This window comes from Pelobates fuscus, chromosome 6 (assembly GCF_036172605.1).
Source record: "Pelobates fuscus isolate aPelFus1 chromosome 6, aPelFus1.pri, whole genome shotgun sequence".
Taxonomy (NCBI): domain Eukaryota; kingdom Metazoa; phylum Chordata; class Amphibia; order Anura; family Pelobatidae; genus Pelobates; species Pelobates fuscus.
The window spans coordinates 187,987,336-188,059,424 of NC_086322.1; the positions used below are offsets into that span (position 1 = coordinate 187,987,336).

The following is a 72,089-nucleotide window of genomic DNA, read 5'->3' on the forward strand; positions in this document are numbered from 1 at the left end:
ATCAATAATTGAACACTAGAGGGCATAAGTCCTCAGTGTCTTTATTTGTTTTGGCCTTTTCCTGTTTAGTCTGTAAAAGAGTTGGACGTTCTATAGTTCTTACTTTTTGGAGGGCTGTGTCTAGTGATTTCTCATTATAGTTTTTTTCCATAAATTGTTGTTTGACCTTTTGGAATTGTAAATCACATATCTCGGGATCTGTACATTTTTTTTTGACTTTTAAGAATTGTCCAAATGGGACACTTGATAGCCATGATGGATAGTGGCAACTCGAGGTCCAAATATAGCTATTCACGTCTACGCTTTTGAAAAAGGTCTTAGACTTTAGAGTGTTATGCTGGTCAATATATAGGACCAAATCTAAGAAATCTATGTCTGTAGAACTGTACTTATATGTAAACTATAAATTGTATTCGTTCTTGTTGATATAAGCTAGAAATTCAATGAGCTCCACCTCCTTTCCTTTCCACACAAAGAAACAGTCATCAATGTACCATCTATAGAAGACTTTCTCCTACCCTTTGACCTCGGCTTGTTTCTCGTTATTCTGTCTTCTGGTTCCCCTTACTCGGCTTGTCTCCTGACTATTCTTTGTGTGCTTAGCCCGGCCACTCTAAGGTCCGGTACAGCACCTTTTCTATGTGTGTGTGTTAGCGTGTTTGGTTCCCAGAATCGTGACACTGTCTTTTGTGAGGAACCACATCATCAGTCTTGACTTTGCACTACGAGCGGTTATGAAAGATTTTTTTCCTACATGATCGACAATGATGAGTATCAGATTTTATTTAGTGTAAGAGTTTTTAAGTTGGGGGGGGGGGGGGTTACCCTTTCTTTTGTACCCTGGGCAATACATTTTGATACAGAGTTACACTATTTATCTTTTTTTGTCTCTCTTTTTCCAAGGTATCTCTACATATCTCTGAGTCCCTACATAGTGCAACAATATCTGGACTTTTTTTATTGCAGGACTTTGTAGCCGATTTGTATACTCTGGACATATTTTTCATGACTTTCACATTACTACAAACATCATTTGCATATAAATGCACCCTTGTTATTTTTAAGGGGATTATCTATTAAGCGCTGAAACTTATATCAACATTGTTGTAAAAAGTGCTTTATTGATAAAGTGCACAAAAAATATAAAAATCACAAGACCTTACTGTTGAAGGAAATCTTGTAGAGATTGTCTCTGATAGCAACCTTCTATCCATTTTGTTTTTTCTAATATTTGTAGGACGTGAATGGTATCCTTAAGGTATGTGGGATTTTTTTATGACAATTGGCTGGAGGATAGTATCTATATACTCGGAAATTCTAGTGGAAATTGAATCTATACCGGATATAATTGGTCTTCCTGGGGGATTGGTTATATCTTTATGAATTTTTGGTAATAGATAAAAAACCGGTATTTTGGGGTTATCTATCCACAAATAGTCGGCCTCTTTGTCAGTAAGGATTCCTAAGTTTTTTCCTTTCTCCACATACTGCTTAAAAATTTTTATAGTTTCATTCGTGGGATTATGTGTTAATTTCTGATAGGTTTTCGGATTCCTCAACCTATCAGAAATTAACACATAATCCCACGAATGAAACTATAAAAAATTTTAAGCAGTATGTGGAGAAAGGAAAAAACTTAGGAATCCTTACTGACAAAGAGGCCGACTATTTGTGGATAGATAACCCCAAAATACCGTTTTTTTATCTATTACCAAAAATTCATAAAGATATAACCAATCCCCCAGGAAGACCAATTATATCCGGTATAGATTCAATTTCCACTAGAATTTCCGAGTATATAGATACTATCCTCCAGCCAATTGTCATAAAAAATCCCACATACCTTAAGGATACCATTCACGTCCTACAAATATTAGAAAAAACAAAATGGATAGAAGGTTGCTATCAGAGACAATCTCTACAAGATTTCCTTCAACAGTAAGGTCTTGTGATTTTTATATTTTTTGTGCACTTTATCAATAAAGCACTTTTTACTACTATAACTTACCTGTGAGAGGACATCACCTTATTCATCACCTCCAGGCAGTATAAAGAAGGGAGTGGGAACCTAAATCCCACAACGCTGGAAGATTGAGCCTTACACTATAGGCTCCTGCTTTGTGAGTTTATTTCCACATACTTCCCTGATATTCATAGGAGATTTAGACAATATTGCACCATTATGTGTCTTTTTTTTGTTTCATCTCTAGGTTACTTTAAATCCATTTTAAACAAGAAGATACTCCACCTTATATTGTATGTATATTCTGTTTGTTGTGAGGGCGAAGGGTACTCACTAAAGGTGTATGAGAAATTCTTGGTTTATTTCAGCATATGTGTGTTCCACTGGTAATACTGTACTTCTTTTGATTTTTATATCAACATTTGTACATTGAAATTGTGAAATTTCTTATTGTTTTAGCTGCTATTATTTTTCATAGTACCTCAAGTACCATCTCTACTATTTTATTTAGACCGTATATTGACTATTACTCAGGTCTTGTATTTGCTCTCCATATGCGCTCTCTTTTTTGATCTTTTGTTCCTTAACAATACCTGTGACTTGAAAGAACCACGGGCATTGTTTTTGAAGCTGTTAATAATCTTTAAGTACACTTCAGGCACAGCAATGTTTGAAAAGCTGAACATTCATAAAGTCCGCTCATAGGTGGAAGTTAAAGCTGTAAACTCTGATCTCTGAATGTCCTAGATTACCATTTTAAATAAACGGTATAATTTTTATTTTCTAGAAGATTTAGAAACATTTGTTTGTCTGCTGTTGGGTGTGGGCTGTAAGCATTTCCATAAACTGATAGGGGAGGGACAATGGGTGGGTTGTTTTTTTGCTGTTTATAAATATGTAACTGTGATTGAAGAGGCTATTCCACTGTTGAAACGTACAGGAAAGGCCATGGCTTCTGCTGGAAAAGTAAGCAAGTGATTTATATAAAAAAAAATGTATTTACTGATGCATAGAAATGTGCAAGATGTATTATAAAGGAAACACACTTATTTTAAAATTAAGGGTAATTTCAGGGATAAATACGAGCTAAATGCACCAGGCCTCACAAAGTGTTAATGTGATTGTGCACATACTATACATGTCTGCAGGATATAACATGGGCAACATTTAGATAGCATTGGTGAGCCCTAAAAACTACATTTGCAGTCACAGTCATTGCTGCTGTTCCCTTTAAATTATGTGGTAAAGCAGTAAGACAACTTTATTTTATTATTTTTAAATGCATTATGCAGAGCTGCATTAAGGTTAATTTCTCCAGTTTGATCTTGCAAGAATATTGGTTAATCGGTATCTAGTTTCACCGCTACTCTGTTGGAAAAATATCTATCTCCTACCCCACTGCCCCGACAACATACATTTTTTTTTAATGTGTGTAGGAATAGACAGGTGTTGTACTTATTCTTGTCAGTAACATAATGTTGGACAGATTTATACACCTGTGCAGAAATAAAAGCTGTTATTGTTCATTGTGTGGTTAAAGAGAAAGAATGTAAAAATGCTGATAGACACCTGATTAGCACAATTTCAACTATATATATATATATATATATATATATATATATATATATATATATAGTTGAAATTGTGCTAATCAGGTGTCTTTTATACCTGACACACACATATGTGTGTATCAGGTATATGTGTGTGTCAGGTATAAAATAATAAAGTTTAGTTTGACAAATAAACATAGATAGATCTAGAAAAATTAAATATAGTGATAATTTGCCTATGTAAATTTCGTTCCTTTATAACATGTTTATGAACTATCTTGATGTTCAAAATGTAAATACATGTATGAAAACAAATTTTCTCCTAAAATGTAATGAAAATTAAAACTGTTCAGTAAACAGCCACGTGTGTTTGCTCAATGGTGTTTCAGAATTATGGCGACACAGATCACCCAGAAGTAATGCTAGTAATTATGTTTTATACATACCGTACATCTGCTGTACTCCTCACCTCAGTAAACGCTTTAACAGCTTTTTACTGGGTCGCGGTGAAGAGAAATAGTCGCAAAGTGAAAAGACCAGTCCTCAAACCTGTATCTGGTTTTGTGACTTTGCTCATTTTTAATTTGACGCTAACAGAAGAATAAGATTTCCTCTTTCAAAAGAACATATGTTACTTAATATTTGTATGCTATATCATAACTTATTGGTGGTCCAACTGAAACCAGAGTAATTTAAAGGTAGCAAGATTGTTGGGATTCACGTGCACTCAGGTTATGCTTTTTTGCCATCATACCCACTGCTTAATCTCAGGGTGGAGAAGTTAAAGATAGTTTAAGGTTAATCAGGGACTTAGAATGGCATGGTTTGACACGAAACTTCAAATTAGCATACCTCCCAAGTGTCCCTATTTAGGAGGGATGCTCCCTATCTTGGGCACAAATCCCTCTGTTCCTCTTTTCTATCATAATTCTATTTCTAGAAGCTCCATAGTGTTGGTGTGACTGAGTGTATACCAGAGATTCACAGCAATAATATTCAGAGTAATGTGATTTTAGATGTCAATAAATGTGTTTAGAAATCAAGTTGTATAAATATGTATTTTTATGAAAAGTTTATTTCTCCCACAGTGTGTTACAAATGTGCGTGCATGCGTGCATGCTCTTTGAAACTGTAGAGGAAATTCCTCAAATATCTGATTCAGTTAACAGAGATTCCTACACGCACATGTTTTCTGCACGCTTTGATACATTATGGGAGAGATTTAGTAAAGTACGTAAGCTATTCTAAAAAGTGGTGTAAAGCTATAAAGGTGGAGTTGTCAACATTGTAATGTTTTTGTTGGTTCTAATGGTTTCCATAGTAACAGCCCCACTTTTAAAATGTTTCACTACATTTCAAAACATGACTCTCTGATAAATCTCCTGCTGGAAGTCTTATAATAGTATACGGACAGAGTCTGACAGAAACATACCTCCCAAATGTCTCTATTCAGGAGGGACAGTCCCTATGTTCAGTGTTAATCACTCTGTTCCTCTTTTCTATCCTAATCACTTATTTTCTTGGTGCTCCATATTATTGGTGTTTCTGAGTGTATACCTGAGCTCCACAGCAATAATATTCAGAGTAATGTGTTTTTAAACGCCCATAAATGTGTTTAGAAATTCAGTTGTGTAAATAAGATAAATTGTTCTATTACATTCTAAATTACTTTTTACTATCATAAATTGATATTAGTAAGTCAACTACAATTTTTCAGCCATCCCCCACTGATCACCCCTACTCATATTCCTAAAATTAAAGTGCCCCCTTTTTCCATGTGAAATGTTGGGATGGATAAGTTAGCTAAAAAGAAACTAGTGAAGGTAGCATTGTCAAGTCAAGCAAATCCACTAAAACAGGTTTATAATAGCATAATGCTAATATGTTACTATGTTTATATGTAGCCACAGAGTATACGTCCAAAATGTGTTCCGCTAAAATTAGGAAATAATACAATCTGCAGGTTAGGTTTTCCATGGCTTTTTGGAGGCAGAATTTGTTCACGATCCACTACATTTTTCAAGCAATTATTTTTCAGTTTGTGCTGCTATGCCCATAAATGATTAATTGCAGTTGAGCAGCCTGCCAAGAGCCTAAGCAAACTAAATATGTATTAAAAGTAGTCACTTTACAACTTGGTTCTGCCAATTGTAATGAAAAGTTGTTGTTGTTTTTTTTTCTCCCCACAGTGTGTTTACAAATGTGTGTGCACACTATTTGAAACTGTAGAGAAAGTAACACAAATGATTCACATTACAGAAATTCTTACATGCACATGTTTGTTGCATGTTTGGATGAATCATGAAGGAGATTTATCAAAATATCCTATCCTGGAAAGTGGTGTAAAGCTATGACGATGGAGTTGTCAATAATGGAATGGTTTTTGTTTGTTGCAATAGTTTCCATACTAAGAGACCCACTTTTAAATTTTTTAACTTCATTTCAGAACATGACACTTTGACAAATCTCCTGCTGTAAGTTTAATAATAGTATAATGGAGTCTTAGCTCCTAGAAACATACCTCCAAAGTGTCCCTATTCAGCAGGGACAGTCCCTATTTTCTATCCTAATGTCCCTCTACTAGCTCCATATTGTTGGTGTGTCTGAATGTATAATAGTGTTCTACAATAATAATACTCACATTAATGTGTATTATAACTACAACAAATGTGTAAATAAGATACATTGTACTTGTTTTAAATGATATTGTAGTTGCAGAAATTGCTATTAGTAAGTCACCTAAACTTTTTCAGAACAGTCTGTTCCTGACCACACCCCTAAAATTAAAGTGCCCCTCACTGTTCAATTGAAATGTTGGCAGGAAAAATTTAGAAATGCATGAAATCCAGATCCACGTTAACTGTGTGTATGCTAGTAGGGAGAGTAAAACAACTGTTGTTCATAGATACCCACACAGTGGTGATTTTTCACATGTCTAGCAATATAAATTCCATAGACCTGAAATATAGGCCCCAGTTTGGCAAATACGAGATGAGTAACACATAAAAGATGTGTTGCATCACTCAAACTTGTCTCTGCAAGCAACATCAGCACTAGAATTGTGTGCCACGAACATCATAAATGGGGTTTCTATGGCTAATCAGCTTTGCACAAGTTTCAAATTAACATGCACATGTCAAAATGGTGGTCTGCCAGATTGGATCACCACGTGATCTGTGGACCGGTAAGATACCATGGGGACTCCTTACACATGCAATGGTACTGTTGGCCAAAGTAATGTAAAGCAGTGGACTATGCAACTTTGGAAACCCTTTCTCTGGAGTGATGAATCTTTCAGTCTGATAGATTAATCTAGGTTTGGTGAATGCCAGGAGAACCCTAACTATTGGAATGCATAAAACCTACTATAAAGTTAGGTGGAGGAGGGTTAATGGTCTGGAGCTGTTTTTCAGGATCTAGGCTATGGCCTTTGTTTCTAGTGAAGGGTCATCTCAATGCTGCAGGATGCAGAGACATAATAGACAATTGGGTGCTTCTAACTTCATGGAAACAGCTTGAAGCCCGTTTTTTTGTTCCATCATGACTGTGATAACTCATTTACCCATGAAGGTAAGAAACTCTTGCCCCCACTAGTACTTAAATTAACTTAAGTTGTTATTGGGGTTCTTCCTTTCATAAGTAGCAAAACATTTTAGACTCTTTGTTTTCAAAACATTTTGGGCTCTTACAGTTGGAGGCTCTGGTCTACGTCGTTACTCAATACACAGAGGACACAATATTCAATATACAAAGGGCACAATATTCTGCAGGGATTGCCAGGGTCTGGACATGTGATGAGAAATACTATATGCTTGTTTTAATATATTTAATTTTGTACTTTATAGGTTATTAAATGCAGAGCAGCAGTGGCCTGGGGGCCTCACCAGCCACTTACCATCGAGGAGATTGAAGTTGCTCCACCAAAAGCACATGAAGTTCGTGTTAAGGTGAAGACTGAAGTATTGTTATAATTGCGTTCATTGTTGTAATAGTAATGGAGACAAAGTTAAAGGCAGTAATTATTGGAAGGCCAGACACTGAGTTAGGTGGTGTAGGTTAAAAAAACAAAACCTTTATTCATACTTTTAAATGCCTGGTCTTTCTATGCAGTGGCGTACCTACCACGGTCACTGCCTGTGTGTAGAATGGCCAAGCGGGCGGACAGGAATTGCTCACTGTCCGCCCGCGCAGTTCAGGCCGGGAACTGCGCTGGTGATCAGGTACAGGAATTGGACACATGGAGGGGCAAGAGGGAGGAAAGGGACACATGGACGGGCAAGAGGGAGGAAAGGGACACATGGAGGGGAAAGAGGGAGAGAGGGAAGAATTTGATACATGGATGGGAGGGGGTAGACAGGGTGGAATGGGATACATGGAGGGGAGGCGAGGGGGAGCGAGAGAGAAATGGGACACATGGAAGGGCTTGGAGGGGATGGGACAAATTGATGGGGTGTGGGGGAGGGTATGAGACACATGGAGGGGCTGGGGGGAAGGGTATGGGACATATGGAGGGACAGGGGGGAAGGGTATGGCACATATGTCCCATCTAGGCCCTTACGCTCTGCTATCTTCTGTCTGTACTCCCACCTCTGATGCTCGCCTTCAAGACTTCTTGAGGGCTGCACCATTCCTGTGGAACTCACTTCCCTCCTCCATTAGTTGCTTACCCAGCCTTAAAAAAATCATTAAAAACCCACTTCTTCATAAAAGCGTATCAATTAAACTGTCAATAGCTCCTGATTGATTCCTCTCTTGCAACTGTCATTAGTCTAATGCTATCCTTACCTTTTGTGTCCCTTTACCCCGCTCCCTCATTGTAAGCTCATTGAGCAGGGCCGTCAACCCCTCTGTTTCTGTGTGTCCAACTTGTCTGGTTACAACTACAAGTTTGTTCGTCCACCCACTGTAAAGCGCTACGTAATTATTGGCGCTATATAAATAATAATAATATGGATGGGCTAGGGAGGGAGGTGGGTATGGGATACATGGAAAGGCTGAGGGGGGAGGGAAGGAGACACATAGAGGGGCTTTAGGGGGGGAGGGAATGAGACACATGAAAGGGCTGGGGGAGAGGGAATGAGACACATGGAGGGGAGAGCCCAGGACAATTTTCGCACACAGGACCCTATGGTTTGTAGTTACACCTCTGTTTCTATGAATTGATGTTTGAAGGTGTTGCACTAAACTGTCCCGTTCCTAGATAAAACTGAGAGCCATTAAAAAAAAAAAATGTATTTCACAAGTAGACAACTTTCTTTTTTAAAGTGTGCCTGCAAAGGGGGTTAAAACAGAGTTAAAGGAAAAGACAACAGAAAAGCAATGTTGTAGGAGCATAAATAGACTCTACAACTTTTTTTGTGATTAAGAATGATTTTTCATAACTTCTTAAATCAAAACTCCAAGCACCATAACCACTACAGCCTACTGTAGAGGATATGGTACCAGAAGTGACCTGTGTCCTCCCAAGGAGAATCTGGTTAAGCTCCACCATTCTAATCAGTTTGACCTCTTTCTTAATGGGGGCAACAGGGCACTCCTGGCATCACCAACACTACAATAGACTGTAGTGGTTATGGTGGCAGGGCAGAGCATTCATTTAAATCTTTCTAATACTTACTTTGTAATTGTATTTATGCAGATTATTGCTACCGGGATCTGCCGTTCAGATGATCATTTTCTAAGTGGAGCAATAACTGAAGCGACTTATCCAGTGATTTTAGGTCATGAAGCTGCCGGGATAGTGGAAAGTGTAGGTGAAGGAGTAACCAATTTAAAACCAGGTAAGAAAATTCTCTAGACAAAATGCTATAGTCTTACTAATTGTGTGCCTCCACTGAGGGAGGTGTTTACTATGATTATGTAAAAATAAAAATAATTTAAATAAATAATTACTACTTTTTTGTTTAGCATTAATGACTAGATGGCAATTAGCTAGTTAATTTCCTTAGGAAATATATTCACACCTTATAACTAATTTACCACTTTAGTTGATCATGCTTTGAAGCACAGTATAGTATCCTTTTTTAACTTGTTGTTTTGTGCAAATTATATTTACCGTTTGCCTTTTTTTCACTATTTATCACGACTGATTAATTCTAAAGTTAGTACATGCTATGAAATCAAAATAACAAATGGCATATTAGTCCATACCTACCAAGAGTCCTTGATCCAGTAGTACTGTCCCAATGTCGGACTCCCATGCCCTGTCTCACGTTGGCTCCCTGGTATTCTGCAGCACTCTGTGTATGGTCTACTCTGAGTGGGATTGACCAGTGAGGCTGGCTGTCAGCCTAGTGTGCATTCACACTTGACTGACTGTCACACCTATTGTTTGGGTAGCTCTTCCCGCTTACGTAGATGACCATCCCTTTCGACATTGCCAGTGATGCAAATAGTTTCACTGGCACGTCCTCGTAGGCCTGACCATCCCTTCTCATGGTTTCATACCTCACAATGTTGTGAGCTATGTATTACATATGCAAATATACTTGTTCCCAAGATAAAATGTTGTGTTGTAGAACTGTTCACACCAGCAGCACAAAAATAATTTGAGTTGGTTTTTTATGTTGGTTTTTAATGTTCAATGCTAAATTCTTCCCATTTAACCCCTTAAGGACGGAGGACAGTTCAGGACCATCATCGGCATTTTTGCGTTGCCGACCGGTGACGGTCCTATGTACTTACCCGATCGCCGTCGTTCCCCCGGCGGCGATCGGCGGTGCTCCCGTTGTGGGGAGACTGCCTGCAGCCCAGACAGTCTCCTCATGGCGGTTTAGGACCCCTGTGGCCATGTGATCGCCCAACAGGGCGACCACATGGTCACAATAGGTGTCCATGTGTCTGCCTGCAGGGGGACTGTCTGTGCTGACAGGCAGTCTCCCTGCTAGTGTAAAATCATTAAAAAAATTAAAGTGAAAGTTAATAAAAAAAAATTATTATTATATATGTGTATATATATGATATATAGACATATATTATACCTATATAATATATGTCTAATATATCATATATATAATGTCATGCTAAGTGTATTTTTATATTAATATGTACATATATTAATATAAAAATCCACTTATAATTAAATTACACACGTATATATATAATATATATAATAACTATATATATTGTATATATATATTATTATTATGAAATACAAATAATAAGTAATTTAAATTAAATAAAAAAATGTAAAAATAATAATGAATTTAAAAAAAAAAATTATATATCTATATGAAATTTTATTCTAACTGTATTTTGATATTAATATATATCTATATTTATATCAAAATACACTTAGAATGAAATTGTATATATATATATATATCTATGTATATATAAATAAATAAAAAGAATACGAAATATATTTATGTCCATATACAAAATTACATAAATAATTATATAAATATATATGTAGACTTCAAATATATAAATATGCATATATATTTAAATTCTACGTGTGTATTTATGTAATATTTTTACATAATTAAGTAATTTTGAGGGACCTGCCTGCAAACCCAGGTCGAAAGTCGAGAGAATTTAATTTGCTAGCACTGTATTTTACCCTGTAACGTTCTACGACACCCTAAAACCTGTTCATGGGGGGTACTGTTTTACTCGGAGACTTCGCTGAACACAAATATTAGTGATTCAAAACAGTAAAACATATCACAGCGATGATATTGTCAGTGAAAGTGACTTTTTTTGCATTTTTCACACACAAACAGCACTTTTACTGATGATATAATTGTTGTGATACATTTTCCAGTTTTGAAATACTAATATTTGTGTTCAGCAAAGTCTCCTGAGTATAAAAGTACCCCCCATGTACAGGTTTTATAGCGTTTTTTGAAAGTTACAGGGTCAAATATATGGGTCAAATATTTTTACATTGAAAATTGCCAGGTTGGTTACGTTGCCTTTGAGAGCGTATGGTAGCCCAGGAATGAGAATTACCCCAATGATGGCATACCATTTGCAAAAGAAGACAACCCAAGGTATTGCAAATGGGGTATGTCCAGTCTTTTTTAGTAACCACTTAGTCACAAACACTGGCCAAAATTAGCGTTCAATTTAGTTTTTTACTTTTTTCACACACAAACAAATATGAACGCTAACTTTGGCCAGTGTTTGCGACTAAGTGGCTACTAAAAAAGTCTGGACATACCCCATATTGAATACCCTGGGTTATCTACTTTTACAAAATATGTACATGTGGGGTGTTATTTAGCGATTTATGACAGATAATAGTGTTACAATGTCACTATTGATACATTTTAAAAATGTATGTTTTGAAACCGCAATATCCTACTTGTACTTATAGCCCTATAACATGCAAAAAAATAGCAAAAAGCATGTAAACACTGGGTATTTTTAAACTCAGGACAAAATTTTGAATCTATTTAGCAGTTTTTTCCTTCGCTTTTGTAGATGAGTAAAAGATTTTTCACATAAAAGTCAAAAAACTTTTCAAGTATTTTTTTCAATTTTTCATCATATTTTTTCATTTTTTAAAAATTAAATTACATGAGATTATATAAATAATGGTATGTAAAGAAAGCCCCTTTTGTCCTGAAAAAAACAATATATAATTTGTATGGGAACAGTAAATGAGAGAGCGGAAAATTACAGCTAAACACAAACACCACAAAAGTGTAAAAAGATGCCTGGTCGCAAATGTACAACATCGCAAAAACAGTCCGGTCCTTAAGGGGTTAATGAGCATAGTGATTATTTATCTCTGGTGAAAATAGCATTTCCTCAATTTGAGCTCAAAGAAAAGTCCAAAGTACTATTCTAATGACTAAAAAGATAGTAGAAAATGTGTTTTCTTTACAGTAATGGTTACTAAATAGTACATATAGATCATCCAATCAGCCAATTAAACTCCTCGTATTACACACATTATAGTAATTAATGGAAAATGTTTGAAACAATGGTGCATACTTGGACAAAAGACTTTCTATTAAAGCTTAATACAGCATCACATCTAGTAATGTTACACTTGGAACCTCTAACTACAATCTGAATAAAACAAAGTGTTCTGGCAGAGAACCAAGTCCGACATTCACTCTCTTTCTATGGTTCATCAGGAGTATAGCTGCTATTGTAACTTGGTTCAGAAGCTCAAACAGTGTTGAGACTGATCCACTGAAATATAAATCAAAAAATAATTTGTGGGTTTTGTTCCTCAAATCAGGTGTCTAGTCCTGATTCCAAACTCTATACTGGTATTGACATCCCTGACAGAAACATACAACCTTCCTGATTCAAGAGGTTATACCTACTGAGAAATTAAAATTTCTTAGAAGAATTTATTAAGACATCATTTTCTAATTAAAAAAAACAAAAACAAACAAAAAAAACATACAAGGCTCTTTGTTGATCATTCAAATGCAAGAGGCCTTGTATCAATTCTCTACTCTATGCAGCAGTCCAAAATTAAAGGTAAATGTTAGATTTTTGTTTCTTTATAATAACTGCCGGTACACTCCTAAAATGAAATGTTTTTAACATGATAGTTGAAAGATGCTTGGACCTGGTGTAGTTGAATCATATCAGTCACACAACCTCCCTACTATGTATGAGGGGATGTGAGCAAAATAGCACATATTTCAATGTTTGGTGCATGTACACAAATAATTCACACATTTTGGAAGAAATCATTATTTATGTCCATTCTCCAGTAGGAACACCTTTTCAAGATCAATTTTTAGCCATGGCCATATTGAATGGTATAGGCAATATATGTCAACTGCTTAGAATATCCTTGAATCTGTACATTGGTGCATTGATGTTTTGCACAAACCTGGAGACGCACTCCTCAATCCACCCAACTGCTCCTTAATAAAATTTGGCACATACACAACATGGAAACATCGATTGTACAAATTCAAGATACAGTCACCCAAAACATGAAGGCTTGAGAACCATGGTTAGACAAATTTAAAAAACTTTTAAGGAAACCTGAAGATATATATATATATATATATATATATATATATATATATATATCATATATGCTTTTTAATTGGAAACAAATAACAAGTTGAAGTAAAAATATTTAAAGCTAAAAAAAAAATCAATATCCTAAATGGAGAAAAGAAAGTCTATGTAAATAACTAAATATATACAAATAAAAAAAAAACATGAAAGGAGAATGTAATGTAACACAACCACAGATCTTTAAAAAGGTGTATGTACTAATATATCTATCACTTACTTTATAAAGTATAAAAGTGCATTCATTAACAATAACCTAACAACTCAAAATACTTGCTTTGTCCATCAGGATATTATATTTTAGTTTGACGGTTGAGATATAGATCTTGCACAGGCTTAGTGCCAGTAAAGTGGAGAATATTTTATGTATCAAGGACAGCATGGTGCTCAATCTTACTTGGACTCAATCCCATGCCTTTCAAAACGTTCACCTTTAGTGGCCTTGATAACTGTCCAATGAACATGACTGCTTTCTGCAAATATGGATCATCAGATAAACTATAGCTGGGTAAATGATTTATTTCAATTTTGTCCCAGCATAGAAAGGCAAACTTAAACTTTATGCTTCAGTTTTTGTAGCCTGTATGATTCCTCATATGACGCTTTATTGTTGGCAGCAAGTGTTATCATCGTTAGATGACATTGGAAGATTATAATCTACAGTGAGAGATGATATTTTACAAGTATGCTGGCTTTGTGTTAAATTTGTGTTAAGGACATAGAAACATACCTTACCTTTTGTGTCACATTACCCTACTCCCTCTAGCATGTAAGCTCAGTGAGCAGGGCCCTCAGTCCCTCTGTTCCTGTGCGTCAAACTTGTCTTGTTACATATACGTGTCTGTTAGTCCACCCATTGTACAGCATTACGGAACTTGTTGGCGCTTTAAAAATAATAATAATAATAATGTGACTGCAGAAAAGAACCATTCGGCCCATCTAGTCTGCCATCTAGTCTGCCCAATTTTCTAAATACTTTCATTATTCCCTGGCATATGTTGTGACATATTTATAGAGTGGTAGAAAAATCTTCTATTTTATTTTAGCTAGCCAGATTAGTGAGAAGTAGGAGTGGTTATACATCAAAACGTAACCTGAGTGTAGGTCAGACAAAAGTCCTTAGAAATCTAGTAAAGAATACCAGTATTGTCTTCAAAAAGTCCAATATAGGAGGAACAGTGGTGGTCCTTAATTCAGTGGGCTATCATAAAGAGGCTATGCACCATTTAAGTGATCGACAAACCTATATTGAGTTAAAGAGAAATCCACTAAAGTTGTTTAGTGTTAGACTTTATTTTAGATGCACCTGTAGAATTCAATCAAATGTTCACTGGTAAACTAACACTGACATAAGCATTGGAGAAACATGGAAGAAACATTTGCTCCATCTTATACCATTTTTATATATGTGCAACATTGTCCTAGGGAGTGGAACCCCTTCAGGGGATGTATTGCATTTTTCAAACACTTATTTTTGACTTGCTATTCCTATGTACAGGTTCTAACACAGATTTGGATACATTTTCTGGATATGTAGGTGACAATTATGTGAGCTTAACATTCACATATAATAATGAATTTAATAGTAGTGATTACATTTATTTGATGTCTCATCCAACATTTGCCTTAGAGGTGATACTACTGTGACGGAACGCTTGCACTCCGACTGAGTACCTCCGCCAATCGATGCTCCTAGTGCTCGCCGAGGACTCCAAGCACTCCAACCGACACCATCAGCACTGCAGACCCCACTTCCAGCGATACAGCTGCGCCGGGGTCTAGCCGTCTCCACCCACCCTGGATCCACGACCAGGATCCAGCTCCCAGTGGGTGAACCTCTCCTAAATCCAGAGAGCGTAGCAAGAACAAATCAAGCTATTGCAAGAGCTTACTCTGGGGAGTAAGTGATTATAACATTCCCCAGAGTGTAGGTATCCCTTCCCCCAAACATGAGCCAAAGATTTTAATGACCACACACTGGCTTTTATGCAAGTCCCCATGCAAGGGGAAATCCCACAGGGTGGGACACAGTACAACCAATCCTTTACAGGCAAACCGTAAAAAACACTCAGCACAAGCATACAATCCCTCCCCTCTGCCTGTGATATAATTACTGAACACAATGGGTTAATGTAATTTATCACAGGCAGGAAAAATACACTTTATGCAACATATTAATAACTTCCTAAATATACATGCCACAAGCATAACAATCAGCACACTTTAATTATAAACATAGTGAAAATTCAGCAAATTCCATCCAGGGGTAAAAAGCTAGCTGGAGGTCCCTTTATGACCGACCGCAAGCACATTTTCATGCCCAAAACAGTTCCATAGATTTGGGCTGTGTAGTCGGCCTATTTCAGGCTGAAAAAATGACTAAGTCCCATTCGAACGAGCGGTCGAATCTTCGAACGGGACTTAGTCTCTGCGGCTGCAAAATGACTGTGGGAGAAAGTAAGGCTCAGCGGTGTTCGCGGAACTGTGTAGCCGATTTCAGTTCCATGGATTAGGCTACACATACCGCTGACCGCATTGAATGAACCAAGATGGCCGCCGCCACATGTTCGTTTGCACGAACTGCGGCCACCCAGCGCTCGGCAATTAACCTGCAGTAACCTCACAGCCTGGGAGGTAAATTGCCTGCACACTTCTACTTCTGGGTGGTCCGCCTGTGTGGTACTTGGTTCAGTAAGCCCCATTTACTGAACCAAGTGGAAAATAGCCAGGAACAAAATATTTAACTAAGTCTGGGGACACTGGGGACACCGTCTTAAAGGGGCATTGTCACACAATATGTCCCCAGATGGTTCTTAAAGGGCCAGCATGGTCCAATACAAGGCCATAAGCCACAATGCAGTTCTTAAAGGGCCAGCAGCAGCACAATATAAATCAATTAGCCCAAATAATGTTTTTAAAGGGCCAAATCTCCCAGGGACCATAATCACATGGAAAGAGGCTGGCAAGCAGTCCTCTCCAGGCACAAGTGGCGAGGTTAATTTTGCCACAACTACTATTTATCAAAAAACATCAGATGTAAAAACACAATTTGATACCTTTTTGGTAACCCTCGTTTCCCTTGACGAAAGGTACATATGTGGGTCAATTATTGTGAATGATGTGTATCTGTTAATCTCACTATCAATTTTGGGCACTTTAACAGTATATGAAGAAAATATCAAGAGATAGGGGCTACACAGATTGGATAATAAATAGAACCTTTAAAACACAAGAGGATAACAGTTGGAGATCTTAATTATGTGAAACATGTATTAGAACTTAAGTTAATTAGTTTTAGAAGTCAAGTGGTTTGGAGTCTCATACCAACAAACATACTAAACCCATTATGAGTACCCCATATAGTATTTACTTCTGCAAAAACTGGAAATTTCCTCAAAGGAATTTGCTTGGCCGGACTGGCCTAAGCCAATTCATTTAATCATAATAAAACACATTTTCTAATTTAGCAGTACTTGCAGTCTGGTGATTATTTCTTCTTTACTTTCCCCACCATCATACTAAGGAATATATTGTTAGTAAATGTTGGAATACATAGATCAGGAAAATAGAAAATGTATCAATACTTACCATAATTTGTTTTTCCTGGTCGTAGTCCACGGCAGCAAGTTTTATACACTCTTTTATATGTAAAAAGTTCTCAGTTGAGTGGGAGAAGATGACCTTCTAGTAACTGCTGCCACGAATTACAACCAGGAAAAGAAAATTATGGTATTGTTAAAGTTTCCATTTTTTTTATTTTTTATTTACTGTTTATTTTTCTCTCTCTGTTTTGTTCTCACAGGAGACAAAGTCATTCCGCTCTTTGTTCCACAATGTGGAGAATGCAGATGTTGTAAAGATCCAAAGACCAACCTATGTTATAAAAATGAGTTAGTGACTTTATTGAAACTTTTACAAATATAAAGATTTAATTAAGACTGGATGTGTTGCTCATTTTGAACCCATTGGCAATTAAAATGCAATGATTACATTAACTATAATCCAAATTTAGCAAAACAAATTATTGATTAAGACTGATAATTGTCTAATTGAAGCCCTACTAAACTAATCTTAGTTGGTAATTAAGGGATCAAATGACTTAAATTAGCCTAAAGATAAATCAAAATGTTTCAGGTCAGTAATGAAGTTCTAAACAAATCATAATTCACCACAATTGTCCCCGTAGAAATAATAGTATTTTACATAAAAAACAGCAAAAAACATATGTGAGGAAGGCTGAACTTGATGGACGCAAGTCTCTTTTCAGCTATGTAACTATGTAACATGAGGATTGTCGCTGGGGGCTCACTTAGGGGTTAAACTGTTCAAGAATGGTTAAATCCCTTAATGTAAGAGTGTTCCCAGGGGCCTTTTTGCACCATAACAACTTAATTGCCTTTAAGGTGAGTTAACCGAACTGAATCTTAGGTGACTGATGTCTCCAGTTCAGCTATTTTTAACTTACTTTTGAAATTCACTTTAGTAAATAATCCTTTATGTGATTTTAATGTTCTTATTTTATTTATAGTATTTTTATTATATCATCAATATTATTATCTTTATAACTAAAAATCCAAATTCAAGACATCTCTAATAACAGGGCAATTAACACAATTGATTAGAACTAAATGCATAAATCTAATAAATATACATGAACTTGTGCCATGCTACTTAGCTTTGTTTCTCCTAACCATTTCACAAAAATCCAAATTACTACCAAGAGCATCACCAGCACTTATTTATTAACCTTGGAATGTAGGTCAGGGAGAACCTGGGAGCTATAAAGTGTAGTTTAGTGGTGTAAGATATGTGTAACCTGGTTGGATACATCTATCTCCCCTTGTCCCTTATATTCTCCTCTATTAAAGTTATGTATTGCACTTAATGTGCTAATAACAATCATGTAAAATTATAATGTGTACTTAGGTGTACTTTAGAGGTACTAGCTTTGAGTAACTATTATATGACATAAACATAGTGAAAAATGGAATGCCAATCGTAATTTTCTTAAAACATTATTTTTTTTCAACAGTATTGGAAAATACAAAGGAACGATGTTGGACAACACCAGCAGATTTACTTGCAAGGGAAAGATCATTTATAACTTCATATCCACCAGCACATTCACTGAATACACTGTGTTGGATGAAATAGCTGTGGCTAAGATTGATGATAGGGCTCCTTTGGATAAAGTTTGCTTAATAGGCTGTGGATTTACAACCGGTTATGGTTCTGCTGTGAGAGTGGCTAAGGTAGGTAATACATTGGCAAATTTTTTAAATGAAAGAAAAAATGTAAAAATGAAATAGAAAGTTATAAAGAAGTTATAAAGAAAATGAAAATTGACCTATTTCACAACTATTTTTTTTATTTTATTTTATTATTTTAAACTTGACTGTGTGTGTATGTGTGTGTGTGTATATGTGTGTATATATATATATATATATATATATATATATATATATATATATATATATATATATATAAAAAAAATGAATTTTTGATAAAAAAATTATTGTCATTCTAGTGAACACATTTGTTTTAGTAATCATATTTGTGTCAATTTTACAGTAAGGAATTGTCACTTTTTTTTCAAATTCTCTGTTTTTAATAGGCAATAGTGATACATTATATAAGTTATAAATGTTTATACAAAACAGAAGTTTCAGCAGATTCAGAGTAATCAGAAAACATTAAATATCAGCATACCTAATTTTTGTAATGAGAACAAGATAAGGACTTACAAGCGGTGGCATTCTATAGGACTGGGATATACCCTTACAGTGTGGCATGGATTCAGAGTCGGGGAAACCCGTGCTGCTCTACCGTGGGTGTTCACACTGTGGGTAAAGGCATCATCTCTTGTTAGGGAATGTTAGGTGGTATAATTATAGTAACTTAAAGTATGTGGGCAGGGCAGGCCCCCCAACTAAATGCCAAAATAGCTGAATTGGGAAAAAAATATCATGCTAGAGGGAGTGGGGTATAGTTATTAATTATTTTTTATTTTTTTACATTTCATTACTGTATATTGTTAATTCTGAAGAATGTAGATGTGGGAATATTCCAGTCTTAAAGTATTCCTAATGTGAAATAATGACTGAAATACAATCTGGGTAATTTCAAAATGTCTGCTTTCTTTTAACATGTATTTCTTGATTGATTACAAGATTTGCATGTATCCATTTCTCTTTCCATAGGTTGAACCTGGTTCTACCTGTGCTGTGTTTGGCTTGGGAGGTGTTGGTCTTTCAGTGGTCATTGGATGTAAAGTAGCTGGAGCAGCCAAAATTATAGCAGTGGACATAAACAGTGACAAGTTTGCAAAAGCAAAAGAACTTGGAGCCACCCACTTTGTCAACCCAAAGGACCACAAGAAACCAATTGATGAGGTTCTAGCAGAGATGTCTAATGGTGGAGTGGACTTTGTCTTTGAGGTCATTGGAAATACTGCAGTAATGGTAAGTTACAATAAACAACTCGGTAAACTATTATGATTGGTATTGTATAAACATGTTGAAAATATTTTAAAAAAATTGTACATTAGTTTATATCAGAATAAGTTGCAAACTCCAGTTTAAAATAAGGAAATAACATTAAAATTATAAATAACTATGCAGGGTAAATACCAAAAGTTTCTAATATGTCTGCAGTTTAATTACTTTTTTAATTTTAAATTTTTTTATTATAGAAATATGACCTATTTAGAAGTCCAATTTGTGGAATCTAGAAAGACTTGCCATAAGGTTAATGCACAAGAGGCAAAATTATAAAGAGGCTAAAAAAATATTATATATGTTCAAATCTAATCAATTTGAATATGAAAGTTAGTACTTGGTTGAACAGAGAGCTATTTGAAAATTTGCTTATTGTGAAGACCAATATTTTCTAGGAAACTCCATCTTTTCCTTAACAATAGGAGTCTTGAGACATTTCCCCATCTTGTGTTCACAACTGTACACCTATTAGTGTACCTCTGTGGTCTGTGGCTGCAGACTATATACTATTGCTTGTTGCATTCTGCCTTACACAGGACACATTTCAAGGGAGAAACTGCTGAGATCTGTGCTGACACAGACATAGATCTTGGTTCCCTTGCTGTTAGGTCACCATGGATGATATTCTCCTGCCACTTAAAAAATTGAACATGCGCATGACCCTTATTACCACATAACATACATTACAGAGGACCCCAGAGCCATTTGTTTCACAACTCTCTTATCTCTCTCTAGGTGTTAGAATCTTTATCTCCTATACACTCTTTTATCTGTCTCACTCCCAGTGTTATACACCACTATAACAATACAGCATTGTGTCTTGTATACTCTATTTTCTACACCACGTATTACACATCCTCAAGTTTATCAATCACCTATGTTTCACACACATCAATATCTTCCTGTGTTCCAACCTCAATGGGTAACCCAGATCTCCAAGTCACCCGTTGTCATCCTCCTCTTGTCTGTCAGCCTTCATTCTGAATATTGTCAGACAGCCTTCTAACATCTAAGACAGCCATATTCCTTACCACTCACAATTGCATTTGTCTCCAAGTGATTAGCAATGCCCGCCACACCACAATCCATATGCTTCACCTTTCGAACAGCCATTTAGCATTTACATGTTTACATCTAAATTTAAACTTTATCTTGAATATTCTCTTTTACAACGTCTAGCCATTTTAAGATTGTACTTATGGGGATATTTACTATGCATGGATATGTAGGTACATTATAATAAGATACACATTCACATTTTTCACAACAATCAATGGCAATGGGAAATCAATGGGAAACCCAGCCATAAAGGTACTTTTCATTTAGAAATTTTGATATTTCTCATATTTTTCCTCCTGAATAACATTTATTTAAAAAAAAATTCTATCCTTTCTTAGGCTTCTGCTCTTAAAAGTGCTTTCTTTGGATCTGGAACTTCAGTTATTGTTGGTTTGGCTCCTTCATCAGATATGCTTTCGATAGACCCAATGTTGCTTCTTACAGGCCGCACAATGTGCGGAGCTGTGTTTGGAGGTAATGGTTAAGAAATATCACTGCAAATGTATAATATTGTTCCACTCTCATTCTGTTCATTTGTGTATAAGTAATTATGAGAATGTGAAACAAATGTTAGAGGAGTTTTATACTACAAATCCTTACAGGAATGTTAGAGAACAAAATGAACTTGGAATAGGAATTGAGCAAACTACAACATCTCTTTGGATCAAGTGAAGTAATATTACTTGGGTTCTATTGGAAGTCTAGATTTAGTTGTAGCACTAGCAACCAGAGGGCAAAAAGTGAAAAAAAAAGCCTATGGTGGTCAATATGATCCCCACATGACTATAAGGGAGGTTTACTCCAGCCATGCTGCAGGTGAGGTTATGTTTACTAAATAGTTAGCGGCTAGTGACCACTTACTGTAATATACAAACTAGTGACTGAGTCGCTATTGCTGTGCATTCACTAATAAAATACAGGGAGCACCACAGTCCCCTCTAGATCCATGAGCAGCGGGTGGGTGCTCTACTAAAAAACAAAACTAAATCCTAATGTGTAGGTCATCCTAGTGTCCCACACAACCCCTTTCACATGAGCAGTGGATAGGGGCTTATATATATATATATATATATATATATATATATATATATATATAATGAATGCAACATAGTACCTCCTTAGTCCTAACCCATAGGCATTGGGTGAGGGCTCTATTAAATAATAGAGACGTAGCTCCCCAGCCCTACCATGGACAGTTGGTGAGGGCTATGTTACATTTATTAAGGGGGGTGAACATGCTGTTGTCCACACTGCTAACAACAAAAGGGGGTGGACAAGCTACTGTCCACCCACGGCCTTCGCATGGGGGGTATTAATGACAATAAGGAAGGTGGAAGGTTGTCCATTACTTCCCTATATTAGGGCCCCTAAAAAACCCTGAATAGCTATTGGTCTTCTAACCCATATCTACTACTCATATTAAAAGAAATCTGCCTACACCCTCACCCTAACAAAAATTTGTTGAAGGCATTAAATAAATGTAATACCTGTTAAAAAAATGTTTTATATACTTATCATAAGACATCTTTTTTTCCTCCATTAAAGGATCACTATAGGGTCAGGAACACAAACCTGACCCTATAGTGCTAAACCCACCATCTAGTCCCCCTGGGCCCCTCATGCCTCCCTAAATATAGCAACATCTTACTGTATTCAAGCCAGAAACTGTAACTCTGCATGCTGTTTGCCCAAAAAAACAAGCAGTCTGCTGACATCATCAGAAGTGGTAGCCTGATCCGATCACAGTGCTTCCCCATAGGATTGGCTGAGACTGACAAAGAGGCAGATCAGGGGCAGAGCCAGCATGATTCAAACACAGCCCTGACCAATCAGCATCTCCTTATAGAGATGAATTGAATCAATGAATATCTGAGGAAAGTTCAGTGTCTGCATGCAGAGGGAGGAGATACAGAATGTTTGGATGCATTTTAGGCGGCCATGACCCAGGAAGGATCTCTAACAGCTATCCTAGGAGTGGCCAGTGAAGTTATCACTAGGCTGTAATGTAAACACTGCATTTTCTCTGAAAAGACAATGTTTACAGCAAAAAGCCTGAAGGTAATGATTCTACACCAGAACAAATGCAATAAACTGTAGTTGTTCTGGTGACTATAGTGTCCCTTTAATTACCGTTGCTACTATAACAATTAAATCTACCCAATTTATTCATTACATTTATTCTGCATAAAAAATGTATTTATGTTCACTCATGGAGGGCTCTATGCAGAATTAGCTTGCAAAATTAGAAAGCATTTATAAGAGCTTTCCCATAATATAAAAGCTCAATCAGAGTGCTTTGGTTGGCCTGTAAGCCAATCAACCATAGCACTCTGATACGCAAGTGTCACTTTTCTCAAAACTTGTGTGGGAGTATGGAGTATGGAATATGGAGTTGATCACCTTTATCTACAGTTTTGCTCAATTCAATTAATATCATTAAATGCTTATCGGAAACTGATAATAATCGGCTCAAATATTGAAACCGATACCAATACTTTACGTTGAAAATATCGAATGAGGTGATTGATTACCATTCATCATGCACATTTTGCTCAATAAGTGGCCTAATCAGACTTGACAACTAAAGATTGTTGATAAATGCAATAAATGGAAATATTCCCACACAAGAATTGAGACAAGAGAGCAGAGCCATCCACAGGCTATGATGGATCGTTTTTTTTTTTATGATTCTCTGTTTTGTTTTTGCCACGTTTTTATCATCTGTTATTTTTATACTTAAACTTAGATATCATCTTTCATCTTTATAAGATGATTTTTTTTTTCATAGGTTTGATATTAATATGGATCCTTGTATTATCATTAGTGTAAAGGGGCTTGGTGAGTCTAGGAGAGTGGCTACAATGTTGGAGGTGTGGTGACTATGTTCATCCCTTCTATATTAATCAATCATCACTAGCCCGATCCCTTTATTTAATTCATAGCCCCCACACACTGCTCACTAAGGCCCCCCATTTACATAATTAAGTCACTACCATTTAATGGGTGGGGGTTGGGGGGACACTAGGTCCCCTTGTGCATTATATGATGCCCTCATTCTTGGGCTGTCCTAAAGTGGCTGCCTGTCAGCATGAGGTGACCTTAACACACAGAATAGGGTAACAGCTAGTAAGTAGGATTTAACAGAAAGAGAGAGATAGATAACTTACACCAGATCTTAGAGTGGCTGGGCTCAATGTTTGCCCAAGATAGATGACAATACAGCATAAGATTACCATAGCCAAGGTCAAGAATTCCAGAAATTCTCAAACGAAATAACAAGCCGGGGTCAGGTAATAACAGAACTGCAGTATAGTCAAAACTAAACCGGGTCAGTAACAGGAACACTAATAAACTCAGAACGCACTTTCGGATAACAGAAGCCACGACAGGGCGATTACCCCAAGGAAGAGGGAAGTATATATAGGGAAAGCCATAATGATATTGGACAGCATCATCAGCTGCCACCAAGGGATGCCTAATGAGAAGGAAGCCTAATGTGTCCCACTAATATGACCCAAATATGGCAATTAACTATTAATAATCTATTAATCTAAAAATTATAAAAAGTGGGGTTCCCAATAATTTAGGAGAGGCCCAGAGACTGATGATTCCACTTTCTCCACCCCAAGGGCTGCTGAAGGACTTTAAAGGGAGGGAAGGGAGCCAGAAGATGTTCAATCTTCTGGACAATGTAAGGGTTAACTCCATATAAGGGTTAGAGAGAGAGAATCAGCTCTCACAGATAGGTGATTAGCTCACAGACTTCAGTGTGTGTGTGTATGTATATATATGTGTATGTATGTATGTATGTATATATATGTGTATGTATGTGTGTGTGTGTGTGTGTGTGTATATATATAATGTATTATTTTTTTTTTAAAGGCTATTTTCACAATGTCATACTTTGTCAGAACTTAAGCTAGGAAAAATTATCCCCTGGCTGAACTCTGTCATACTCATAAGCAGGCCTGCAACAGATCACCTTTAAATTGACTAACAAGTGTAACTAATTTCAACAGCAGCTGAAGGCCCAGTGAAGCACTTCAGGCTGTAGAAGCCGCAAGCTGTGATTTTTGCCATTCATTAGCTGAGAGTAGCGGACCACTCTCAGGCAATGACTGACATTCTGTACAACAAAAGTTGCTCAGAATCAACATTAGATGATGACATTCTAATGACAGTGCCAAGGTGGAGTTACATCTCCTGCAGCAGAGGTGTTCAACTCTGTATGTGCAGTGTTTCATGGCAAAATACTTCACATACAGACTCCAGGCACCATGGTCACTACATATCACTGAAGTGGTCATGGTGGTTAAGGTAACTCTTTAAATACATATATGCAACTATCTGTATAACTTATTACAGGTTTTAAGAGTAAGGATCAAGTTCCAAAACTGGTGGAAGATTTTTTGGCAAACAAGTTTGAACTGGATGGGTTGATCACTCACAAACTGAAACTTGATGAGATCAATGAAGGATTTGAATTACTGCGATCAGGCAAAAGGTAAATTCCATTTTAGATAGAATTATGTTGTTTATGATCTTCATAATCACAATATTATAAATACATGGTGCTGTATGATGGTTTAACTATATAATTAATTGTGAGAAGATAGATGAGCAAGACGTGTTGAGGACTCTAATTAAACATAGGATTTAATTACTCATAAGTTAAGTTAAATGTGCAGATTATCCAAATTTGGAATTGATTGGTATGTATATTGCTAATATATTCTTTAAACATTATGTGACATGTCTAACTAAACGACGTCTATGCCGATGTGAGACAAGGATGGAATTGCTGTATTTTTAAAACTATATCACTGAACACCAGGGGAATGTCTAGTTGTGAAACATAGAAACATAGAATGTGACGGCAGATAAGAACCATTCGGCCCATCTAGTCTGCCCAATATTTAAAAATACTTTTAATTAGTCCCTGGCCTTATCTTAAGTCTAGGATATTTTTAATTTATTTTTTTGACAACACAAGAACTGTTGACCAAAAAAAAAAAAAAAGAACTTACTCAAAAAAAAAAAAGGGTAAAGATATCTAGTACGTGAAAGTTAATAACGTTCTTATCTTCCGGCGTTCTGTTATTTATATGGAAGATTTAATTTATTATGATAAATATGCTTTTAATAATACTACTATCCTCCATACAACTGAATAACATCATTCCTCCTTAATTCCTGCCATTACTCTCTCCAAGGAAGTGATGCAGAAAACACTTGGGCTTTACAAAGCACATATAATTGAATTTTGAACTGGTGAGGTTCAGTCTCATCAGCAGCAAACCACTTAAATGTATCACTGTGTAGTTAATATGAGCAATAACTATGAAGTCCAACTTCATTGTATCAATTTAGTTTTATCCTTTATCGAAATACATGTATAACTGAACTTGTTATGGGTGGATTTATTATACTGACTTTCAGCCAGTGTAAACATTTGATTGTTATTTTTATTTTATGGTTTCCTATTTTTTCTTGTCTATTTTACAATTCTAACAATATTTTTGTTTGTTTTCAGCATACGGAGTGTTATAATGATGGGCTAGTAAGCTTACCAGCAAGTTATCAAGATAAACATCACAGAGTAAACCTTTTCCAGAAATTTCGATGAAAAGGATAAAAATCTTTAACGATCATTTAGCCAAAACATGCTTTTAAATGCAATTTATATACAAATAATATATATAATCACCATACTTAAAAGTAAATAGCAGTAGAATATTGAGATGTTTCTCTCTCTCTGGCTTTCCCTTTCCCTCTATTTCTGAGACCTCTCAGCCACAAATGGCTTTTGGTGAAGATATATGATCTTACTTATCAAGGCAAAATAGGTGCTATTTTGACACAAAGTGTCTTCAGACATGTTGTGGTTGTATATTTAAAGTGTAGTGTTACCTTTCACGTTCATGGTTTGTGCACTTGCACCAATTTCTTATCCATAAAATTGATAATCCACCCATATATTTTTTTTCTGACTTTTTTCTGTAATCTGTCTCACACACATTTTATTCCTCTTTTGGATTTTTGCTCTTTTTTTGTACTGATGATTTTACCACTTGTTACATTCACAAAATATGAAGACAAAATGGGTAATATAAGTAGACAAAAAGAGATGTACTATTTGCAATTAAAGTTCTTTTTTTTTTTTAAATGGAATAAAGGAACAGTCCAAACACCATAACCAAGTGGTTATGGTGCCTGGATTACCCTGGTGCCCACCATTGTAAATAATCAAACTAGTTTTAAATGGTGTTGTGGTTTAAATTCAGCAGATAGCAATGTTTTCTCTCATGTATGAAGACAAGGAATGAACACAGCAGAAATACGAGCTCGGAGGGCAGTACTCCATCACACAAGTGTATGACAAAATACTGCTCCTAAATTTAATGGGGAAAACACAGATCTTATAACAAAATTCTGTACACATCCAAAAGGGGTTGTCTTTACATAATACAGTCATGTCCTGTCAATTGCATATTCAAAGAACTTAAAGCACATTTGGCATTAGCTGGTCAAAAGGTGTTACTTGATTAAACAAACACTTTCCAATAGTCACAAAGACAAGGTGTTAACAGGATATCCAGTGCAGGGCGGGAAACAAGAAGAAGATACAAATCAGGATCAAAGGCCAGCTGTTATAATAGAGCATCCTGACATTACTTAATCAATTGTGTCATTAATCCATTTCAATGGTTAGACTGATTACCTTGGGTCCACTCGGCACCAGTCCTCCTCCACTACATCTGACAGAGAGACGGAAGTGTATGCTTCTTGCATGGCTAGCTCATTGGCTGAGAGCATCAGCTGATCACTCTCAGCTAATGAGACAATATGAACTGCTGTGCTTAGCACAGACTGCAGTGGAGTCAGGGAGCAGAGCCCAACAGTAGCCAAGGTATGATGGCACCATTATAAAAATCTTTGAGTACTTACATTGAAGGATAACCCAGGGCACTCATGGCGCCATAACCCCTACAGCATGATGTAGTCGTTATGGTGCTTGGACGATTCCTTTAAACCAGTGGTTCCCAACCCAGTACTCAAGCACCCCTTTCCAGTCCAGGATTTAGGGATTACCCTGTTGTATCTAAAGAGGTTTTTTTTCCTTTTTCTAAAAACACCTTCAACACAACTGGGTAATCCCTAAATCCTGGCCTGGTAGGGCCTGGGCCTGGTAGGAGGTACTTGAGGACTGGGTTGGGAACCACTGCTATAAGGAATAACAAACGGACTATTTTTCCTACAAAAACTCTGACAGTAGTGGGAAACATATATCAGAAAAAAATGTTACACGTTTATGCTTCTGCTATATACTTTTGAAGCAATGCACTTGTTAACCATGAAAAAAGAACAAAAAAGGAACAGGAGAAAATTGACAGAAAAGGAGCAAAGAGGAAAATTATGAAACAAAGCAGAGAATACATAGGAACAACTGGACACAATACTTTTTATACATGACCTTCATTCAGCTTCAAGGCGATTTCCTGTTTTTTACGACTTTTCCAAGTGTAGCACCTGCTTGTGTTTTGGTACATATTGTCATAGTTGTTTGAAAGGGGCATTCATGATTATTCTGACGTGGCCCCTAATGTGTAAGAAGTGAAAACTATGAATTATGTATAATTGCATTACATTGTGATATGAGCTGTGAATATACAATTCTTGCATATATTCATGCATATATTCATGCATATATTGGAAGGCCCTAGTTGTGATTTTTTATTTTTTTTTATTACTCAGCACCACCTGTTTTTAATTCTGCACACCTAGAACATGCATTTTCTCAGCAGTGCTGCTGCAATAAAGACCAGCATATATGCAAAATACAGACTAAGGGACAACACACATATAAAAAAAAAAAACAGTTTTAAATCTTACAAGGCTACTTAAAATCACCTATTTTAACAAACAGATGTGGGAATTTGGCTACACCATATGATGATATTGTGCTACATCACAGTGCCCCAATATTGATGGGTCATCTGCTATTATATTCCCCTAATACTGCTCATTGCACTTTTTTTTTTTTTTAAATTTGACAATTTTTATTTTCCAAGAAATGAGGCCATAGGATACAGAAGAGAGATAGGGGGTAGGGTAGTACATCACATATTTCCATCATACAGTGTTTCCATTGTTACATGGTACAGCAATTTTCCAATTTGACATTTTTGTTACGTTACAGTTCTGCTAGTATCGTTGGATAACATTAACTCTGTACCTCATCCCTGGGGTATCTCAATGGCGAACAATCTATTTTTCACATGCTGGTATACCTTTGTGAGTTCCTCTGTACCCTGTAATGCTGCATGAAGAGGATTGGAGGAAGGGTGCGGATGACTAGGAGAGGAGGGGTTAACCTATATACACAAGTGGATTTAGTCTCATCTATATGTGTTACATCTACCTGGTATGTGTTGGTGAGGTATACAGTTTCAGTTCGTCTCTGTAGCACTTTTTTTTTCTCTTCCCTTTCCTTTTCCTCAGGGTATCCCTTCCCTGACTGCTCGTACAGTAATTCCTACTTGTCTCCAGTTATCTGGAGTTTCACCGTGCTCCAGTACTGTTCCCAGATTGTGGCCGCCTCTATAGTTGCCCCTCCTGTCCCAATCTGTTGGGCCGCTATGTGTTCGTATTCCCAATTCGTTTGGATCTGGGTAACCAGCCTGGTTTTTGTGGGGACTTCATGCGATTTCCAGGTTTTTGCTATGAGGCTGCATGCGGATATTATCATGTGGAATAGGAGTTTAGTGTGGACTTTGGACATGCCCTCTGGCCAAATGTATAAGAGGCATATTGCTGGGGTTAATGTCAACTTCACAGGAAGTAGGTGGTCGATTATTTTGCTCACCATGGTCCAGTAAGGTAGGATGTCTTTGCATGTCCACCAGACATGCAATAACGAACCCCTGTCCAGGTTGCATCGCCAACATTGGGCAGAGGTGCCGGGGAACATGTGTGCCAACCTTGTTGGGACCAAATACCACCTATACTGTAGTTTTCTACTTGTTCAAAGTGTGTAATGCAAGCAGTATTGCCTTTATTGCACAAGGACCAAAAGGACCACTGGTTCTCTGAAAAGGTACATCCCAGGTCCTTGTGCCATGCTTGTATGAAGTTGTCTGTGGAGGTGTGTGTGCCTTTATTAATGCTCCATTGAGAGCTCTCACTTGTGCGGTTTGCCGTGGGGGCACCATGTGTCCTATCTGGAGATCATGGTTGTCGTAGGAGGGGTCATGGACTGTTGTAGTATAGACTTGAGCTGTAAGTATGAGAAAAGTGCTCTATTTGGTACTTGGTATTTGGTACTATTTGGTATTTGGTACTGTGTTTGCATGTCCGGGAATTGTTTCAGGGAGGTCCCATTGTACAGGTCGTGTATATGTGTGCACCCTGCATTCGCCCAGGTCCGATAGTCGAATGTGTGGTTCCTCAGATATATGCTATACATTGTCGAGGCTAACGATGTGACTCTTGAGCCACTAATGTGCACCCTGTATGTGTCCCATGTGTGCATCAATAGTTTAGTGGTCTCTAGCATATGTGGTGTTGCTGGTCTTAGGTGTTTTGGTACCCAAAATAGGTGGTGCATCCCAGCCCTGCATGACCAATGGGATTCGATAGCTACCCATTGCGGTGGGTTTTCCACCCTACATGCCGTGGCCAACATGGACAGAATAGCAGCCTTGTAATATAGTTTAATGTCTGGGAAGCTCATGCCTCCCTTCCCTGTTGGCTTTTTGATTGTGGAGAGTGCATATCATTGCCTAGGGATGGGATCATATATTGCCTAGGGATGGGAATCTGCAGCTTACGGAATAAATATTGTAATTTTGGCAGCAGTGACATTTTAAATGCGGCTATGCGTCCGTGCCATGAGTGAAAGTCACTGTTCCACTGGTCTAATGTCTGTGTGATTTCCTGCGATAACTTCTCGTAGTTGTATTTAAACATTAGGTGAGTCGTCTTGGCTAGCTTGATCCCTAGAAAAGGTATGTGTTTTTGTGAGATTGAGTTTGTAGTAGGATACTTTGTTATAGTCTTGTATGCTCTGTAGTAGGTTAGGCAAGGATATTTGTGGTTGTGTCAGGGTCAGGAGTATGTCGTCCGCAAAAAGGTTGAGAGTGTACTCCCTGTCTCCTACTTGAACTCCATGAATATCTGGGTGAGCCCTAATTGCCGCAGCCAAAGGTTCCAGCGCCAGTACATACAGCAGAGGGGACAGGGGACAACCCCTGTCTCGTCCCGTTGGTGATATCAATTTTTTTTTACACGAAACCTGAATTTAGAACCTGAGCCCTTGGTGCCGAATATAGTGCCCTGACCACGGAAATGAAGCCCCCCGGGATCCCATACCGCTGAAGGGCCGCCTCCAGAAACCCCCATCCCAGCCGATCAAAGGCTTTTTCCACGTCCAATGAAAGCAGAACCCCCCTGCCTGTGTTGTCCCTAGGCTTTGCATAAGGTTGAGGACCTTTCTAGGGTGTTATTTGCCCCCTGGCACCCCATCACAAACCCCATTTGGTCGTCGTGTATAATGTGTGGCAGTATCGGACTTAGTCTTAGTGCGTATAGTTTGGCCAGTATTTTGGTGTCGGTATTAAGAAGGGATATGGGCTCATTGCACATTTAAAAATAAATATCAAAAAACAACTGCAGTTAATCTTGAAATTTCACATATGAGCAGCTAGCAAACCAGCAGTTATACCAATTTTTACTAATAGCTGTTTTCTTAAACTAGATGGATTCATGGCTCGTTAAAATTAATGCCATATGATCTTTTATTTCATTATATAATATGTGCATTTTCATATTATCATATTTTATATTATTTGTTTGAGTAAAAAGTGAATAAAATAAACTGAAAAAGATCCTGCAGAAAGGTGTGATGAAAAGTAAAACTTTAATTAGAAAAAAAACAACTTTTTATATTTGTATTAAAATGTCATTCTACATAAAATTTCAAATACTTATATTCAAAAACATATATAAACATAATCAAAATATAGTGGAATGGGGGCGGAGCCTGACCTCCGAGCAGTGCAGACGTGCAAGCCACGAGCTCCTGTCTGGCGGGCAGAATTGGGGGAATAATCGACGGCTATATAGCCACAAAAGACACCGGGGTGCACTACCCACACTTGGGATGCACTGCTGATTCGTGAGATACCTCTCCGATGCCCGTCGAGGTCGGGAGACCGGAACGCCACATGCGGCCTGCTGGGTCTGGAGCTGGGGGGAGGCGGCCGCTCTCCCTGGCGCTGGACTCACTAAGTGAACCTGCTGATCTCCTATCCCCCCCCCCCCTGGACCGGTGGGGGTTATCCCGGTCCCCCCAGGGTGAACAGACAAACGTACCCATACAGCATCAACACACCGATTGCAGCAGCCACCTAATGGTGCCCAGACCACACAAGATGGCAGAGGCCCACTCACAAGCCTCACAATCCTGCAACCAGACACAGAGGCCCAAGCAAAGCACCATAGAATCTAGGCTGGACACAATATTCCAGGCTTTCTGGGACAGGCTGCAAGCACGATCCGGCGCCATCCAGCCCAAACAGGGGGCGGCAGGGGGAACACCTCCGGGCGACACATCTACCTAACAGCCTACCAAAATCAAAGGCAGCCTTCCCAGGCAGAAATCCACCAAAGACATGTCCCTAAGACACTGACCACACAGGGGGAAGGTCGCACGCCGCAGGCAGCAGATGATACCCCGACCTCCCAACTGCCCTGTAAGGGGCCAGGACCTGTCCGTGCAACGGTACAAAGTCCAAGGACAGAAGGTGTCAGCTTTCACAAAGACCTGGGGTTGGAGGAATGTCTCCCGTGACTACCACCCCCCGGATGATCCCGAGACCTCGCACCCTTGCTCTGGACTTACCAACCCAGGGAATTGGTTGAAACGGCGGTGGACCCTCAGACCGGCAAGTGACAGCTGTTGGGAGGGACAGAGGCCATACAGGACTGACCCCATCAAGCAGTGAACACTGCCCGTTTTGTTTAAATCATGCGCCCTACTCCCCCACCTACCATTAGAGCAGCAATGTGTCACACTGTCAACCTCACGATGGAGCCCACAATCTGACAGAAAGCCCAAAGCAGTCGACATTACCTATATGTCTACTTACCGATGGCCATGGACTTAAGAATTTCCTACTGTAGATATAAGCCAGTTGAAGTCAGCTAAAGGCTGTGTGTGCTGGTGTTATTGCTTTGTCTTTTATTGCTATGTCTTTTACTGCTATGTTTTTTATTGCTATGTTTGAAAGGTCATACAGATGCTTCTTTTTTTTTTTTAAATATTTAATCTTTATTGAAAAGCTTTTTTTCAATTTTTTCTCCCTTTTTCTTCCATTGTTTTTTTTCTTTTTTTTTTTTTCCTTTGAAGAAAAAGGTGTTCACATACAATATTACAAAAGACAATTTAATCTTAAACATTGAACATTTAGACATTAGAAGGGAAATGACATGAGGTATATGTAAAAACATTACAATTCAATCACAATTCAATAATTTTCAGGACAGAGAGGAGAGAAAGTTTTAAATGTATACCATAATTCCCCTTTTTTTAATAATAATAATAATAAGAGCCCCTTTTTTTCTTTTTTCTCTCCCCCCTCTCCCTCCATGTCTCTTCCTTATATATTTATACTTTTGATGAAATTTCCTACCTGTCTATATTAAGCTTATAAAAAAATATAAAGAAACACAAAAACACAAAAACGTATACTCATTCACACACAAAAAAAAACAATAAATAAAAAAATAAAAAAACACTGCCCCTTGCTAAGAGTTAGTCACGTGTTACTCCTGGGAACCTAGAAAAGGATACTTAACAATCATTCTTTCTACCCAACAGGCTCCGTAAAACTATGGCTTTCTTGGAAATGTATGCACAGGTTCCACTACCCCATTTAGAATTCCCAAACGTATAAACCTTAATGTGTGTTAAGTCTCACATCTTCTTCCTAATTTTACAATCCATTTCTGCCATAGATCAATTCGTGGATTAAAATAATTATCTGGTCTCAGTATCCCTATTTCCATTATACAATTATTCAGGACATGGTGTTTTATCATCTCCCAAGACGGGGAGTCTGAAGTTTTCCAAAATCTTGCAAGAATGGCTTTAGTTTCTATAAGAATGTGGATAATTATTTCTTTTTTATCCTTTGGAATTAACCCCTTAAGGACACAACTTCTGGAATAAAAGGGAATCATGACAGAATAGATCTGTCATGTGTCCTTAAGGGGTTAAGGGCCAAACAATATGTAATATCATAGAACTACAAGTAAAATCAAGATCCACCTCTATTTCTTCCCTGCAGAATTTCGCTACCTTTTGCCATAATTGAGATATAATCGGACATGACCACCATATATGAACATAATCTGCTCTAGAGGAAGCGCACCGCCAGCAGAGATATTGCATTCCTGGATATATTTTTGCTAATTTAGCTGGGACATAGTGCCATCTATTAATAACCTTATAATGACTTTCCGATAGATTTAAACAATGTGAAGCTTTCATCACTGCACTATTGGCCTTAAGCCATTAGTTTCTCATAATACTGATTTGTAGGTCTTTTTCCCAAGCTTTTAAGGCTGGAAATTCAGGGGTTGACTTATATTTGCTACAAATTTTGGAACATTTAGAGACTAAGTTTTTACTGTATCTGATATTTAGTAGATTCAGAAAAATTTGTAATTTGTAAATTTGTAATTCCTCAGATATCTCCACTATTCTGTGTCTCATTAAAAAATGTTTTATCCTTAAGTACGTAAAACTTTCTCTATAGGAAAGGGAGAAAGCTTGTTTGATCTCTTCAAAAGATACAGATGCTTAATATACAGGACATGCGCCAACTCGTTTGCATGATGCCAGAAGCTACATACACCAAAGCCTAACACGCATTCTCGTTCCTACATACCATGCTTCCCAGTCACGCTGCAACTTTTTAACGACCTGCCAGCAGGTACTGAATCGCAGCCATTAGCTCACAGCCCTCGGGTAGGCTGCCAGCACAACGTGCTTAGATGCTACGGAAGTACATTACATATAATATGCCAGTTTGTTCACCCAATCGCTTACGAAACTACACATAACGACCAAACACTAAACGATCACATGTCTCTTTACTCCTGATACCCAACTTGTCTTACTCTACGACATGGTAAAACACTAAACTTGTTCATAATATAAAAAAGTGCATGCCCTTTCCCGTCACTGTCTTGCTTGTTTATAACTGTGTACGCTGTTGTGGCGTCCTGAAATTGTTTTGTACTCAACTGCACAAAAAAAAAACATATAGTGGAATGTAGTAGAATGTATGATACAATGTCAATGAGGAAATATTAAATAACATTCTAATCATTCCAATCATTGTCTTATTTTGATTTCCATCCCTATCAAATTTTAACATGAACTTAGAATAGCTCTAAAGCACCTACCAATTGGAAATAAACTTTCCCTGCAGTACCAAAAAATATAAAATAAACGTTATCTGCAGTGCTGCTATGTAATACTGTGCTGATGATCGATGGGAAGCTATAAGAATAAACATTACGGGGACACGCTAGGCTCTATGGCCATTTAATCTCTTTGAATTGGGTATAGTGCCTGGAAACCCCTAGCACTGTCGCTCCATTCATTCACCATTTTTGAGAAGTTTAGCACTAATTGGTTCCTGGCTTCCATAGCCCTGGCCCAGATTACACATTTCCTGGTAGCTATACCAATTTATACCTGCTATAGCACTGTGATAGGATAAATCTGGTCAGCTGACACTTCCATTGCTGCTCAGGCTAATGCTTCCTCAGCAGACCAAGTACAATAGAGGGGATGGGTTGCAGGGGGCTCTTATTTAGCATTAAACCATTAATGTGGCTTGATGCTGAATGGAAGGACAGCATCAGGGGACTCCATACACTACCAATTAACCAGTTGTTTACTGAAAGTATTAATGAGCAGCTTGATGCCTGCACTATTATGGAGAGCAAAAAACAAGTTGCTCACAGTGCCTAGAGAGATATCAGCTATGCCTCACTGATGATTCCTAACAAGGTTGAAACGATCGTCTGGGGTTGCTTTATCTCTCGTGCAGAGAGAACTTGCTGGCATTTCGGATCTGGACTGCCCGTATGGGTGGGACCAGTCTGATATGCTTCAGATATGTTCTCTCTGTAATGGCACAAGATGAGCTAAAACCAGCTTGAGTTCTGAGCGGGGACCCACCGAAGGGCAGGCTATTTCAGTTGCTGTCCGTTCTCAGAATACTCTTGCGACCCGTTTTTTTGCTCTCCATAAGTTTAAAGGGTAATCCAGACGTGGACCCCTTGCTCACAGTGCCTAGAGCATGGTTCGTCAACCTGGTCCCTACCGCCCACTAGTGGGCGTTTCAGGATTCCAGGTGGGCGGTAGGGATTTCCAGGTTGATCGGGCGGGCGGGTGCGAGCCGGCGGTACCCGTGCGACTGGGTACCGCCGTGACCATTTGCGGCTCCGGCCCGCCCGGTAAACCGCCGGGGCCGCCTTCCAAAGTGTCCATCGGGTGGCCCATGCTGTCAGGGCCACCCGATGGATGCGGATTGTAAGGGGGCCCGGTCAGCGCTGGGCGCTTTAACAGCGCGACCGGGCCCCCTGTGATGACATCACAGAGCTGGGAGGAAGTGATTCCCCGGTCACTCCTCCCAGCTAAAACTGAGAGCCGCGCGGGAGGAACACCAGGGAGTCAGAGTGGGAACTCTGACTCCCATCCACCTGAGCCACCACTGGACCCCAGGGAAAGTCACCCTCCTGCACCTTAAAGGTAGGAAACAGGAGGGTGACTTAAATATAATGTGTGTGTGTGTCTTTGTAGGTATGTCTTGTGTGTGTCTGTCTGTATGTATGTGTCTTTGTATGTATGTCTTGTGTGTGTATGTGTCTGTCTGTGTATATGTGTGTGTGTGTGTGTCTGTATGTGTCTTTGTATGTATGTCTTGTGTGTGTGTATGTGTCTGTCTGTGTATATATGTGTGTGTGTGTGTCTCTGTATGTATGTGTGTCTTGTCTTTGTATGTATGTCTTGTGTGTGTGTGTCTGTCTGTGTATATATGTGTGTGTGTGTCTGTATGTGTCTTTGTATGTATGTCTTGTGTGTGTGTCTGTGTCTGTCTGTGTATATATTTGTGTGTGTGTCTGTATGTATGTGTGTCTTGTCTTTGTATGTATGTGTCATTGTATGTGTGTCTTGTGTCTGCATGTGTGTGTGTCTATGTATGTCTGCATGTGTGTGTGCATGTCTGTGTGTCTGTTTGTATGTATGTGTCTTGTGTGTATGTGTGCCTGTCTGTGTCTTTGTGTGTGTATGTATGTGTGTCTTGTGTGTCTGTATATGTGCCTGTCTGTGTCTGTATGTATGTCTTGTGTGTGTCGTATGTGTGTCTGTATGTGTCTTGTGTGTGTGTATGTGTCTGTCTGTATGTATGTGTGTCTTGTCTTTGTATGTATGTGTCATTGTTTGTGTGTCTGCATGTGTGTGTGTCTATGTATGTCTTATGTGTGTGTGCATGTCTGTTTGTATGTGTGTCTGTTAGTTTGTATGTATATGCTGCGAGACTAAATATATGATATCTGGTTCGATTTTCGTAAGGAACAAACGAAGGTCTCTTTCAGTGATATTCAGACGACTTCTCTGTTTGCGCATAATATGATTTCTCATTTGTGCGTCAGCTCATCTCCTCTCCCTCCTCAATTCCCCTCCCCACCTTTTTTTCCCCTTTTTTCTATTTTTTAACCATCCTTATAGCAATGCCCAGTAGGAAGGCTGAGCTAGGTAGCCCACTTACTATAGTCCACTATAACATACAGACACACACATACAGACACACACACACACAGGACACACACACACAAGACACACACACACAGGACACACACACACAGGACACACATACAAAGACATAGACAGGCACACATACGTGTGTGTGTGTATGTGTGCCTGTCTGTGTCTTTGTATGTGTGCCTGTCTGTGTCTTTGTGTGTGTGTCCTATGTGTGTGTCTGTATGTTATAGTGGACTATAGTAAGTGGGCTACCTAGCTCAGCCTTCCTACTGGGCATTGCTATAAGGACGGTTAAAAAATAGAAAAAAAGGGGAATAAAAGGTGGGGAGGGGAATTGAGGAGGGAGAGGAGATGAGCTGACGCACAAATGAGAAATCATATTATGCGCAAACAGAGAAGTCGTCTGAATATCACTGAAAGAGACCTTTGTTTGTTCCTTACGAAAATCGAACCAGATATCAAATATTTAGTCTCGCAGCATAAACCTCAAGGATCTCATTAATCACTAGTAAAGGTAATTTCAATTTACTTTATTGTTTTCTCATTAAACGATATAAAGTTAAAAACCTTATAAACCTGCATTAAGTAGAAATAAAAAGATAAATGTACGTACATTTATTTTTTTTAAAAACACCCCCCTTTCTTAAAAATATTCTGCATTTGCGCGAAAACTGGTGGGCGGTAAGGAAATTTTTTCAACCAAAAAGATGTATTAGTGGGCGGTAGGTAGAAAAAGGTTGACTACCACTGGCCTAGAGAGATATCAAGAGATATCAGCTATGCCTCACTGATGATGCCTTACAAGGTTGAAACGATCGCCTGGGGTTGCTGTATCTCTCGTGCAGAGAGAACTTGCTGGCATTTCGGATCTGGACTGCCCGTATGGGTGGGACCAGTCTGATATGCTTCAGATATGATCTCTCTGTAATGGCACAAGATGAGCTAAAACCAGCTTGAGTTCTGAGCGGGGACCCACCGAAGGGCAGGCTATTTCAGCTGCTGTCCGTTCTCAGAATACTCTTGCGACCCGTTTTTTGCTCTCCATAAGTTTAAAGGGTAATCCAGACGTGGACCCCTTGCTCACAGTGCCTAGAGAGATATCAGCTATGCCTCACTGATGATGCCTAACAAGGTTGAAACGATCGTCTGGAGTTGCTGTATCTCTCGTGCAGAGAGAACTTGCTGGCATTTCGGATCTGGACTGGCCGTATGGGTGGGACCAGTCTGATATGCTTCAGATATGTTCTCTCTGTAATGGCACAAGATGAGCTAAAACCAACTTAAGTTCTGAGCGGGGACCCACTGAAGGGCAGGCTATTTTAGCTGCTGTCTGTTCTCAGAATACTCTTGCGACCCGTTTTTTGCTCTGCACTAATATGGCAGTAAAGCTTTCTTATCAACATTGTTTTATCAGTTATATGGCTATAGATTCAATCTAAACTGATGAAAAACAAAGCAAAAAAGTTTAACATTAATTAAACAATTTACTGTAGGTAACCAGTAGCAATGTTAAGTTGGCATATGTATTTTGTTGTGATAACTTTAACTCAGAGGGGGCTCTCGAATTAGGTGATTTAGGCAGCCACCTAAGGCCTTTCTCTGGCTGGGGCCTCACGGCCGCCTAAATCACCTTAGAGCGGCCTGAACTGTTGGGTCATTGGTCCATGACTGAGGACCCAACATCAGGAGGGGCCCGCTGGCTCCCGCCGTGTCTCAGCCCCTCTCATCTGCCTAGAGAGCCAGCCTTCATTCTGCAGCTCCAACGGGTATGAGCTGCAGACTAAAGTGTCTTGTGATCCCTGGCCAGAGTGTTGCCACAGGTTTCCTCAGCAATGGAGATCGAGAGACTCCAATGATGTGGTCTGCAGCTCTGCACCCGGTGGAGCTACAGACCTGATAGGAAGCCCACAGGACCACCAGGACACAGGACCACCAGGGAAATGAAAGGTATTACTATCACGCTTCCTTCCCTGACACTGCCACCAGTCACCCCCTCCCTCCCTGACACTGCCACCTGTCACCCCCTCACTAAGCCTCCTGTCACCTCTTACTCTGCCCCGTTACCCCCTGCCTCCATGACACTGCCCCTTGTCACCCCACTCTGCGACCTGTCACCCCACCTTCCCTCACCCTGTCACTGTCACCCCCTCTTTCCCTCACTCTGTCCCCTCCTCACTCGGCCCCCTGTCACTCCCTCCTTCCCTCACTCTGTCCCCGTCACTCCCTCACTAAGCCCCCTGTCACTCCCTCCTTCCCTCACTCTGTCCCCTGTCACCACCTCACTCGGCCCCTGTCACTCCTTCCTTCCCTCACACTGTCCCCTCTCACACCCTCACTGAGCCACCCCCCCCCCTCCCCATTTTTGAGTTTCGCCTAAGGCCTTGCAAAGTCTAGAGCCGCCCCTGCTTGAACTTGAAATTGAGAATTTATTATTTTTCTCTGTGGAACACTCAGATGACAACATTTTAAAACAAAAATCCAGAAAAACCTAAATTCTTTGACCTGTGTTTCACTTTTCCAAGGAAAATTACATGGTTATTCACCAATTGAGTATTCACTGTAAATATCCCTGCTAGTGCCATACCCAGCAGGGCATTTATATCTGCACAGTTATCATTAACATTAAAAGGGACACTATAGGCACCCAGACCATTTAATCTCATTGAAGTGGTCTGGGTGCAGTGTCCCTGTCCCTCTTAGTCCTGCAATGTAAATCACTGCTGTTTTAGAGAAACATAGCATAATTTCAGACAGCCAGTAGCGGCACTGTTTGTTATCCTCTGCATGAGGATATCCAGTGTCCGTAAAACCCCATACGAAAGCATCGCAGTAATGCTTCTGTATGGGGAAGACCTAATGCGCATGTGGCGCTCACAATGCTCACATTGGGCCCTAGTGCCGAGGGAGATCGGAGAACGCTGGAATCAGGGGCATACAGAAATAGTTTTTTAGCCCATGCAATGCAAGGGGGGTGCAAGGGAGAGTCGGACGAAAGAGAATAATGTAAGCAATACAGCTTTGTATTCTTACATTATAGTATCCATTTAATGTTTTATTTTTATTTTATCTATTGTATTGATACGTTTATTTCGGCTTTACTTCATCGTATTACTTCAGAGACAGGATGCTCAATCTGGAGGAAATAGAAGTGTTATTGACAACTTCTTAATATATACCTAGGAAAAGTGATGTGATAATGGTAACACCATAAAGAGTATGGTGACATGACAAAATAAATGCATGTCTTGTTTATGTTCCATGCCAGTATTATTATGTAGTTGATAGTATTTTTGACTCATCGTTTTCCAATATAAAGATTCACAAAACAAAATGAGTATTTACTGAGTATTTAACTTTATTTAAGAATCCATAGAGTTCTGTTTTTCCTAATATATCTACATATTTATCTAAATAATATATTTATTGTAATGTTAGTTAGAAAAACATCCAAGATCATATTTGCTGTTGTGGCCTACATTTATTGATTCCTGATTGAACTTTAAAAAGGTTGGCAATGACTACTAGCATCAGGGGCGTTGTTAGGTGGGCAGAATAATATTCTCTCATGTTTTAGTCATCTCTAGTACCTGGGACTCTACAGCGAGCCTATAATAACTAGAGAAAGCTACATCTAGCCCACTGATTTGTAGGACCAATAGATGCCTAGCCTTCTGCCCAAATATAGTGATTCCCAAACATAATAGAAGGCAATAAATATCCAGTCATCTGTTATCCATTTTCTTACCACAATTTATATTGGTTAAGCCACTGACAGTGAGGTTTAGAAAACATATTTTGCATTACACATACCAGGTTTTTTGCCCAATTAATTGTCCTATAATTAACTATAATAAGGAGCAGAGATAAATCATAAAACTGTGTATTTGCACATGTTTGTGCAAGCAATGGACAACCAAAGCCAAACACAGAAATAATTAAATATGACTGTTAAACAGCTAGCATCCTTCCTATCCTTGGCTAAGAGTAGATTTTTTTTTTGAGCCTACGGCAAAGCTCGGCACACCTGTACTCATTCCACATTTATTTATTACATACAGTATGTAAGTGTGTTTTGAAATCTTTAATAATTACAATATGTTAAAAAGTTCTTGGCATACTATAACAGCACAATATTTCCAAGGCAATGCTTTTTGAAGTCCCCTGCCGGCCACAGAGCCCTATTGCATATGTTTTGGGACACAGGATTCTGCTGTGGGTTCTTCTCATTATTTGAAAAGATGGCATATTTGTTCAATGCACTCTTAACAAGGATATTAATTGGCAAAGTCTTGATAGGAACAAATAGTTATTATAAAAGAGCACTACACAGGGAAACAGATGATTTGCAAGGCTATAAAACATTGTGTCTTCTGTCATGCATGATATATAAACAAGCCATAAGAAATATATGGAAACTACACAGCCTGCTATTCATTTCTATATAAAGATTGTGAATAGAGGTAACATAAAGCAAGTAGATACTTAGCATAAGTAAATTAACAATTTCATAAATAGCACAACATTTTCTGCAACAATACCCCAATATTTTACATTTTTATAAAAGTGCTGTGTGGAAAAGTTGTTCCAGTGGAGTATATCTCACTTGCTAGGCCATCATTACATGGCTTCAGCACCAGAGCACAGGAGTATTTATTTGTTCTTTATGTCAGTATAATTATACTTTCAGACATTTTGTATACAGTGTATACTGTAAGTCACCATCAGAATAGAGGTGACTTCATTTTGTATTACAAGGCAAAGACAGACACAATGTTTACTTCTCTGTAACTATTCATTCAAGCCTGAGCTAAGGAATGCAACTAATTTAAATATTGGCAGAGATAAGACATGATGTATGCAGCAAGGGCAACAACCCAGAGACATATATATATACAGTATATATATATATATATATATATATATATATATATATATATATATACTTGCACATAAAAGTAAAACTCACAAAATTAAGAATACTGAACATGGGATAAAAGAATATGTTTCTTGAATCCCCTACATAAATCACAAAAGCTTGTTAAAAGTATTTACCGGTAATAAGAATTGATCTGCATAGATATTAATCGCTGGTTCAACATAATCACTATTAATGTTCATAAAAATTCCTCTGCATAGATAACAGTCACTTGTGGAACGTATTTACTGCTAATATTTAAATAATTATGCTGCATAGAGAACAATCGTTTGTTGTATGCAATTATCACTAATAGTTATAAGATTTCTCTGCTTAGTCAATAATCAATAGTACAGTATGTTGACTTCTAATATTATAAAAGTTCCTCTGCATAAATAATAGTTACTCGTTGAACGTACTCCGATTATGTTTAAAAAATCCTCTGCATAGTCAGTAATCAATAGGGGTACGTACTTGCTACTAATAAGCATAAAACAGCTAATCAGTCACAAATAAGTATGACGAATATGGGCAGTTAGTTAAACTCCCCAGCCACGATAACAAGCTTGTAGTATACTTTTTAACCTATGGCCTGGTGATTTCAGGGGTAACAGGCCGAGTCACAAGGCGTTATCATAGGCATGCTCACACAGTCATTATGTATTCCAGAACCCGAGCCATACTCTCTGAATATTCATCCTTTGTCATTTTGATTTCCCTGATACATACGGCACGTCAAATAAATAGTACATGCCATACAACGAAGGGGGGTGGGGAGGGAGGCTCAGGCACAAAGGAAATATAACAAATCCTAATCTTCGTCATTCAAATTATTACAGTCAGAACCCCATCATCTAAATAACGTTTTAACGATTACCATTCCATTAAAGAATATGTCTACAGTTCACAAGTACAACCAGTAAGTCAAAATTCCCAATCCATAGCTGTTTCTAAACACAGACATAATACAGTATTTCGGTAATAAGATGAAGGCAGCTGGCCACACTCACAGAAACACGTTAATCAGAATAAACCTACACATACTTATTACCTAAAACCATTGGAGTCGTACCAGATACAAACACTAGAGGTAAGACTATGCTAAAAGCCAGAGAAAAAAAAGGGCAAACTCGATCATAGTGTTCCAAAACATTGTAGTACGTGTCCACTTTTTAGGTGGGAAAATTTCCAAGCCTTTGGCATAGAACATGTCACCCTAGGATGTAGGGGAGGAGATAAACTCCAAGAACTAATTCGCCAAGAAGCTTTCTGGATATACACTTTAAGAATATTACACTGTGGTCTTAATGCTGAAATAGACCTACAGGGCCTTATTTAGCATTCTATTAGTACATTTTATTAGATTTTTTATCATTTTTTAGATATGGTATTTTCCTTTTTCTCTCATTAACATTAACTATTCATTTGATTATATTATTGTATTTATATTTGGCTTTGTTGCTATCATCTTTGATAGTATTATTATATATTTTTTTGCTGTATTTTATTTTTATATTTTATTTATTTTTTATTTCTCTAGGTATGTTCTATATAATACCTTAGTTTCTAAATACATGTTTAAAATAATGTCTTTGTCTCTAAATATACATTCATCTATTCTGGTAACGATTTACAGCCATATTTATTTGTTATTGGCTTCACATATACTTCTTTGTTCCTATTCTAGTTGCTGTTTGCTTAAATAGGTTCTTTTTACAGTATGTGGATCTCGGTATTTATCCATATGGCGACATGTTCGCCTGTTGTGTACATTTTCTCTTTATTCAGACCTCACGCATGCGCATCAACGAGCTCGATTCTCGAGCGCATAGAACTTTGTCTTTTCACGCATGCGCAATTTGAAAGACGGACGATACAGGAAGTTCCCTCTTGCGTTCCAATCTGGAACGCACGCTGCCGGTGAACGGCATGAAAGAAGATTGCGATGGGTATAAGAAGCCCCTCCACGGATGATTCTCTACATATCCCTGAAGAAGTCCTTAATTTACCTGGACGAAACGCGTTGGATATTGGACTTTATTGCTTGCTATTTTAATTTATATTTTATTTTTATTTGTATGCTTATTTATTGTTCCTGCTCTCTACTACTTCGAATTGGATTTGTGCTGTCTATTTCTACACTGCCATCCAGTTCCACTGAGAGTGGAGATATGCCTACTACCATTTTATGTCTGTAAGTGCTCCCAATAAATATTTTTTGTACTATTTTATACATACTTCACCATGTATGGCTCTTTTTATCCATTTCTTTAAGACATACTTCGTTTTTGATCTACTATCAAGACATATACTTATATACCCCAGGGGGGTGAGAGGCCTGATTTGCATTTTCGTTTGTGAGTTTAATATTTAGCTTTACACTCCTATTATTTTATTTAAACTGTATTACGCTATGATATATATTTTTATTATTTCAGATTGCACTATATTCTCATATTGAATATTCATATTCTGGATACATTCTCCAAGTTGTATTGATTACATGCTCATTTGAAGGTGTTTTCCACTTTTTTTCTCTGGTTTATCATTTTGGGTGCTAGTGAGGTTCACCTGGAACGCCTTCAATTTAGCAGATTGAGTAATTAAGTCTAGTTGGTATACTACTGTTTTTTTCACTATGCTAAAAGCCATTTATACATACAAAAAGCTAACATTTAGCATCGTTACTTTGACGTTCAGGTCATAATACATCACAAGTACAAACAAGGGTACACCATATGAAAAAATCATGCTTAACGTATGTGAAATTAAATAAAAGTCACTTCATTCCCTTAAGCTGTTAGATCCAGAAGTAACCACCCACACCGGCCACCCCTTAGAAGACCAACTGTTGTCCCAGGTATGCATCACTTATATCTATCCTAAAACCACACTTTACCATAAAAAATACACCAATGTTAGTCTTGGTTTCATAGGTGGCACAAGTCAATAATCTCAGAAGCCCCACGACTGATTACATCCCTTTTCTGAGAAACGACCAGGTACGTGGTCTCAAACATACCACTTACACCAAACAACGTTATACTGGCAGTTAGGGTACTAAACGGCCCAAGGCGAATCGTAATCCTGCGAGACCAACACCCATCCTCACATAGAGGTTCCAGCCCAAACGGTCCAAATCATAGCTAGTCGTCTCACACCATTTACTCAAGAGCACTAGTTAGGGCGTCACGTCTCCCCATCCCAATAATATGTATTAGTTCCCCAGTGGCCTACACCCTGCCTTCGCTCAAAGGCACAGCACAGGGCCAAATCATAGACAGCCTCTATCAGCCACTTGGCATCAGCAGGGCCTCACCATCCCACTGGTAAGTAAGTTCTTCGCCACCAGGCAATTAAAAGCCAGATAGTGCAAGTATTTCAATTACAGCAAGTCAAAATCATGTCTAAATCTTATTTATAGTGTGTTGCGACGATTTCTCACTACCCAGCATGCCAGCTAGACCTCCAACTACGTCTCCTACAGCAGCAGAAAGTCAAGACCCCTCTAGTCCCTGTTCATTAATAGCTTGGACAAACCCAAAGATCGCAGCAGAACTCAGGCGTAGAGGGATACCATACCATAGGAAAGCGGAATTATACAAGATAATGATGACTAGCCCTGACAATTCACAGCCAGGGTCTAGCTCACAAGACCCAAATTCTCTTTCATTGTTTAAACTGAGCTCAACTCCTGATGCATGGAGAAAAGGCCTTCACAAGCCTCCGCTATTGTATACATAGTTTATACTAAGTGACCTGTAGGTTGAGGAGGCGGTGACCGTGGCGGTGTAGGTCGAAGCGGCGGTGGAGGAGGAGGAGGTAGCCAACACTGTTTTTTTTATTTATTTATTTATTTATTTTTAATTGGGGTAGCCCCCAAAATATTGGGACATATAAAAAAATAAACATTTGCGGCCTGCGGTGCATTTCTTGCAGTCCAATAACGCCATCAGGTTATTAAAACTATCTGTCTCCACCAGACGGAATGGCAGCATTTCAAAGGCCATGAATTTTGAAATGCTGGCATTCAGGGCCAGGGATCGCAGGTGGATAGGGGGTTACTTCCACTTTCTCTCCAGTGTTTGGGAGATGGACAGCTGAACGGGACAGTGTGGAGACCACTCATTGGTGGTGAAGTGGTGCTGTTCCGCAGAGCGACTGACCCGTGCGTGCTGCAGCTGAAACTCCACTATCGCCTGCTGCTGCTCGCACAGTCTCTCCAGCATGTGCAAGGTGGAGTTCCACCTTGTGTTCCACTATGAGGCGGTGAGCGGGTAGGCCAAAGTTACGCTGCAGCGCAGACAGGCGAGCAGCAGCAGTGTGAGAACGCCGAAAGCGCGCACAGCCGCTACAGTGAATGTCACATCCTGTTCCAAGTTGCGGATCAGTCTGGTGATGGCTTCTAGTATCCAGTACACTTTTTACTAAAGCTGCAACAGGGTCCTGGAATGTGGCAGCACAAACGCTGGTGCTCAACAACAGGGGGCGTGCGGTTACCCTGCACCAGACCCTGCTAATCCATTCCACACTCTGACTCCTAACTTCAACATCAGGCATACAGGGTCCTGGTCGTCCGACCGCCGCCCAGACAGTGTCTGAGTCCTGGTTACCGGACTGCTGCCCTCAATGTGAAATTTCAAATGGCTCGTTAAATCTGGTACGAACCCGAACTTTGCAGTTTGGATTCGCTCAACTCTATTATGGATCCTTTGATCGCTCCATCTGTTACTTGGATAACTGTGGTAATTCTCGAGCTAATACATGCCGTCGAGCGCTAGGGGACGGCCGCTCTGCTTTTGCACCCTGCTCCCTCTTATGCTGTGCTGGTGCCTCTGTGCAACCAGCGCCTCTTCCTCCAAACTGCACACGTCACTCGCATGACCTTGATTCCATGTGGGGTCTAGGACCTCATCATCCTCCACATCATCTTCCTCAACCCTGCCCTCCATGCCGGTCTGCACACTGCAGAAAGCCACAGCAGTTGGCACCTGTGTTTTTCCAGCATGTAAACTCTGCAAAGTTTGTTAGAGAACTGGTGGACTGTGGTTGGTATTAGTTAATACCAAGTGGAAAAAAGCAGGTTTAATTTTTTTTTATTTTTTGTTTTGTATTTTATTTTTAACTTTTACCCTTTTTAATTTATTTTTCTCCTTGCTGTTTTGATTTATTTACATTTTTTGTAACCTTTTTCCCCTTTTCATATACCGTATATACTCAAGTATAAGCCGACCCGAATATAAGCCGAGGCCCCTAATTTTACCCCAAAAAACTGGGAAAACTTATTGACTCGAGTATAAGACTAGGGTGGGAAATGCAGGAGCTACTGGTAAATTTCTAAATAAAATTAGATCCTAAAAAATTACATTAATTGAATATTTATTTACAGTGTGTGTATATAATGAATGCAGTGTGTGTATATGAATGCAGTGTGTGCGTATGAGTGCAGTGTATGAGTGCAGTGCGTGTATGAATGCAGTGTGTGTATATGAGTGCAGTGTGTGTGTATGAGTGCAGTGTGTGTGTATGAGTGCAGTGTGAGTGCAGTGTGTGTGCGTATGAGTGCAGTGTGTGTGTGTATATATTAATTGAATATTTATTTCCAGTGTGTGTATATAATGAATGCAGTGTGTGTGTATGAGTGCAGTGCGTGTATGAGTGCAGTGTGTGTGTATGAGTGCAGTGTGTGTGTGAGTGCAGTGTGTGTGTGAGTGCAGTGTGTGTGAGTGCAGTGTGTGTGAGTGCAGTGTGTGTATATGAATGAAGTGTGAGTGTGTGTGATGCAGTGTGTGTTTGTGTATGTGTTGGTGGGCATTTTGATGGGCATTATTTTATTAATTATTTTATTTTTTATTTTTTAATATTATTATATATTTTTTATTATTATTATTTATTATTTAATGGAATTATTATTATTATTATTATTTTTTTTTTCGTCCCCCCTCCCGGCTTGATACATAGCAGGGAGGGGGGCTCCTTCCCTGGTGGTCCAGTGTCATTGGTAGTTCAGTGGGGGGGAGAGGGTTGCTGGCAGAGCTGTACTTACCTGTCCTGCAGCTCCTGTCAGCTCCCTCCTCCTCCGCGCGGTCTGTGCAGCTCCCTCTGTCAGCTCCCAGTGTAAGTCTCGCGAGAGCCGCGGCTCTCGCGAGACTTACACTGGGAGCTGACCGAGGTGCTGAACGGACGGCGCGGAGGAGGAGAGAGCTGACAGGAGCTGCAGGACAGGTAAGTACAGCTCTGCCAGCACGCCTCTCCCCCAGTCTGTATTATGGCAATGCAAATTGACATAATACAGACTCTGACTCGAGTATAAGCCGAGTTGTGGTTTTTCAGCACAAAAAATGTGCTGAAAAACTCGGCTTATACTCGAGTATATACGGTATATATTTTTTTCTTTGCTGGATATATTTAAACTTTGTCCCTTTTTTTTTTCTTTTACAGGGAGTGCAGACTTATTAGGCAAGTTGTATTTTTGAGGATTAATTTTATTATTGAACAACAACCATTTTCTCAATGAACCCAAAAAACTCATTAATATCAAAGCTGAATATTTTTGGAAGTAGTTTTTAGTTTGTTTTTAGTTATAGCTATTTTAGGGGGATATCTGTGTGTGCAGGTGACTATTACTGTGCATAATTATTAGGCAACTTAACAAAAAACAAATATATACCCATTTCAATTATTTATTTTTACCAGTGAAACCAATATAACATCTCAACATTCACAAATATAATAATAATTTCTGACATTCAAAAACATAACAAAAACAAATCAGTGACCAATATAGCCACCTTTCTTTGCAAGGACACTCAAAAGCCTACCATCCATGGATTCTGTCAGTGTTTTGATCTGTTCACCACCAACATTGCGTGCAGCAGCAACCACAGCCTCCCAGACACTGTTCAGAGAGGTGTACTGTTTTCCCTCCTTGTAAATCTCACATTTGATGATGGACCACAGGTTCTCAATGGGGTTCAGATCAGGTGAACAAGGAGGCCATGTCATTAGATTTTCTTCTTTTATACCCTTTCTTGCCAGCCACGCTGTGGAGTACTTGGACGCGTGTGATGGAGCATTGTCCTGCATGAAAATCATGTTTTTCTTGAAGGATGCAGACTTCTTCCTGTACCACTGCTTGAAGAAGGTGTCTTCCAGAAACTGGGAGTTAAGCTTGACTCCATCCTCAACCCGAAAAGGCCCCACAAGCTCATCTTTGATGATACCAGCCCAAACCAGTACTCCACCTCCACCTTGCTGGCGTCTGAGTCGGACTGGAGCTCTCTGCCCTTTACCAATCCATCCATCTGGGCCATCAAGACTCACTCTCATTTCATCAGTCCATAAAACCTTAGAAAAATCAGTCTTGAGATATTTCTTGGCCCAGTCTTGACGTTTCAGCTTGTGTGTCTTGTTCAGTGGTGGTCGTCTTTCAGCCTTTCTTACCTTGGCCATGTCTCTGAGTATTGCACACCTTGTGCTTTCGGGCACTCCAGTGATGTTGCAGCTCTGAAATATGGCCAAACTGGTGGCAAGTGGCATCTTGGCAGCTGCACGCTTGACTTTTCTCAGTTCATGGGCAGTTATTTTGCGCCTTGGTTTCTCCACACGCTTCTTGCGACCCTGTTGACTATTTTGAATGAAACGCTTGATTGTTCGATGATCACGCTTCAGAAGCTTTGCAATTTTAAGAGTGCTGCATCCCTCTGCAAGATATCTCACTATTTTTTGACTTTTCTGAGCCTGTCAAGTCCTTCTTTTGACCCATTTTGCCAAAGGAAAGGAAGTTGCCTAATAATTATGCACACCTGATATAGGGTGTTGATGTCATTAGACCACACCCCTTCTCATTACAGAGATGCACATCACCTAATATGCTTAATTGGTAGTAGGCTTTCGAGCCTATACAGCTTGGAGTAAGACAACATGCATAAAGAGGATGATGTGGTCAAAATACTCATTTGCCTAATAATTCTGCACACAGTGTATATTTTCTCCTTGCTGATTTTATTTAAAACTTTTTCCCTCCTTTTTTTTTTTTACCCCCCCTCTCTTGTTGTTTCTATTCCCCTCCTTGTGGGTGCTGCTGCTGCCAGTGGCGTACATACCGGGGTCGCAGGGGTCGCGGCTGCGACCGGGCCCGGCCCACCAGGGGGCCCGGCCGCCCTGCGACCCAGGTATGTACCCACAGGGCCAGCCTATTCTCCTGGGGGGCCCAAGAGCCGGCCACCTCAGGGCCCCCCGAGGCTGGCCCTGCTGTCACCAGCTGTCACTCTCCCCTGCGTGCTCCCTCTTCAGCTCCCTCGCGCACCGTACTGAAACCGGAGCCGGAAGATGACGTCATCTTCCGGCTCCGGTATCAGTACGCGGCGCGCGAGGGAGCTGAAGAGGAAGCACGCAGGGGAGAGTGCTCCCTCGCGCGCCCGCAGGACCAGCCAGCTGGGTGACACCACTGGACCCCAGGGAATCCCCTCAGTTCTCCCACAGGTAAGGAGGCTGGGGGGGATTAAATAAAAAATAAAAAAACGTGAGCGTATGTTAGTGAGTGTATGTTAGTGAGTGTGTTAGTGTATGTTAGTTAGTGTGAGTGTATGTTAGTGAGTGTATGTTAGTGAGTGTGTTAGTGTATGTTAGTTAGTGTGAGTGTATGTTAGTTAGTGTGAGTGTGTGTTAGTGTATGTTAGTTAGTGTGAGTGTGTGTGTGTGAGTGTGTTAGTGTATGTTAGTTAGTGTGAGTGTGTGTGTGAGTGTGTGTTAGTGAGTGTGTGTTAGTGAGTGTGTGTTAGTGAGTGTGTGTTAGTGTGTGAGTGAGTGTGTGTGTGAGTGTGTGTGTGTGTGTTAGTGTGTGAGTGTGTTAGTGTATGTTAGTTAGTGTGAGTGTGTGTGTTAGTGTATGTTAGTGAGTGTTTGTTAGTGAGTGTGTGTTATTGTGTGAGTGAGTGTGTGTTAGTGTGTGTGTGAGTGTGTGTGAGTGTATGTTAGTGAGTGTGTGTTAGTGTATGTTAGTGGGTGTGTGTTAGTGTGTGTGTGAGTGTATGTTAGTGAGTGTGTGTGTGTTAGTGTGTGTGAGTGTGTTAGTGTGAGTGTATGTTAGTGAGTGTGTGTGTGTGTGTTAGTGTTAGAGTGTGTGTGTGTTAGTGTTAGAGTGTGTGTGTTAGTGTTAGAGTGTGTGTGTTAGTGTTAGAGTGTGTGTGTGAGCGTGTGTTAGAGTGTGTGTGTCTTAGTGTTAGAGTGTGTGTGTTAGTGTTAGTGTGTGTGTTAGTGTGAGTGTATGTTAGTGAGTGTGTGTGTGTTAGTGTTAGAGTGTGTGTGTCTTAGTGTTAGAGTGTGTGTGTGTTAGTGTGTGTGTGTTAGAGTGTGCGTCTGTTAGTGAGTGTGTCTGTATGCTTGTCACTGAGTGTGTGTCTGTCAGTTAATGTGTGCGTGTGTGTCTTAAGCACTTACCTTTCTCCAGCGCCGGACTCCCTTGGCGCTGGGGATCTCTCCGCCCCGATCCGCCTCTCGGCTCCGAATGCGCATGCGTGGCAAGAGCCACGCGCGCATTCAAACCGCCCATAGGAAAGCATTACTCAATGCTTTCCTATGGACGTTCAGCGTCTTCTCACTGTGATTTTCACAGTGAGAATCGCAGAAAATCCTCTAGCGGCTGTCAATGAGACAGCCTCTAGAGGCTGGATTAGCCCTCAGTGAAACATAGCAGTTTCTCTGAAACTGCTATGTTTTCAGCTGCAGGGTTAAAACTAGAGAGACCTGGCACCCAGACCACTTCATTGAGCTGATGTGATCTGGGTGTCTGTAGTGGTCCTTTAAGTGTATGTGTTTATGCATGCACTGGCGTACATAACGTGGTCGCAGGGGTCGCAGCCCTGCGACCAGGTGCCCGCCGCCATGTGTTGCGGCCCCAGATCGCGCAGAGTAAGCGCGCGCGCGGGGGCCCACAGATCATTTTCGCACCGGGGCCGCATGGGTTGTGTGTACGCCACTGGCTGCTGCTGAGCTAATAAGGGGGAGTGCCCCTTAATTTCCACCTGTGTGGGATTTGTATTGCCAATATAAACCCACTACTGACTCACAGAGCTTGCTTGAAAGTAGGCTATTTAAAGTAGGAGTTAAAACAACAGGAGTTGAACTCAAGAGGGTAAATATTGTTTTTGCTTACTTGTGTTTTTTGTAACTGGGGATGAGTGCTAGCAAGATTACAAGTTTTACTCAGTGTACATCCTGCTGCATGTATGCATGCCTGGATAAATCTGTCCAGGGTCCATACCTCTGTGGTGGGTGTGAGCGAGTGGATTTTCTGGAAGCTCAGATTGAAGATCTGGAGAGGCAAATTGCAACACTGAGGGAGATTGATAATCCTGAGAGGAGGCTGCTGCTCACTGAGCAGAGTTTAGTGGGTGCAGGTAGAGGAGTGGGAGGAGATGAGACAGTTGGAGAACAGGCACATAGCTGGGTAACAGTGGGGCGAGGAAGCAGAGGGGGAGGGAAGAGGAAAGGTTTAGCTATATTTAAAAAAGGGTTCAAAATCCTTGCCTGGAAATTATAGACCTGTGAGCTTAACTTCTGTGACTGGGAAATTATTTGAACAGCTATTAAGGGATAATATTCAGGAAATTATTGGGAAGAACTGTGTTATTAGCAATAATCAGCATGGTTTTATGAAACATAGGTCATGTCAAACTAACCTAATTGCATTCTACGAAGAAGTAAGTAGAAATATAGATCAGGGTGTTGCAGTGGATGTGATCTACTTGGATTTTGCCAAGGCATTTGATACGGTTCCTCACAATAGGTTAGTCTTCAAACTAAAATAAATTGGTCTAGATGAATATTCTTGTTCTTGGGTAGAACATTGACTTAAGGATAGAGTACAACGAGTTGTCATAAATGGTACATTTTCAAGCTGGACAAAAGTGGTAAGTGGTGTCCCTCAGGGTTCTGTTTTGGGACCGCTTCTATTTAACATATTTATAAATGATCTTGAAATGGGCATTGAAAGCCATGTATCAGTGTTTGCAGATGACACAAAACTTTGTAAAGTAATAAAATGTGAGCAGGATATTGCCATGCTGCAGAGGGATTTGGATAGATTGGGGGACTGGGCACTAAAATGGCAGATTAAATTTAACGTAGAAAAATGCAAAGTTATGCACTTCGGGGTTAAGAATGCACAAGCAGTTTACACGCTAAATGGTAGTTAACTAGGGATAACCACACACGAGAAGGATTTGGGAATTGTTATAGACAACAAATTCGGTAGCAATATGCAATGTCAATCTGCCGTTGCTAAGGCCAGTAAGGTTTTGTCATGTATAAATAGGGGCATAAATTCTCGAGATGAAAATATAATTTTGCCTCTTTATAAATCGCTGGTAAGACCACACTTTGAATATGCTGTGCAATTTTGGGCACCTGTTCTAAAGAAAGATATCATGGCACTAGAAAAAGTGCAGAGACGAGCTACAAAATTTATAAAAGGAATGGAGCATTTTAGGTATGAAGAAAGGTTAAAAAATGTAAATCTCTTTAGTTTGTAAAAACGGCACCTGAGAGGGGATATGATAACATTATACAAATATATTCGGGGCCAGTACAAACCATTATCTGGAAATCTATTCATAAACAAGGCTATATATAGGACACAAGGTCACACATATAGGCTTGAAGAAAGGAGATTTCATCTAAGGCAAATAAAATGTTTTTTTTTTTACAGTAAGAGCAATAAGGATATGGAATTCTTTGCCTGAAGAGGTGGTTTTGTCAGAGTCTATACAGATGTTTAAACTGCAATTGGATAAATACTTGCAAAAACATAACATACAGGGATATAATTTCTAATTAGTGGGGTAATAGCTGCTTGATCCAAGGAGACATCTGACTGCTATTTTGGGGTCAAGAAGGAATTTTTTCCTAGGTTGTTGCAAAATTGGAAGGGCTTCAGACTGGGTTTTTTGCCTTCTTTTGGATCAACAGCAAAAGCATATGTGAGGAAGGCTGAACTTGATGGACACAAGTCTCTTTTCAGCTATGTAACTATGTAACTATGTAACTATGACATATGGGAATTGTTTTAGAATTGTATCCAGGCAACAGTTTTCCCTATAAGCTGACCTCTCAGTTTGACTTGTGAGAGTATTGCCCCCGAATTACAATATTGTTATATTGGTATTTGACGGTTCTATTTGACTGTCAGATATGAAGTGCAGGCCGCAAATTTACTATTTAGCACCCAACAAAATTTGAATTGGTCAAACTGCGCTGTAACCACAGTATTTGATGGTTCTATTTGACTCTCAGATATGAAGTGCACACCCCAAATTTACGTTTTAGCACCCAAAACAATTTGAATTTTTCAAAGTGCGCTGTAAGCACAGTATTTGACGGTTCTATTTGACTCTCAGATTAGAAGTGCATCGCAGGACGCAAATGTACTATTTAGCATTAGCACCCAAAACAATTTGAATTTTTAAAAGTGCGTTGAAAGCACTTGATGGTTCTATTTGACTCTGAGACAGGCCCGGACTGGCCATCGGGCATACCGGGCAAATGCCCGGTGGGCCGCGATGGTTGTGGGGCCGAGGCCAGCAGGGGAGATCACAGGATCTCCCCTGCCAGCCCCAGCAGGGCCAGCGCTATCCGAGCGCCAGCCCTGCTGTGTGCCTCCATGGGCCGGTGGGGAGATCAAAGATCTCCCTCACTGGCCCAGAGACAACTCTAAGCAGCCGCCGGCTGGGGAGTGAGGGAGGGAGGAGAGGACCGGCGGAGCTCTAGCCAGCAGCTCCGCCAGGTCCTCTCACGGGATTCTGAGCGGGGGGATATAACTTTTTTTTTATATATAATTAAAAAATATATTTAAATTTAAATAAATACATTCACACTCACACACACAGCACCCCCAGACACACACAGCACCCCCAGACACACACAGCACCCTCAGACATGCACAGCACCCCCAGACACACACAGCACCCTCAGACACACACAGCACCCCCAGACACACACAGCACCCCAGACACACACAGCACCCTCAGACACACACAGCACCCTCAGACACAAACAGCACCCTCAGACACACACAGCACCCCCAGACACACACAGCACCCCCAGACACACACAGCACCCTCAGACACTGCACCCTCAGACACAGCACCCTCAGACACAGCACCCAGACACACACAGCACCCTCAGACACACAGCGGACCATCACTCACACACAGAGCACCCTCACTCACACACAGCACCCTCAGACAGATAGCACCCTCGCTCACACACACACACACACACACACACATATATATATATATATATATATAATATATAAAATAACCCTTTAGTGAGTTAACAGACAAAGAAAATTAGAAACCTAGAATGTGACAGCAGATAAAAACAACCTCACACACAGCACCCCTCTTACATACACACACACTGCGCCCCTCACACATACAATACTTCCAGATAAATATATATATATATACACACACTACAGCACCCCTCACACAGCACCACTACACACATTACACTCCAGATACACGCTAGATCCCTTACCCTATATGCACTCTTAATCCTCTACACACACACACACACACAAAATCTCCTATACACACTCTGGGTCCTTAACACACTAGATCTCCTACACACACACACTGCACCACCTACACACACACTACATTCCTTGTCAGCAAACATATACAACATTCTCTAAACACACCCTCTCTACAACCCCTACACACACTACGTCACCTATACACACACACACACACTACAGCCCGTATGCACACACTCGCTACATCCCCTATAACACTATGCCCCCTATACACACACTCTGTACAGCCCCTAGCCAAACATATTACACCACAAAGACAAATTAAATCAACCTATTTACACAATACCACACCAGACTACACACACGCAATCCCACAAGCAGGCTCCAAACACATGCACCATACACTTTCCTGGCCCTTTTGTCCTCTGGTATCCCACTTGTGGAGACACCAGAGACAATTTAAAAGCAAACTCAGTGCAAGCATGTTACTAAATTTACTTGCGCTGCGCAGAACAAATTCAGGGCCTTTTTCTAATGCCAGAGCTCTTCAGCGGGGCTCTGCGCATTGAACCAACATGCTCACTTTGAGAGGGGCTTGCTTGTCATTAGTGATGACAAAACACACGCTCTCTGGCCCTGCCCCCTTCTTAGGGGGTCGCTCTAATTTAAAAATTGACGGGCCTAATTTTTTTCCCAGTCCGGCCCGGCTCTCAGATATGAAGTGCACACGCCAAATTTACTTTTTATCACCCAAAGCAATTTGAATTTTTCAAAGTGCACTGAAAGCACAGTATTTGACGGTTCTATTTGACTCTCAGATATGAAGTACACCGCAGGACGCAAATGTACTATTTAGCATTAACACCCAAAACAATTTGAAATGTTAAAAGTGCGCTGAAAGCACAGTATTTGACGGTTCTATTTGACTCTCAGATATGAAGTACACAGCAGGACGCAAATGTACTATTTAGCATTAACACCCAAAACAATTTGAAATTTTAAAAGTGCGCTGAAAGCACAGTATTTGACGGTTCTATTTGACTCTCAGATATGAAGTGCACCGCAGGACGCAATTGTAGTAGTTATTTAAGGGTTTTATTAGACTGGAAGAAATGCAGTACGCAAATGTACTTTTTAGCACCCAAAAATTGCAGTATTTAAAAATGCCTAGATGTTGCACACTGAGCTACCAGAACAGGATTAAAGTCATGTGTCTGGCACACATGCAGCTGCAAGTGCACTGCACTCTCGGTGGCACTGGGCTCAGGGCATGGTACAAAAATGTAGTATAGCACCCACTAAAATAATCGCTGTAGTTTGAATAATCGCTGTAGTTTGCAGATTCAACACCAGAGTTCTTTCTTAAGCTGTCCCTCACAGCTACAGCATCCTGTCCCTACACTAATAAGAGCTCATGTGACGTGCGGCTCTACGTGACTCCAGCTTATATATAGAGGCTGGGTCACATGCTGCAATGGCCAATCACAGCCATGCCAGTAGTAGCCATGGCTGTGATGGCTTCTAAGGTCAAAAGAGTAAAACGCTTGTTGATTGGCTGCCCTGCAGCCTTTCAAAATGCGCCATTTGATCGGTGAAACACCAAACTCCAACCCCGAACATACAGTGAAATGTCCGTGTTCGGGTCCGGGGTCCAAAAAACGTAATGTTCAGTACGAGCCCGAACTTTGCGGTTTGCGTTCGCTCAGCTCTACCCACGGGCACACTGGAATGTAAAAACCTACAGTCGGCCACGTCAGAACCAGCAGTAGTAGACAATTTACTGAAGTTAGAAAGAGAAAAAGGATTCATGCTCAGGCCATTCCTAAACCCACCATTTACGTTCTGGCGCACCAATCCCTTGGGCATAGTTACGGGATAATACAACAATAAAAAAAAGATTAATAATCGATTTGTCGCCATACCTAGCCTCAACTCTCTCATACCATCCGAGGAATATTCACTGCAGTATGCCACAGTAGACAACGCAATACAGGCAATCTTAAAGGCTGGGCAGCAGCTTGGATCAGCAAAACCGAAATTTCCAATGCGTTTAAGCTGCTGCACATACATCTGTCATTGTGGCATCTGCACTGAGTAAAATGGAGGGAATGCTATTATTTCACTAACCATCTAACATTTGGAGCTAAAAGTAACCCCAAACTCTTCGACCTGTTCGCTGAAACACTGTGTTGGCTCTTGTTGAACGTCACTAATTGCCCAGTCGTAATATACTATCTGGACGATTTCCTCACAGTAGAACACTCCAATACCACACCACAGAGCATGGCAAAGACACTAGCACTATTTTCCGCACTAGGAGTCCCAGTAGCAGCCAAAAAAACAGTAGGCCCCACCCCCAACTTAACGTTTCTAGGGATACACTTAGACTCAGTAACTATGAAAGTAAATCTCTCAGGCGACAAGGTTCAGAGGATCAAGGCAGAGGTTGTGGAATTTCTCACAAGAGGGACTACCTCTAGGAGAAATCTATAATCACTGCTTGGGTCCCTGAACTTTACAATGAGGATAATTCCACAAGGAAGAGCGTTTATCTCAAGACTCCTTAACATCTTACCAAACATACCCCACAATGATAGCGTCATCACAATCGATGGCCATGCTAGGGCACATTTGACTATGTGGAGAGAATTCCTTACACATTGGAATGGGGTTAATCTTTTCATCCCTCCATTTACAGAAAACTCACCTGTTTAATGGACAGACTCAGCAGCACACACTGGGTTCACAGCAATTTTTGGCGATGAATGGTTCAGGGACAAATGGGCAATCGAAATGACTACTCTCCCTTCCTTTAACAGCACTTCTGCCCTGTTTGAAATATATCCCATAGTGGTAGCAGCACTAGTGTGGGCCCACCAGTGGGAAGGGAAGACCATAAAATGCCTCACCAACAACATGGCAGCGAGCGACATTATCAACAAAGGCAGGTCATCTTCCCTCACAATCATGGGTCTAGTTAGGAGACTCACATGGCTAGCAGCAACACACTAATTCCACTTGATATGTGAGCACATTCCAGGCATACACAACACAGCAGCTGACGCCCTTTCTCATTGCAATCTGCAGGTTTTCTTCCAACCAAGAGAATACCAAACAGGTCACCACTATTCCAGGAACTCATCCTGGACTAACAACACTAATGGCACATGGGAGAATGCTGGCACATACAGCATTATCGGCTAACACAAGATGATCATACAATCAAGCACTCACTTTGTTTAACAGGTTACCACCAAATACCAAATACGAAACCCGTTCACATTAGATACTATGGTGGCCTTTACCTATTTTTGCCACCTGAATCTAAAACTTGCGCACAATACCACAATGCTCTACCTAACAGGTATACAATACCATGTCACTAACTCATACCCCAGCCATAGTACCTTCATATCATCAAACCCAAATAAAAACATTTTAAAAGGTATCCTAAGGCTGGAAGGCCCCAAAACGACAACCAATAGATGTGGAAAAGTTCAGAGCCTTATCTGACGTGTTAGACTCACAACCCTTTGAAACAGAAACAAACAACACCATCAAAACCGCTATGTTTCTTGCATTTTACGGGTTTCTACGGCCTAATGAATTTACAGTAGGGAACACCAGCGACACCAACAGTATGCTCACAGTGGGAGATCTATGCAAACTAGGGGACCAATAGGTTTTTACCCTACACACGACCAAAACGAACCAAATGGGGCCACTCGTGGACATACCACTATTCCCCACAGGCAACAAGTGGTGCCCTTTTAAGTTGCTAGACAAATCACTTTCAGCCCGTACAGGTCAAGAAAAGGCCGCTCCTCTTCTGAGCTTACACGGCAACCCACTGACAACATCCAAATTCATGTCATACATAAAAACCCTAATCACAAAAATAGGGAGCGATCCAACAGCTTTCATGGGCCATTTGTTTTGTATAGGAGCAGCTACCGCTGCCTCAAGCCAAAACGTTCCAGTACACATAATTAAAAGACTGGGACGATGGAAGTCATCGGCTTACAATCTATATATACCACAACCAGATAAATTGCAGTTGTCTGCTTGCCAGCGTGTGTGTCAGGCTCACTGCGTATACTGTGCCCACTTGCCCAGTGCCACCACTCATATCTGGTGTCACAATAGCTTGCATTTAAAAAAAACTAAAAACTTTTTTGACTGTGAAATAATAGCAGTCAGTTGCCTTCACGCGTGTGCGTTTCAGGGCCTGCCAGGGCACAGTGCAACTCATATCTGGTGTGACAGTAGTGTACATTTAAAAAAAAACAAAACTAGAGATTTGACTGTGAAATAATAGCAGTCAGTTTCCTTCACGCGTGTGCGTTTCAGGGCCTGCCAGGGCACAGTGTCACACCAGTGCAACTCATATCTGGTGTGACAGTAGTGTACATTTAAAAAAAAACTAGAGATTTGACTGTGAAATAATAGCAGTCAGTTTCCTTCACACGTGTGCGTTTCAGGGCCTGCCAGGGCACAGTGTCACACCAGTGCAACTCATATCTGGTGTAACAGTAGTGTACATTTAAAAAAAAAAAAATTGACTGTAATAGATTGAATAGCAGTTAGTTGTCTGCAAGCGTGTGTGTCAGGCCTACAGCATCTACTCTGCCAACTTCTGCCAGTGCACAGTGCCACTCATATCTGTTGTCAGAGTAGCTTGCACGCATTGTACCACTAATCGAAAAAAAATGACAGGCAGAGGCAGGCCACCCCGCAGGGGCCATCGTGGTCGTGGTGCTGTGATTCCCTTTGGCCCTAGAATAATGCCCAGTGTTCAGAGGCCACATACCCTGAACTCGAAAAGTTCTGAGGACATAGTTGACTGGCTAACACAGGACACCCAATCTTCTACAGCTTCCGCTCGGAATCTTGACGCACCATCCTCCTCCAGCTTAGCTTCGGGCACCTCTCAAGTTACCACTCACCCGCCTGCCGCCACCACCAACACTAGCACCACATCCGCTTCACTTGATCTGTCAGAGGAGTTATTTACACATCAGTTGGAAGAAATGAGTGATGCGCAACCATTATTGCCAGAGGATGTAGATAACAGGGATATGTCTCAGTCAGGCAGCATTACACACATGGGCGTACGGTGTGATGATGATGATGATGATGTTGTACCCGCTGCTGCTTCCTTTGCTGAGTTGTCAGATACAAGTGAAGCGGTTGATGATGACGATGCGTCCGTGGTTGTCACGTGGGTGCCCGCTAGAAGAGAAGAAGAACAGGGGGAAAGTTCAGATGGGGAGACAGAGAAAAGGAGGAGACAAGTTTGAATCAGGGGGAGGTTGTCACAAGGAGCTAGTGGCACAGTCAGACAGCATGCATCGGCACCACCAGAATGCCATCAGTGCAGTGCTCAGCAGTGTGGCATTTTTTTTGTGTGTCTGCCTCTGACAACAGCGATGCCATTTGCAACCTGTGCCAAAAGAAACTGAGTCGTGGGAAGTCCAACACCCACCTAGGTACAACTGCTTTGCGAAGGCACATGATCGCACATCACAAACGCCTATGGGATCAACACATGAGTACAAGCAGCACACAAACTCAAAGCCGCCATCCTCCTCCTGGTCCAGCATCTTCAGCCATGTCAACCACTGCTGTCCTCCTTGCCCCCTCTCAACCATCCGCCACTCCGTCTCTCGCCTTGAGCAGTTCCTGCTCATCTGCCCACAGTCAGGTGTCTGTCAAGGACATGTTTGAGCATAAGAAGCCAATGTCACAAAGTCACCCCCATACCCGGCATCTGACAGCTGGCTTGTCTGAACTCTTAGCCCACCAGCTTTTACCATACAAGCTGGTGGAGTCTGAGGCGTTCCAAAAAATTTTAGCTATTGAGACACCGCAGTAGAAGGTACCCGGCCGAAATTTCTTTGCACAAAAGGCAATCCCCAACCTGTACTCGATTGTGCAAAAGGAAGTAATGGCATGTCTGGCACACAGTGTTGGGGCAAGGGTCCATCTGACCACTGATACCTGGTCTGCAAAGCATGGTCAGGGCAGGTATATCACCTACACTGCGCATTGGGTAAACCTGCTGATGGCTGCCAAGCATGGAATGCGTGGCTCTGCAGAGGAGTTGGTGACACCGCCACGACTTGCAGGCAGGCCTGCTGCCACCTCCTCTACTCCTCCTACTCCATCCTCTTCCATAACCTCCTCGGCTGAGTCCTCTTCTGCTGCTGCATCTTGCTCCACATCAACGGCACCCCCCCAGCTCCCCAGGTACTATTCCACATCCCGGATACGGCAGTGTCACGCCGTCTTGGGGTTGACTTGCCTGAAAGCAGAGAGTCACACCGGACCAGCACTCCTGTCCGCCCTGAACACACAGCTGGATCAGTGGCTGACTCCGTACCAACTGGAGATCGGCAAAGTGGTTTGTGACGGAAGAAATTTGTTGCCGGCATTGAATTTGGGCAAGTTGACACATGTGCCGTGCATGGCACATGTGTGTAATCTGATCGTACAACGCTTTGTTCATAAGTACCCAGGCTTACAGGACGTCTTGAAGCAGGCCAGGAAGGTGTGGCCATTTCAGGCATTCCTACATGGCCATGGCGCACTTTTCAGATATCCAGTGGCGAAACAACATGCCAGTGAGGCGCTTGATTTGCGACAGCCCGACACGTTGGAATTCAACACTCCTAATGTTCGACCGCTGCTCCAACAAGAAAAAGCCGTAAACGACTATTTGTATGACCGGGGTGCTTGGACAGCCTCTGCGGAGCTGGGATTTTTTTTGCCACGTTACTGGACGCTGATGTGCAATGCCTGTAGGCTCATGCGTCCTTTTGAGGAGGTGACAAACCTAGTCAGTCGCACCGAAGGCACCATCAGCGACATCATACCATTTGTTTTCTTCCTGGAGCGTGCCCTGCGAAGAGTGCTGGATCAGGCCATAGATGAGCGTGAAGAGGAAGAGTTGTGGTCACCATCACCACCAGAAACAGCCTTATCAGCATCGCTTGCTGGACCTGCGGCAATGCTGGAAGAGGATTGTGAGGAAGAGGAGTCAGAGGAGGAATGTGGCTTTGAGGAGGAGGAGGAAGACTAACCACAACAGGCATCCCATGGTGCTCGTTGTCACCTATCTGGTACCCGTGGTGTTATACGTGGCTGGGGGGAAGAACTGTCATGCCTTAACTATGGTATCCTCTTACTTCCTGGTTCCACGGAGCCTAGCCACACCCCTTTATGACACGGTCTGCCTATTTAATCTGACTGCACCAGCTGATCTAGGCTGGGTTATTGAACTACGTTCCGTACTCACGAACCGGCTACAACTTCGTTGTGAAAACCTCTGTTACCAGACCGGACTGAAAGACTCTGCAAGTTCCCTTCACCTCTCCTCATCAACAACTAAAAGCTTAACACTCTCCATCCAGGATAAACGCCTCTGAGGAGATCTCGGGAACCAGTGTTCTATGTGCCGGAAGCTAAGTAAAACCTCTGTGATAAGCATTGCATCTCAAGCTGTTATTTCCTGTCTCCAAAATCCTTCGATAATACAAAACCGTTACAGCTAACTTCAACTCATACTTTATCTCAGTTAGCTGCATCTGTCTTGCTTCGGTTAAAGTCTATGGAACAGCTATTGTGACTGCTTATCACCTAAACCGTTGATTCTACTAAGAGACTCTTTATTGATTCAGTGTCTGCAATTTACTATCGTTTACTCCTTAAAGCTACAGTGCCTGTAATTGTGGACTTCAGTTATCATTTACTACTTAAAGCTACAGTGCCTGTAACTGTGGACTTCAGTTATCATTTACTACTTAAAGCTACAGTGCCTGTAATTGTGGACTTCAGTTATCATTTACTACTTAAAGCTACAGTGCCTGTAATTGTGGACTTCAGTTATCATTTACTACTTAAAGCTACAGTGCCTGTAATTGTGGACTTCAGTTATCATTTACTACTTAAAGCTACAGTGCCTGTAATTGTGGACTTCAGTTATCATTTACTACTTAAAGCTACAGTGCTTATAATTGTGGACTTCAGTTATCGTTTATTACTTAAAACTACAGTACCTGTAAATTGGAATTAAAGTCATTACCTTTTACTTTTTATAATAAATATTCAAACTATACGAAATCTGCAGTTGTGTTCCTTTATAACAAATGTTTAGACGTGACAAGAACATACCTTCAGTGAGATCACTGAGGACGAGGAACGGGACATGAGTAGCTCGGCATCCAGTAGCAGACTACCTCACCTTAACTGCAGATATCGACACTCTGAGGAGCGATGAACCCCTTGACTACTGGGTGTGCAGGTTTGACCTGTGGCCTGAGCTATCCCAATTTGCGATAGAACTTCTGGCCTGCCCCGCTTCAAGTGTCCTGTCAGAAAGGACCTTCAGTGCAGCAGGAGGTATTGTCACTGAGAAGAGAAGTCGCCTAGGTCAAAAAAGTCTAGATTACCTCACCTTTATTAAGATGAATGAGGGATGGATCCCAAAGGGACTGACAGTGGGCGATACATTCAACTAAAAAAGGCCTGATGAGGGGGACTACTTAACACACCACTCCTATCTGGTGGCACATTAGATTACACGCGCAGTGCCCCAAATTTGAAGTAGGAGGACCGACCAGGCTTTTTCCATCTCCTGGTTCCTAAAATCGATGCCATATACACGTCCCCTGATAAGGGGCGTAACAGGGATTAAAGTGATAAGAATAGTACTACGTAACACACCACTCCTATCTGGTGGCACATTATATTGCACGCGCAGTGCCCCAAATTTGAAGTAGGAGGACCGACCAGGCATCTTTTTCCATCTCCCGGTTTCTAAAATCGATGCCATATACACGTCCCCTGATAGGGGACGTAACAGGGATTAAGCTGATAGGAATAGTACTACTTAACACACCTTATAATAATGCAGAGAGAGGCAACGCAGAGAGAGGAGTCTGAAGAAGAGGAGTCAGAGGAGGAAGGTGGCTTTGAGGAGGTGGAATACCAAACACAGCAGGCGTCCCTGGGGGCCTTGTTGTCACCTTTCGGGGACCCTTGGTGTTGTACGTGGCTGGGTGGAGGAAGAGACCTTAAATGACATCAGTGAGGACAAGGAACGGGACATGGCTAGCTTGGTATCCAACCTTGTACAAATGGGGAGTTTGCGGTTGTGCAAATGGACTGTTTGCGGTTGTTTGCGGTGCGTTAAACGGGGAGTTTGGTCTGTCACTGTGAAGCGGGCGTAACCCTTACACTACCTGATCGATACAACATCATACCTGATGTTTTAAAGCACGTTATTCCAAACAATTTAGGAATGTTAGGTGATTTATGCCCTTTATGGATTAAAACCAGACTCTGCATCAACTATGTAATTTTCCATGGGAGTTTTGCCATGGATCCCCCTCCGGCATGCCACAGTCCAGGTGTTAGTCCCCTTGAAACAACTTTTCCATCACTATTGTGGCCAGAAAGAGTCCCTGTGGGTTTTAAAATTCACCTGCCTATTGAAGTCTATGGCGGTTCGCCCGGTTCGCCCGTTCGCGAACATTTGCGGAAATTCGTGTTCGCCGTTCGTGAACGGAAAATTTGATGTTCGCGACATCTCTACTTACTATAAGTATATTAATCATATATAAATAGTACTAAGTTAATAATATAGAATATTCATGGATATAATATCAATGAAGAAATGTCATATAATTTACTAACGTTAGTTAAATATGTGTATATCAACTATGTAGTTTCACATAGTTCACTATGTAATTAATTTTATTTTAAAAAATCCTAACGGAATCTTACAAAGTTCCATTAAAGGAAGAGTGAAATTAAGGCTACAGGTGTCAAATTCTAATTTTATGACACCAAAACCAGACAACAAATCTGGGTAAAAGTGAACCAAAACCTTTGAAAAGTGACATGTTGGTGATGGACGGTTATCCATAAAAGATAACTAAGTTGACGTCAAACGAATTACGAAATTTAGTTAACCCATTATACAAATAGGTAAATGGACCCCTGACAAGAATTTTCTGTGATGTAGTTGTGCCATCTACTGACCAAAATCTAGATGATAGTCTGTAGGGAAGACACGCCCACAGTTATCTATTGGTCCTATCAACTAGTGACGTAGAGAGAACCTCTCCTTTAAAAATTAAGGACAAAGAAGAGAGAGGGACTCTCAAACTCTCAGACACTCAGGCTCATTCACACTCGCTAGACACACTCACTTTGAGGATGGACTCACATCTAACAGATCTGACATCTGGAGCCAAAGCTGGACACACTTAATTCATTGTATATTTTCCAACTAACACAACTTCAGAACTCTGAAAACTTTTCTATTTTCATACAATTCTCTCATCATACTTACATTCAACATTCCTGGGACATATCTAAAAACCCGATAGAAAATCTACAACATGCTGGTTTTATTTAATTTTATTAAATTAATTGATTTTACTAAAAGGCAGAATATACTTGGATACAAGTTGGTGATTCCAACATTAAGGAGTCATGATTCGTTAATAATATATAGAATTCGTAATTCCATTCCTGCAGGGGCACCAATGAACTCTATATTTCTTTTCACTTTAAAAATAGAATACCAGGCAATTACCCAGATATATTAGCTTACGTAATTTAGAAATAGTAAATCTTAATTAGGAAAGTTACAATTCTGCAACGTAAAATCGGGTTAGAATTATACTTATTGGATGGACATAGGAATGGTTATGACCTAGTATGAGAAATATTGTCATTGCAAAATATAATAGGGTATCTTGCCTATGAGAATTGTAGCCAGCAGTGAAAGAATTAATTCAGTGTGATTTGACTGTCAGCCAAAGTTTTTATTGCTTTAAGCTGTGCTGCTGTGAGATGTTGTGTTCTGTGTTAAGTTGATTTCAAAGTAAAGTGTCCTGTCATAAATCTTGTTGAAAACTGCATACATGTCGATATAACTTGCTATTTAGCTGTCTGTAATTGTGTTAAACCACTGCCACATTGTATACTTATGTTATACCTACATATTCACTGATATTATCACGCATGTTACATATTATTATTATTGTTGTTAACATTGTCACAATAAATTATATTTTTATAATTAATTTGTGATTAGTGAGTGAAATAAAAATCCTCTAATGAAACTTACTCTAGAATCTATGAGAATTAAAATAGTGGGCAGGGTCTGGCTGTCAAGCTGCTCCATCTTTAGCAGTTCCAGTTTGAACATTTACAATTTGCCTAACTGAAAAGCTGGTACACACTGATGCTGGCCGGGGTTCACTGTAGCATGTCTTGTGGCACATGACAGTTCTTTTTTTTTTGTAGATAACTGTTGAAAAACATGAGATATTGGACCCGAGCCCTACCACTCTACATGTAAAGTAGAGTGTGATGGACCGCCTGGCACCCCAACTGGGTGCCTGCGTCAATTGATGCTCCTAGTGCTCACAGCACTTCAACAGACACCATTAGCACTACAGACCCCACAAACCACCGCAGCTTGGTTGGGGTCTCTCTGTCCTCCACCCACCCTGGACCCAAGGCCAGGATCCAGCTTCTAGTGGGTGAACCTCTCCTCCAAGAGAGTATAGCTGCGAAGCTCTTACACGAGCTAGCGGTTATAGCTTGTATAGCAGGTCCCTACAAACACGAGGCAAGGCTTTATGTTGAGGGTGAAGTAAGACTTTTATGCAAGCCACAATGGCCTTTTATGCAAGTCTCCAAGAAAGGGATATGCCCACATGGACCTTGTTGGGGACTGTGACACAAACTTACTAACCAATAATGACAGAGTTACAGTGTAAGGCACTCCCACACATGGCCTACAATTCCTCCCCTCTGTCTGGGAGATAATTGAGTCAGATGCTGCATTAACCCAATTATCTCCAGGCAGAAAAAACACATATTTTTACAGAACCTCAAAAGTACCCGAAAACACATAGTATCCTCACAAATGTTACATCCCCTGATATGCCTGATCTGGGTGACCAACATATCCAAAAATCACCCAGTTCAGGGGTTCAGGAATTCTATGGAAGTCACATTTTGATCGACAGCGAGCATGCCCAAAACAGTTGGGGAATTCGAAGTAAAGTTTAAAATACCGAACGTAGCCGTTTGTGAGTATAGTCACTGTATGTCTCTTGTTCAGGAGTTTATTTTTACCAAACGCTGTTCGACTCCCATTCGAATAGCCGAACATCCATGGAAGGTAAGCGTTCAGCGGTGTTCACACCATCGAGTGTCCGATTTGAGTTCCATGCACGCGACGACCAAACACCGCTCATTGTACTCGCGGCTTAAGATGGCCGCCGCCACGTGTTCGCATGCCCCTTCGAATGGCTGCGGGAGTTCGAAAGTTCAAATTGTTCCTGTTAGAAGTCCAAGAGGCACAACCAGGGTCTTTGACCCAAAGTTCATTACATAGGCCATAGTCACAGGGCAAGAGGCTGCCTCCAAGAACCCGTGATGAGTTCCAGTTTATCACATAAAGATCTATTTATAAGAGCTGCACTGTAACTGCAATGCATTTATGAGGTAATCTCAGACCTCAAAAGACAAGCCAGAGAGTTGTTTAAGTCCTAGAACCTGGACACATGGTATCGTAATGATTCTAGAGTACTGACTTATCCTGCCTTACACAGGCCTGGCGGTTGCCGGTATATAACGTTACCTCTTTTGCCCCACCTGCTTACCTAATATCTGCCTTGGATGCAACCAGAGGCTCCTCATTGCAGACAACCTGAAACATGGGAGTGAAGATGCAAGGCCTCTTCTGCCTCGCAGTCAGGATAGGCTCGGTCATGATATAAATTATCCTAGACATCGCGTCATGCATGCTGGGGGGCTGCTAATACAAGATGGTGGGAGCACTGAGGGGTATTGCCCTGGATTCCTGTGCTACTTACATTCCTTTGTTACCTGCGTAGCTTTCGCATCTGGGCTTGGTGTGAGAACCTGAAGTCTGCCAACTTTGCTGTGAGCCCTACAATATGTGGGAAGTTGGGTCCCTAAACATACCGGTGGTAACAGTAACAGAAAAGTCAGAACTATAGGAACACGCTCTCAGGCTACAAAGACCATGACAGGGCAAGAAATTGATGTCAATAGTAGGTATAAATAGGTCTACGTGTGTGTTGATATGCTAGGGAACTAATTAGGTTAATTAGAGAACAAGTATAAATGGAATGAATTTATTGGGCTACTTTTCCTTTAAGGAACCTGGAAAAAGGAACAAGGTTAAGGCGCATGGCCCCTTGTTGTTGGTGCATGCACACGCATGCAGGTGCATGTGTGCACCTGAGATGTCAGCCGAACATAGGATACCGCAGGAAAGAAGATCCAGGTTCTGCAGAAACAGCGAGATCGGAGCGGCGTGCGTAGAGAGAAGATATGACAGCTATATTCTTACTACACATATCCCTCTGCCAATTTTCTATCCCTTTTCTCTCAGCACGCACTTCCTCTCCCTTGTTTTTTTTACTACTTTCACTACACTATTCATTTTCACTATTCATTCTTACTCTTTTCTGCTTCCCGCTCTTCCTTTCCTTTTATCTATCTCCTTTTCCTAGTTCAGTATATATATATGAGTGGTTTGGAGGAATGACTGGAATGTTCCTTTTTTCTCTCCAAAATAGCCATTTGGGTTTTTATATTATTTTCATAATTTGCATTATTGGGATTATTAAAAGCTCAGTATAGCTATCTCAGAAGCATTCCCTAATGTGCGAGGCTTGTAGTGACGGCCTAATCCACTATCGTAGAAGTCATGCAACATGCTCCATTAGAGTTTTTATGGTCACTGTAACAGATCATCTGGCATCCCGACTGGGTACCTCTGTTGAAGGATGCTCCTAGCGCTTCCTGAGGGTTTCCAGCACTCCAGCAGACACCATAACCACTGTAGACAACACTCTGCTTTTATGCCCATATTACAAACATAGTACTGCCCACAGGGTTTTGAAGAACAACCAATCAATACATTACAATACAGCTAAACACTCCCATTCATAGCAGCAGAAATTATCCCCTCTGCCTGTGATACAATTATCTCAACACAATAGATTAACTTAATTATCACAGGCAGAAAATATACAGTGTTTATACAATATTAATAACTTTCAAAATATACATGCCATTTACATAAAACATACATTTTCAGGGCAGAGCCAAGCAACTGAGCAGCCCAGACGTGCTGGCTGAGAGCTCCCACGTCTGGGAACAGAAATCGGGGCATTACACCTAGCTACCACGACTCACAAGCCGCAGACCAAGATACTCACAACCGGGAGAGGCTGCTGCATCGAACGGTACCCCACACGAGTACCGGCGCAGCCAACTGGACACACCGAGGCCTGAGGCCTACCTACGACTGAGCCACGGGGAGGCAGCCGCTCCCCTGGCACAAAAGCAGGGACTGGAACCCCTGGAAGTAGTCTTCCCTCCCCCCCCCAGGACCGGTGGGGGTTATCCCGGTCCATACAACCACACAGAAAGCATCCAGCCACGCGCTGCACCAGGGCACAAAACTTCAAGTGAGATCCACGAGGCCTGATTAAAATGGCCGACGGCAACACTGCCCGAGCACAGCAACAGCCCCCAGATGACTGGGCTGTGGCCTTCAACGCAAGGTTTAAAGCCATGTGGGAGCAGTTCTGGGCCCGACTAGGGCACAAGCTCCAGCCACGTCAGCCACCACAGGTTAGTGAGAGGTCCAGAGCACCTACAGCACGACAGCTGGCCGGGACTGGACACCCTGATCAGCCCACGACCGGACCAAAAACACAAATTAAGTATCTGCAACAAGCTACAGTGCCCGAGAGGCGTACACACATCCAGTCCGGCCAGAGTGCACCCACTGCAGCCCAGCGGAGCTCCGGCAAACACAGGGACCCCGGCAACATCTCCAAGCGGCGGAAAAGTGGGAAAGGAAGACCCCGGCAAGCCTGGCGCATAGGCACCCAAAGGAGACAAGGCCCGCGTGGTCCACAACACCAAGACCACTCACAAATCCACGTACCACATAACACGAAAGCGAACGATCTCCAAACAACTAAGCTGCAGGCGACCGCGACACCACCAGCTCAACACAGCCCCAAAGATCACCCCAAGCGGTGCTCTCCGCTGAACCCAAAGCAGCGCAGATCACATATTACAGGCAGCGGCAGAACTGGACTCCAGCCTGCGCAACCACTGGGGTCACCACACAACCTAATAGCATACCCTGCGACACCGCAGGGACACACCAAGGGAAACCTAAGGGCTCTCAGGGGCCACACGGCCATACTCAGCACGCACCAGCAAATACCAACTACACTGCACTGGTCGCCGGACAGACCACTGGCAGCCCTACATAAACTGTCTTCGCATGGAGGCTCACGGCCCAGCAGGGGTATAGGTTGACTGACTATACGACTGTGCTGGCACACCATGCTGGCTGCCATGACAGATCACTCCTCCATTACCAGTGATGCATGGCTGTGATACGTATTTCTTTGTATTATTAGTTGATGTTTTTACATGTTTTGGCCAACACAAGCTTTTGTTGTTCTCATCACTTATTCTCACATCACTCACACAATATTTTAGCTGGGTATTAAGTCTCCCATGCCAGGCCTCGCTATAACTCATAAATGCAAACCCAGCAATGTATCTATTCATGCATAGAAGAGGCTTAATTGCTCAAATGTTATAATCGTTAATTTCATGCAATTGTCTCACCAG

The 72,089-nt window shown here is 40.7% G+C and overlaps 1 protein-coding gene across 1 annotated transcript; it reads left to right on the top strand.

Annotated features, from left to right (window-relative positions):
* Positions 1–2,865: 2,865 nt before the first annotated feature.
* LOC134614610 (alcohol dehydrogenase 1-like) lies at positions 2,866–26,757 on the top strand. The gene is made up of 9 exons (XM_063458587.1): positions 2,866–2,929; positions 7,359–7,460; positions 9,152–9,293; positions 17,315–17,402; positions 18,545–18,764; positions 19,713–19,973; positions 21,407–21,542; positions 25,434–25,572; positions 26,602–26,757. The coding sequence occupies exons 1-9, from the start codon at positions 2,912–2,914 to the stop codon at positions 26,627–26,629; spliced, it is 1,134 nt and encodes a 377-aa protein (XP_063314657.1). The 5' UTR covers positions 2,866–2,911; the 3' UTR covers positions 26,630–26,757.
* The last annotated feature ends 45,332 nt before the right edge of the window (positions 26,758–72,089 follow it).

Excerpts from the sequence above, each read along its gene's own strand:
- LOC134614610 (XM_063458587.1), top strand. Across the intron at positions 19,974-21,406 it reads TTGGAAATACTGCAGTAATG|GCTTCTGCTCTTAAAAGTGC; the intron begins GTAAGTTACAAT and ends ATCCTTTCTTAG. Across the intron at positions 25,573-26,601 it reads TTACTGCGATCAGGCAAAAG|CATACGGAGTGTTATAATGA; the intron begins GTAAATTCCATT and ends GTTTGTTTTCAG.